Here is a 69,027-nt window from a genome sequence, read left to right on the forward strand (position 1 = left end):
CTGTCCCTCCCCAGATCAACTCCAGGTCGGCCTTGGCTTTCCTAGTCCTACCCCTCACCATCAGACAGCACCTCTCGGCTTCTCCTGGGTCACCTGCCTCTGTCCCCACCTCCTGTACCTTCCTGTCCGTGCCTGAGCTCAGTGAGGAGCTCCTCACTCATCCATGCCGGCCTCCTGCTGCCTTTGCTTCATTTCCCACTTGTCGGAAGGGTCCTTTCTTGAGCTTGGAGGAGGTGGTCCGTGACTATCAAGTAGCTCTCCAGGACCCCTTTTCTCTCCAAGGCCATATCCCCTCGGATTCTTCCAGACAAGGAAGGATCTCTGACAAGGTTGAAATCTGCTGTCCTGAAAGCCAGGGCTGTGGTCCTGCTCCTTGCCCTGCTCCCTCCCTTCCGCATCCTGAACTCCACCATCTCAGGGCCACCGCAGCCAAGGCTGCCGCTGACTTTCAAATCCCCAACCAGTTCTTCCTTGTTCACCAGTGCCAGGTCCAGCAGAGCACCTCTCCTTCTTGGTTCCTCCATCACCCGTGCCACGAAATGCACTCTCAAAATCTCCTAGATTGCTTGAGCCCTGCTCGATTGTCCTTCCAGCAGGTGCCAGGGTGGTTCAGCTCCCCCATGAGGACCAGGGCCTGTGAATGTGAGGCTTCTTTCACTTGTTTGAAGAAGGCCTCATCTACAGCTCCCTCCTGAACAGGAGGTCCCTAGCAGGTACCTGCTAACACGGCACCCACATTGGTCTGCCTGCTGATCCTGACCCGTAAGCTGGCTCCTGTCCCACCCCGAGCAGGAGGCAAGTCCACCTCCTCGCCTCCCCAGACGGTCCTTCCTGAAGAGCCCGTGTCCCTCCACCGCAGCCCTCCCGCTGTGCCATCTACCCACCACACCTCCGAGGTCCCAGTGTGGTCCCAGCCCTGTCATCACACACAGACTTCTGGCCCTGCTGGTGGTTCTCCACGCCGCGTGCGGGAGCGTGCTGGCACTTCGGGGAGGCTCCAGCCGTGCTCCTCTGTCGTGCTGCCTGTGTGTTGGGATGTGCAGGAGTGGGGCTGCACGTGTTCGAGCTGTGGGCTATGTGTGGACTTTATTCCCTCCTGCCCCTGCGAGCAGTTCCGGGATCACACATGGGGTGTGTATAATGCCTTTAGACCAATCCATCACCAGGCACAGGCCTGTCAGTCCGGCTGGGAACAGCCCCAGAGCTCTTTATTTTGTATTTATAGGTGGATCTCGGCAGCTGAGAAGCCTCCCAGCCCCTTTGCTAACAGCCGCTGCCACAGCCGCCGCTCCGGCACCTTCCCCTCTGCTGCGGTACTGGCATCTAGTGCTAGGGAGGAAGAAAGAAAAGTCTATGAGCGTATGGACAGGGAGAAGGCAGAGACATCCTGCAGGCGTAGCTCAGGCCCCCTGTGATGGGACCTGCTTGCGATGAAGCCTCGAGGTGCCTGTGAGGTGGCAGAGGCCCCTGATGCCCAAGCCCAGGAGAAGGTCCCAGGTGCAGCTGATCAGCCTGGGGCTGAGTCAGGTTGGGCCAAGACCTTGAGTGTCTTAGGAGATGTCCCCCCTCGGGGCAAGGTGTCTTGGCCCAGGACTCTGCAAGGGAAGGACATGCTCTCTGGCTTGCAAAGGGGAGAGCCAGCCATCAGAAGAATCCCTCTGCCTTCAGCCAGGACTTTCACGTCCCGCAGGGAAAGCCAGTTCTGGGTGCCCAGGCAGTCCCCTTGCGTGTCAGGGAGGTCCAGCCCAAAGCCAGCCTCCAGAACCTGCTTCTGTCTCGCAAGGGGTGTCAGAGAAATGCCCCCTTTCCCCCAGGGCTGCCCTCCGTAGAGGGATGGGCCTTGCAGCCGAGGGAAGCACCATCCCTTTTTGGAGACAGTTACCAGGGGAGCTGCCTCTGCTGCTCTTGATGCCGTCTGTTGTTCTCAGCGACGTGCTTGAATATGTTCCTCCGTGCCTGATGCGGCTCCAGCCTTCTGAGGACCTGGAGCGCTCGTGGGGAAAGGTGGCTGCAACAACAGGGAGACATCATCCCTCAGCCTCTGCCGGAGACCCCTTCTGCCTCTCCCCTCATCCAGCCTCTGCAGCCACCCGGTCCCGCGTGTACCCACCCTTTCACCCTGTGGTGAGCTCTGGGCCTTGGCTGTGGGGGTAACCCAGGTCACGCCCGTGTTAGGAGACATCAGAGGGTGTCCTATGCAGCCCCAGGACGCAGGGACGGGGGTCCTGGACATCTCTGCGGGGTCACGGCTGCTCGACTGCCCCAGGCTGTGGCCAGAGCTGGCGCACACTTACTCAGGCTGGAGTCTCTTCAGCTGGGCTGCTGCTGCCATCTCCTCTGCTGGGAGAGGGTTTTCAGCCTTCCTCCACCTCTCGTTGACCTCCTTTCCCCTGGGCTGGGCTGGAGGGTGGGGAGTCCAAGCGCCTCCAGTGCCGAGTGCCTGCCAAGGAGGAGACGCTCTCAGCAAACCAGACGGCAAACAGAGGTGCCCTTTCCCAGACGACCTCTTGAAAGGAGCCCGCAGCAGGACCCGGGAGCCGGGAGACTCGGCGCCGCGTGCCCGTCGTCTTGGCTGACGGCTGCTTTTGCCCCTCGGATCCTGCTGCCAACCTCTCCCTCCTGGGGATGAGCAGGCAAACCCCTGCCCTGCAGCTGGGTGCCCGTCCTGCTCCCACCCCCTGGAGACCTGCCGCCCTGGGTGCCCCCACAGAGAGGGTCGCTGCTGCTCTCAGCGGTGTCGTACCTGGGGCGGCTGTCGGTCCTCCCCTGCAGACCAGGCTTCCCACGCCGCCCATTCTGCCTGGGCTTGCTGTCGCCGCTCTTGCCACCCGGTCTTCACTTGCTCCCACTCTGCAGACAGCTGCCAGACCTCCTGGAGGGGACGGAAACGCAGCAGCAGGCAGCATTAGTCTCGGCTCCTGGAGGGGCTTCCTTTGGGTCTGACCCGCGTTGGTGCCCCTTGCCTCAGCCGTCAGTCGGCAGCGCTTTGCCCCTAACAGATCAGGGGCCGTGGAGTCATGCCAGGCTCCTCAACTCATGGCAAACAGAGCTGAGTGACCAAAGACCTCCACTGTCAACGACCTAGAAAGGACTTGTCCATTTTCCATAGCCCCTGGCCAGCATAACGTGTTTCATGACAACCCAGGGGGCAAGAACAGGCAGGCAGGGTGTGCAGCACCCTCCTTTTCGTGAAGAAGATCCGAAGGAGGTGACAGACAGGTCACAATGAACGCGTGCCAAGGGATCCTTTCAGGATGGCTCTCTGCACAAAGAGGCTTTTGCCGAGTCTCAAACAGCACGGTAGTTACGGCAAGGCAGAGCACGTACCTGCAACGCTCTCCTGCAGCCTTCAGAGGACGGGAGTGCAGCGGTGGGCCTGGCTGGAGGAGCTGTCTCCTGCCTGCCTGCCTCCTTCGTCCTGGGGGAGCTGCCCGGACATGGGGGGAGCACACTGCGGAGAGACACCAGGAGGAGTCGGCATGAGCACGGGGCAGTTTCGTGTCCCATTTTCGTCTGGTATCAAAGCTCCCCAGGCTGGCAGAAGAAGCGGGGGAGGTGGGGCCGTTTCCCATGGCAAGGGGGAGCCTCTCCTGAACCCCATCCGATGGATGGGAGAGGACCGCACCTCAGGTCTGAAGTAAGGGCAAGCAAAGTGATGTGGGGTGCGCTCAACATCCGCCGCCTTCCCCACTAAGGGGCCTGCGATGGGGCAAACAAGCTCATAAAAACCGTGGCGCAGGTGTCGGGGACCTTCCCGAGTCCCTACAGCCAGAGTGTCCAAAGGGGATGTCCCTCCTACATGGGTGCAAGGATCCCTTTCACCCCTTCCCACAAGGGTCTCACCTGGCAGAAGTCTCCTTCCCCATGTCTTGCTGCCTTGTGCCTGGCCCCTGGCTTGGCAGCACGGGGAGGGAAAGCTTCACCCGCCTCTGCAGCAGCTTGTCAGGATGCCCCTCTGCACCTGGGAAAGGAGGAAGCTCTTCAGAGCAGCCCCATGGAGTGCGTTTTAACCGGGCTGTGGTCGCCCAGCGTGGGGCAGGGCCCCACCTGGACAGCAGGGACCCGCTCCCGTGCCTCTTCTGATCTTGTGCTTTTCTGCAGCCTTCTCGTGCCAGGTGGAGAAACCCTTGGCCACTGCTCCGCGGATCACCAGGAACTGAAACCTGGAAAGCAAATGATGACACAGGCTTGAAGAAGGGTGACCCCCTACCCTCTGCAGCTTCCCAGCACTAATCCTCCTGACTGTCGTGCAAGGCATGGCATCCCTTTCCTTTGTGGCCATGCACAGGTTTGATTGGCAAGCTCCCCCCAACACCAGAAAACGTCGCTTAAAATCCTCTCTGCGTGCAGTTGGTTCTCTCTGATGGGAATGACAGTAGGCTGGGCGTGAGAGACACGATCACGATGCCCGGTCACTCCAGGAGAATACACGCGTAGCCCCAGCTCAGCATTAGTTAACCAGAAACCAGTCAGTTCAGGATTGATCCCTGACTCCCTGCTGAGTGTCGAGCCCCGACAACGCACGCTGCTGAGCAGAAGCTGGGAAGCCACCCGCTCGGTCGCTCGAGGGCTGCAGAGGAAACGCACTCACCTTGGGAACGCGTGGGCAGGAGCAGCCTGTGTCTCCCGAGCGGTGGTGGCTCCACTGGAGACAGCTGCACCTGGCATCCACAGCCTCTGCAAAGTGACACAGAGCTGTCAGAAGGTTTCCAGGGCAGTTTTCTCTTGGCTCCCAAAGGAAGCAGACCTGTCTCCTGCTCCAACAGAAAGCCACTTCTCCAAACCCCTATTCCAAATCCTCCTCCGTGAACATTAGCCCTTGCTCTGCTCTGGAGAAGCTGCACAGCAAACACTGAGACTGCGCAGTAACACTGCTGGGCTTTCTGTAGGGCAAGGATCCAGAAACTCAGCAGAAACTTTCTTTGCTAATGGAGAAGTCAGCGGGGGTGAGCATGGGGAAAGGCGTTTGACTGGCCTGCCACGTCCAGGCTGGCCAACGGCGACTGGGTTGCTCACCCTTCAATAGGCTTCCCAAAGACACTGGAGCAGCCCTCAAAACCGGAGCGACTTACAGTGCGAAGCAGTGCAATCCGGCTGGCCTTGCTCGCCAGCCCTGTGACGCAGTCGTAATAAAACCGCATGCACAGGACGTCGTCTTTGCAGGACAGAACGCCAATGCCCTTGAAGGCGAAGGCGAGGCGCTGCCTGTTCCTCAGCTGGAAAGAGTACAAGAGTACGGTCTCTTGCACACAGTTCTTCACCACGTGCCGCGGGAAGGAGGTGGCTTGCGATAGCCACTTGTAGTTCAGTGGCTTGATCTTGACATCGCCTGTAAGGAGGAGGAACATTGTCACTGCCACAGCAGGCCAAATTTCTCTGTAAGGTTCATAACAAAATGCCATAGAAAAGGTCGTTTATAGAAACAGCCCTTGGGGAGTGGTTTGTTTTGGGGGAGCTCAAGCCGTCCCCCGACCTTTGGAGGCAATTCTCTATTTCTCTCAGCCCTTTCCAAAGAGCAGAGAGCGCGCACCCCACCCCCAGGGGGAAAGTGGAGGGTGGCCGCTGCCTTCTCACCAGGGATAACCACTGTGGGGAACGCGAGCTCCTGCAGACGTAACGCATCCACGTCCAGCCGGAAGACGGGTCTTCGGACCACATACACCTCTCCTTCGCCGTGGAATTGCTCTTGGACCATAGCGAAGGTCCCGAGTCCTGTGACCAGGACACCCTGCCCAGGAAAAAGACAAAAAGGCTCATGAGTGAGTACTTTAGAGATGGGAAAAGGGAAAGCTTTGGAAAAGGCCCACATTCTCCATTTGTTTTCTTCCCCTCCTCAACATATTTGCTAACCTTCTCCCTTGGCTGGAGAAGACCCCAGGCGTTTCCAGCACAGGGAATACCTATGGAATCGTTCTTGGCACGGACCCAGCATAATCCCCAGTCTCTCTGCTTGGTCTCTCCACTCTGACCACAGCAAAGGGTGAAGCCCTGTCGTGTGCCAAATGCTTTCTCAGACTAGATCTGGACTTGGTTTCCCTCCTGGTTGACCAAGAAGCAGCTCTGGGCACACGGGGTTGTCTCGGCGTGCTGCTGTGATGCTCAGGGAGGGATCACTCCCCGGGGTCCAGGCTCTCCAGGGCAAAGGAGGACCAAGACGCCAGCCCACCTTGTCCAGCTTCAGCTGTCCCAGGATGTACGCAGACACAGCATCCCAGATAGACACAACATCTGGAAACAAGGGAAAGAGGTCTCAGGCTCCGGGCCAGCCAGCTCACAGCCTCTCGGCAAGCTCCTCGCCCAGGGGGTGACAGATGCAGGTGTCCACAAACAGCCCAGACAAACACCGCCACGGCTGCGGAGCTGGGCTGTGCCCCAGTTTCAGACTGCCAGCCTTACTCTGCTCCAGGGGCAGGGCTGGAGCAGAAATGGGGAGGTGGGAAGGGCTCAGGACCAGGGCTGTGGCCATCTAACCCCCAGAAAGCGATGGCACCCCAGCGCCCAGGACATGATCTGCCAGCCTGGTGGCACAAGAGGATCCCCTGGGAAGGAACAGAGGTTCTCCCAAAGGAGACTAGTTCAAGGTAAAGGGTTGATTTACAGCAGAGGCATTTCCAGCTGGCTTGTGAGAGCCCTGTGGGACCTGAAGGACACCCCAGCTCGTGGGACACAGGATCCCTTTTCATCCCAGAGCCAGAACCCCATGGCCCCGCGCAGCCCCCCTCGTGAGGGGACCGAGCCATTTCCACGGGAGCCTTGGGGCTCAGGGCAGCCCCAGCACCATGACCCGGGAGTCCTGGTTGCCACATTGTCCCGAGCCCGGTGGGATCCTCAAGCAGGGCTCTCGCGGCCGCCCCCAGCCCTGTCCAGCCACCCCCACACCCCAGCAGCTGCAGCTTTTGACAGCTGACAGCCCTGGTGCGACCCCTCGGGAAGGAGCTCCCAAAACCCATACCCTTGGTGGAGAGCTGCAGGAGTGTGGGGAACAAGCTGCTCAGCTCCAAGCCGACGGCCACGGTGCAGCAGCCCTCCATCGCGCTTGCCGCTTGCCCTCAGCTCAGGGAAAGGGATGCTCTTCGCAGCTCCTCGCCCAAAATTCCTTTCCAACGTGCCCCTGCTCTGCCTGTCAGCAAGGGTGCTGCCTGTCAGGGAGGGTCCCCCAGCGCAGCCCCGCTGCCTCCCGACCCCGCTCCTGGCTCTGGAGCAGCTCCGAAGGGCAGCAGTGGGGAGCCCCTGAGCAGTGCCCAGCAGCGCCCAGGCCTCGCCGGCAAGTGCCGGCACCGCCGCGGCGCTGGGGAGACCTCCCGGTGATGTGGGTCATCCCCCTGTGACATCAGCCCGCATCATTTGAAGGTGCATTATGACACCAGCAGGGAGACAGCACAAACGGGGAGAGAGGAGATAGATTTCCCCTCTTGTCCTGGGAAATGGTCATCCCCTTTCTCCCCACTGCTGTTCCAAAAACCCTGTCTGCCCCCTGCACCAACATGTCTCTGCTATTGGGAGCCCGTCTGGGCAGGTGGGGTTTGGGGGTTGGCTGCGGTTGGGCAGTTGCAAGAGATGGGATTGAAGGCCTGTGGGATGCAACAGCCCCTCCAGCGTGCCCGAACACTCCTCTCTGCTGTGTGTCGCTTGTGTGGCAGGAGTAGGATGAGCTTTACCGCACTGGTTTTGGCTGGGATGGAGTTAATTTTCTCCCTAGGAGCCCAGATGGTGCTGTGCGTTGGATTTGTGACCAAAACAGCCCTGATAACACACCAATGTTTTAGCTATCGCTGAACAGGGCTTGCACAGCATCAAGGCCGCTTCTGTTTCTCACGCTGACCCACCAGCAACTTGGCTGGGGATGGGCAAGAAGCTGGGAGGGGACACGGCCGGGACAGCTGACCCCAACAAACCAAAGGGATATCCCACACCATATGACGTCGTGCTCAGCAATAAAAGCTGGGGAAAGAACGAGCAAGGTGTGGTGGGGGGGTGTATGTTCGAGGCCATGGCGTTTGTCTTTCCAAGTTACTGTCATGTGTGATGAAGCCCTGAACATGATGAATAGCAAAAGGTTCAGTTGCCCTAAATTTCGGCATCTGCTGCCATTTCAATTGGCCAGAGGAATTTCCCAACAACCTCCATGAAGATGCCCCCAGATGTTGCCTGGTCTCTCAGAGTTGCTCCAGCAGAGCTTGCAGCTACCTGCACGTATCTTGGACCATCTCTAGTACCTCACATGTCACCAGGTGTTTGTGTCCGAGCAGCTCACTGCTGCCCTCCATCTCCATTAATTAGCATCAGAGCTGGGACAAGGACCCTTTCTGGCCCCAGGACTGAAAACACAGGAGGAGGCGCCTTCATTGACTCAGCTGAATCCCTTCCCTCCGCAGGGGTAAAGGAGATCCCTCCCTGGCACTGTCTGGGTGTCCTGCCTAGTGACGGGACAAGGAAAGGCAATTCTCATGCCCAGTTTTTTCCCTGAGATGAGAAACGACACTGCCGGAAAGAAATCTCTCTCCCTGGACAAGGAAGGGAACATCCGTGACGCCTTCGGCCTGTTTCACAGCAGGTTCCCCTGGAGCCCCAGGGACACCTGAAGGGAGCCCAGAGGGGGAAGAAAAAGTGACGCCTTGGGCTGGTCCTCTGCTGCTGAGCCGGGCTGGGCTCCCGGGACGGAGGGAGCTCCCGGCAAGTGGGCAGCGCTGCAGAGAGACAGCTCTGCCCAGGAGCAGCTCCTCTGCAAAGCGCAGCAGGGCTGAGGGCACTGCCTGCAGGCACCGAGGGGAGAGGAGCGAGGCAGAGAGAGGTTAAAGGCAGCCTGGAGTAGGAGGATCCTGAGAGCTGACTGGGGGAGGAACGTTGCAACCACAGAACGAGCTGAAACTGGCAGATGCAAGCAGAATGAAGAAGAAAAGGACCAAGGAAACAATTCCAAGAGAATGAGGTAACTTCAGAAGAAGGCCAGCCCAGCGACCAGGAACACCAGTATTGAAATCAAGAGACCACCGACCAGAATTAAGTGATTGGACTTGGGGATCGGGTGAGGGGTGGTACGTTTCGGGAAATCTCTCTGTAAGGGGTCTGCGATCTGCAGTAGGGGTCCCTCCTTGGAGGCAACCAGCTCGAGCTGCTCTGCATGTCAGATAAATAAACCACTTATTTACTCAGCAGATTGGCGACTTGTCTTCTGTGAGCAGGAACCTAGGGCCGAGCCCTGTTGAGGTGGCACCTGCATAATTCCTACCATGAGACCGTGGTGGCGGCTGCGTAATTCCTGAAACAAGAAGCCAGGTGCCTGCTTCTGCCCTCTCACCTCCTCAGGCACATGTGACATCACAAGAAGCTGGAGAAGCCAGCTGCATGCTCCTGCCCCAAGAGCTGCAGCGCCACCGCTAACATCACAAGCGCCTGCACAAGCCAGGTGTTCATTCATACCCAAACAGCTCCTTACACACCAGTGACATCAGAAGCAGCTGTACAAGCCAGGTCCTGCTCCTGCCCCATCACTGCTCAGCCACCTGTGACACCACAAGTACCTGCGCAGGCCAGGAGCTTGCTCCTGCCATATCAACTACTCAGGCACTTGCGACACCATAAGCAGCTGCACGTAGAATGTTCCGGCTCCTGCCCTATCACCTACTCAGGCACATATGACCTCACAAGCACATGAACAAGCCACGTGCCTCCTCCTACCCTATCACCTACTCATCCACCTATGACATCGCAAGAATCTGCACAAGCCAGGGGCTGGCCTCACACCTCCGCAACCACCTATGACAACACCAGCACCAGCACAAGCCAGGGGCCTGTTCCTAACCTACCGCCTACTCAGCCACCTATGACATCAGAAGCACCTGCACGAGCCAGCTGCATGCTCCTGCTGTAACTGCTACAAAGCCACCGGTGACATCACAACCAAGTGCACATGCTCCTGGCCTATCAGCTACTCAGCCATCAGCGACAACATAAGCAGCTGCAGAAGCCAGGGTCTTTCTCCTGCCCTATCAACTACCTGGGAATATCACAAGCAGCAGCACAAAGCAGGGGCCTGCTCCTGCCCTAACACCCACTCAGCCACAAGTGACATCACAAGCACCTGCACAGCAGGAGTGTCCTCACTGCCAACACCCCGGCTTTTCCACCATCTCCCCGTGCTCCCCTCTCCCCCAGGCACCTTTCTCACCCACGCCACCACCTCCCAACGCCCCTGTCTGTCTCTGTGTTTGTGTGGCAGATGTCACCTCGGAAGCATTGTCCCAGCCGGGTCCCCTGCACCTCCTTCTCCCTCTGCTCTCATCGTGACTGTCCCAGCTGTCTGATGTGCTTTTTGACCTCATGGGTCCTCTCGTCCTGCCTCCCTTCTGCTGTTCAATCCTGTTCCTGCAAGACAAGTGACGACCAGGCGGTGCCTCCTGTCATGAATGAGTAGTTTGAAGGCCGCTTGGAAGATCACTGACAAAGAGATCGGCAAAAGGTGATTTTAATAGAAATTTATAGAAACGTGACTTAACAGAGTTCGATGGCAAGGTTCACTCTATTACTCATTACATGGATTAAGTATACACAGAGAAAATCGTGTCAGAGTTGCGTTGGAATGATTTGTACAGAGACTGAGGATAAAATGACCAGGTGACCCGCCTGGTGGATGAGGGAAAGGCAGTGGATGTGGTCTACCTGGACTTCAGTAAGGCCTTTGACGCTGTCTCCCACAGCATTCTCCTAGAGAAGCTGGCGGCTCACGGCCTAGACAGGTGCACTCTTCGCTGGGTAAAAAACTGGCTGGACGGCCGAGCCCAGAGAGTTGTGGTCAACGGAGTTAAATCCAGTTGGCGGCCGGTCACGAGCGGTGTTCCCCAGGGCTCAGTGCTGGGGCCGGTCCCGTTCAATATCTTTATCAACGATCTGGACGAGGGGATCGAGTGCTCCCTCAGTAAGTTGGCAGACGACACCAAGCTGGGCGGGAGTGTTGATCTGCTCGAGGGTAGGAAGGCTCTGCAGAGGGACCTGGACAGGCTGGATCGATGGGCTGAGGCCAACTGTATGAGGTTCAACAAGGCCGAGTGCTGGGTCCTGCACTTCGGCCACAACAACCCCAGGCAACTCTACAGGCTTGGGGAAGAGTGGCTGGACAGCTGCCCGGAGGAAAAGGACCTGGGGGTGCTGGTCGACAGCTGAACATGAGCCAGCAGTGTGCCCAGGTGGCCAAGGCGGCCAACGGCATCCTGGCCTGTATCAGAAATAGTGTGGCCAGCAGGAGCAGGGAGGTGATCGTGCCCCTGTACTCGGCACTGGTGAGGCCGCACCTCAAATCCTGTGTTCAGTTTTGGGCCCCTCACTACAAGAAGGACAAGGAGGTGCTGGAGCGTGTCCAGAGAAGGGCAACGAAGCTGGTGAAGGGCCTGGAGCACAAGTCTTATGAGGAGCGGCTGAGGGAACTGGGGTTGTTTAGTCTGGAGAAGAGGAGGCTGAGGGGAGACCTCATCGTGCTCTACAACTACTTGAAAGGAGGTTGTAGTGAGGTGGGTGTTGGTCTCTTCTCCCAAGTAACTAGTGATAGGACGAGAGGAAACGGCCTCAAGTTGTGCCAAGGGAGGTTAGGCTGGACATTAGGAGAAATTTCTTTACTGAAAGAGTGGTCAGGCCTTGGAACAGGCTGCCCAGGGAAGCGGTGGAGTCACCATCCCTGGAAGTATTTAAAAGACGTGTAGATGAGGCGCTTAGGGACATGGTGTAGTGGGTATGGTGGTGTTGGGTTGATGGTTGGACTCGATGATCTTAGAGGTCTTTTCCAACCTTAATGATTCTATGATTCTATGAAAAGGGCAAGGGAGACCCTCCCCTTGAGTCACGAGGTTCCTCAACGGGAGGGTCCCCCTTACCCTTTTACCCCCAATCCTCACCTGCCCAATCAGCTACTCAAACACCAGTGACCTCTCAAGCACTTCAACAAGACAGGTTCCCACACCTACCCTATCAGCTAGTCAGCCACCCGTGACATCACAAGCACCTGCAGAAGCAAAGTTCCCATGCCTCCCCATCAGGAACTGGGCCACAAGTGACATCAACACCTGCACAAGCCGGGTTCCCACGCTTGCCATATCAGCTAGTGGCACAGGTGCGGGGACCTGGCTCGTGCTGGTGCTTGTGATGTCATGGGTGGCTGACGAGCTGTTATGGCAGGCACGGGAACCAGGCTGATGCTGCTGTTTTGATGTCACTGGTGACTATGGATCTCATATGGCAAGCGCAGGAACCTGGCTTGTGCAGGTGCTGATGTCACTGCTGGCTTAGTACTTGATAGGGCAGGCGCGGAACCCGGCTTGTGGATGCGATTATGTCACTTGTGGCACAGTTCCTGATAGGGCAGGTGTGGGGATCTGGCTTGTGCAGGGGCTTGTGATGTCGTGGCTGGCTGACTAGCTGATCTAGGAGGTGCGGGAACTTGGCCTAGGTGCTGCTCTGATGTCACTGGTGGCTGTGTAGCTCGTACGGCCGGCGCGGGAACCTGGCTTGTGCATGTGTTTATGTCACTGCTGGCTGAAGTATCTGTAGCTCGTACGGCAGTGTCATTTTTTTCGTGACATCCTCTCCCCATCCTGAAAGTTGTCCTCGAAGGCCGAGAATTGCCCCAGGGGTGCCCCAGAAGCCTACCATTCGGCGCGGGACACTTTACCTCCATCATCGCGCTGTACCCCCAGGAAATGATCGTTCAGGAAGGGCTCCCACTGAAAGCATAACTCGAGTAGGACTGCCTCAAGAATATGAGAGCGATGCGCCATCCTCTCCTATGCAAGATGCTCTCCCCCTTTCGACCCCAGTAATACTTTAGGAGTACGGTTTACAGACAGAAGTGCCCACTTGAAAAACGGTGTTTGGTTCGGTGAATCTACAGCCATTTCTGCAGACGGAAAAGCAGAGTTAACTGAGGAAATGAATGTTTCGCCCAATGACCTGAGTCCCTGGCCAACACCTGAGCCTTTGAAGCTGGAGCCAGCACAGTTGATACTGACTCCGAGGCTGTAGGGGCTGGAGCCACCCCGTGCCTTGGCAACTGGCAAGAGCTGCTGCACTCCCTTCAGAAAAGCTGCAGGCAGGGCTACGTCTCCACCTGTCTTTTGCCTGGGAGAACCAGGAGAACACGAGTGGCCTCGAGCCTAACCTGGTATTTGAGCCCTGCATTGCTGCCACCCCAGTACTTCAGAAAGGCAACTAACAATTGCACTTGTGACCGGTCCCCCCTGCTCCTGACCCCTGGTAATATGGTTAGCATAACGAACCCCATTTTATGAGGCAAAGAGCCATGCCCTGTGACCGAGCTGGTCACCTAGCAGTCCCCTTTGCCCTCCTCATCAGGCCCTGAAGGTCCTGTGCACCAGGCAGACGACTTCTCCCTCTCCCTATCGTCCTCAAGTTTCCCGGGTGCCTGGCTGACTTCTTCCCTCCTTACAGGCCTTGAAGGTCCCAGGCACCCGGCCAACCCGGTTCTGATGACCCTGCCACAGAACAGGGAAGTGCAGCAGCACACAGAGCACCGTCTATAAAGTCCAGCAGCACTTTTCCCCTCTTCTCCTCCAAGGGCTAATTTGTGGAGGAAATGACAAATGGCACCTTCCTCTCTTGCAGGGCAGAAGTTTTCCGCCTTGATACAACACATAAAATTGCACGGGAATGGTGTGAACCTCACGGAGTTGCCTGGGTCTTCCACCTGCCCTACAGACCCAAAACTAGCAGCACTTACATAAAGACGCTTTAATATCGGGCAGGTACCCACCCGATGCCCAGTGGAATGAGCCCATTTTCCTGCTCTCTCCAACCCACAAACCCTTTAAAACCCCCATTGTCAGTCTGTTGTTTTTCTCACGTTGACATGAGAAAAGGACATATGGAAACCCATTTCTACCTGGGGAATCCCTTTACCTATCACTGAGTCCCAGGCACCCAACCAACCAGGTTGTGATGACCCCGTCACAGAGAATTAACAGGAGGACAAACAGGAGGAGGAGAAAAAGAAGGACGACAAACGGGATGAACTGGTGGATGGCAGGTGGAGGAGGAGGAAGGGGGTGAAGAGGACACGGAACATAGAAAGAGAATGAGAACAAGGAGGAAGAAGAGAAAAAAAGAAGGAAGAGGAAGAACATGAGGAGGAGCCAGAGGAGGAGAAAGAAGAGATAGAGGAGGAACACGAGGAACAGTCAGAAGAGGAACACGTGGCACAGGACTAGGAGCAGGAGGAAGAATAGGAAGAGAAGAAGGATGAGCAGGAGGGGGAACAGAAGATAGAGGAACAAGATACAGGACACGAGGAGGACAAACATGAGAAAGAAGAGAAAAAAAGAGGAGGAAGAGGATGATGAGGAGGAGGAGGTAGAGGGGCAGGAGGAGGAGAAGGAGGAAGGAAAAGGAGAAGGAGAATGAAGAGGAAAGGGAATATGAGGAGGAGGAAGACGAAGAGAAGGAAAGGAGGATGACATACAGGATGAAGAGGAACAGAACAAAGAGGAGGTGGTGGAGGAGGCGGGGGGGAAGAGGAGAAGAAGGAGGAGAAACAGGAAGAGGATGAGCAAGAGGATGACAGGAGAACAAGGATGACTAACAGGAGAAGGAGGATTAGGATGAAGTTGGGGACGAGTGGGAGGAAGGGGGAGGAAGAGGAGGAGGATGAGGACAACTACAGCAACGACAAACAGGAGGACAGACAGAAGGAGGAGAAGGAGGGTAACAGGATGACAATGAAGAGGAGTAGGAATAGGAGGTGCAGGAAGACGATCAGCAGGAGGAAGAGGGGGAGGACAGGAGGAAGTATTGAGCGCTAAATGTTCCAAAGCACGCATACAGCAATGTACAATGAGAAATTACAAATAAATATACGTGGTCACAAGTCCCCACAGTCACCTTTTTTCCTTTTTCCCTTCCAGGTGACGCTGGTCAAGCCCCAGGCACCTGCAGCCATTTGCTGTACACAACTCCCCTGATGCTGCATATCTGATACACGTTTAATAAAACAACGTAGCCCAGAGATTTTGTCTGTTCACCTTGAGCTGGGGGGAAGGTGCGTAGGTGCGTGAGGACGATCTGCTTTATCCCTTTCATTTTTAGTCCTCAGCAAAAACACTGCAAGATTCGGACTTGAGGACAGCACTGAAATCAAAGGGTAAGCGACCAAGAAGGCTCCAACCGCACACTTCCACCTGATGGCCTTAAACAAAACACAGCTGGGATCCTGATTGCTCGCTTCAGCCTGGAATAGTCCTGTTCCTCATCTGAAAGATCCTGCGTGCCTGGCTGAGGACAGGGACAGACACAATCCACACAGAGAGCAATCAGAGCTCAACCCTGCACTTCCCTTGGTCACGTTTCCTTGGAAAACTTCTTTGCTGGGTTGTTTGAAAATCTGTAACTGCAAGAACCAGGAAGAAAACCTCCCTGACGGGTTGACTGGAACTTCCTGGCTGTGGTAAAACCATCTGCCCTCGGTACCCCCATTTCACAAGAGCCGGCAGCACAGCTGGGGTGGGGGGAAGGCACAAATCAGACCTCGGGGCCGAGAGACGAGCACAAGCATCTGCCAAGGGAGCTGCATCCAACCAGGAGCGCTCCCCACTTGCTTCTCTGGCAACAAAGCCCCGGTGCGTGCTCCCACCAGGAGGGAGAAACAACTTCCACTTCTCCAAATCCCCATTTATGAAAGACTGTCAGCAGACATGGGGCTGTCCAGGAGCATGAGAACCACATGAAGGCCAGAAGACAGCAAAGACACCTGGTCTGACCCCCCCCAGAGCATGCCTGCTCCAAAGCGTGGCAGCCTCGTGTCGGAGGGGAGGCAACTCTACCTTCCCCTGGCCTGCTGGCGTGAAACATCAGTCTCCAGATGTGAGGGCTCGGGCTGGCGACACTTGGGGTAGCAGCAGGAACGCTTTGGCCTATGCACAAAGCGTTCCCAGAGCTTTCTGCTGGCATTTGCACAGCTCACAGCCCAGGACAGAAGCGTCCGTGACCGCCACAGGCCTCACACTTCCGTCCCACCTGAGGTGTGTATCTTAAATTTCACTTCCCACTGGTCAAACATTCCTCTTCAGAGCTCTCTTTAAACTGAGGGCTCGCGGTAAGGGAGAGAAGAGAGTTCCTTACCTCTTGCGCAGTCAGGGCATGTTCCCCTGCTAAAAGCGGCCTACTCAGGCCTCCCATTTGGGTAGGAGCTGTTAAAAGAGTAAAACCAAGTCTTAAGTTTATCCATTTGCTTGTTTAAAGAACCTACCATTTGCAGCGTTAAGCCCCCAGAAGACTACTTGCCACAGACACTCTAAGCAAGCTGCCATAAAAGGCAGCTCAAGAGAATCACAAATAACCATTTCTGTACTCTCTGGGAGAGGCTTTCAAGGCTCTTTAAAGGATTTAATTGGATTTGTGTGCTTAACACACCATTGCGTGGATTTACAATTTTACTGCCAAAGGTTTCATGTACTACAGAGATCTTTAAAACAGCAGCTGTAATGATCTCATGCGTAAATATACACAAAGATGCTCTGATATCACGCATGTTCATAACTCAGTGGATGCTCCTACCAAGGGAGTGGCTCCCTTCCGTAGCCACTGAACAAGTAAAAGGATGGAACAAAATGACACGGTCAAGCTCTGAAGCAAAATTTCTATTTTCATTTAGCTTTAATCTAGAGCTGCATTGAGTGGTGAAAAGTGCCAGCCTGACAGCTCTGAAGCACAAAGCGCTTGATCCTCTGTGCCAGAACCGCACAGGCACTGGCCAGGCAACCTGCCTGCCTACTTGTTGCCCTGCCAATACAGTCTATAATTGAGGAAAGTAAAATGGAGATATAAATGTTCTTCCTCCGAGTATTTGATGCTGACAGCTTCTCGCCTCCAGCCTTCCTGCACTTCAGGAGCTCAGAAAATGACAAGAAGAGAAAGCAACGAACACTGGCACTGCACGACTCAGGGAGTGGCTTTTCCACTCAGAACGGTGGTTGCTCTTCATCGTTATGAAGACTAAATGTCTGGTTTTGGGGGAGTGCCTTGGAAGCAATGCAGGGGCCCAATTTAACAGAGTGTCATCTAGAGAGAGGGAGACAGTCTGTGGCCCAAACGTCTCGCACAACAGCCACAGTGTGAGAGAAAGGGAAGCGTTATCCTCGCTGTATTGCTGAGACACCAACTTCACTAATGATCAGACACCAAAGATAAGTAACCTTCCCCAGGTCTCACTAAGCATGCACTCACGTTTTCCAATTTCCTTTCCCGGAACTATACAAAAACTCTCTCTACAACCATAAATTACACGTGCCCGGGACCATTCCCTGGAATGGAGGCCAACTGGCACAATTACCCTTGTCCATTTGGTTGCGTTTTGTTGTGCAAAATTTGGATGCAGGGTAACTGCATCCAAAATGCCCACGGGGAAATCCCCTGGCCCATTCCCACTCGTGAGTGGTGCCGAGGAATTTGCGGAGCTTTCCAGCTGACGTGGGACAAACCTGTACCTGTAAACCTCCAAGCGATTTAGCACTGCAGATGATCAAGGTCCAGTTCACGGGAACACTCACCGGTGCTGTTTAATTCAATACCACAGGTGCTGCCACAAGTTTTCCCTCAGACAGCACCTCACGCTAACATACGCGGGGTAGGTTTTTTCAGTACTCTCTTAGAGCAGCAGTAAACAGAAGCAGAAGAAAGCAATATGAATAAACCAAGCTCATCCACTAACTCTAGCATAGAAGAGTGGCTCATTATCTTAAGAATACAGCCTAAAGAGCATCTGGCTTCAAACCCAATGTTCAACTGGAATTAATTGTTTCCCTTACTGTGACAAACAGGTAGAAGGGGGGGGGGGGTGTTTGGTTTTTTTAGTTTTAGATTTCTTTCTTTTAAATAAAAAAGGGAACAAAAGGTATTAAGCGTCTGCAAAGAGACAAGGCACTATCAAAGGATCTAGTAACAAGAAGTGATGGGGACAGAAATGGGGACAGAAAATGGGAAGGGTCAGCAAGCACCTAAGCACAACCCACAAGTGAAGCGATCCTGCCAGCATAGCACTTTTTGCCATCAAAATACTCGATCAGCAACAGTTCAGTCCTTCAAACAAGAGGACAGGAGAGCAATTAAAAAGTGAACAGGGAACACATATCTTGAAAGACAATGCCTGAAGAGGCAGTTAATTTGGAGGAAGGAGAGATTGGAAGAGATCTCCGGGCCCATCATAAACTCACTGAACTCCATGTTAAGCAATAAGGGGTTGGCTGGGTGCTTTCTACTTTCTTTATTTCCACTGGAAGGCTGTTGCAGAACCCAAACCTTCTAAGCCTTAAAGAGTTTTCTTCCAGTTTTCAGCTTAAATTTACTCAGGGCCAGGCGGCACGCATTTTCTCTGGTGCCCACACCTTCAGGCTTAGTAACTGCTCTCCCTAAATGGTATTTCCCTCTTCTGCATTTACAGGAGTCACCCCACTCTTCTCCCACTTGCTTTTCTAGCCGAAGCAAATCAAGAACTCCTGATGCCATCACGCACCTCCATCTCCCATGTCCCAGCAATCCCTGCAGCTCTCCTCTCCAGTTATTCCAGGGGGAGTTCATCTTTCTTGTACGTGAAGGACCAGCAGAGCAACCCCGTCAGATGAGCTGGGCTCTGTGCAATGGCATTAGCTCTTCTCCACAGTTCCTGAAAATACTTTGCCTGACACACTGCAGTGGAGCACTTCCTTATGCCCACATCACACTGTTGGCTCCCAGCTGCTCTCCTGTGCTTCCCTTTAGCTACCTGTAGGTCTTCTTCCCCCTCCTCAGTTTTGGCCACCTGAAGAACACCCAGCTTAGGGCTCTAAAATTCTTGTCAGCTTTTCGTCCACCAGTACCCCCGAGACCTTCTCGGCAGGGCTGCTCTCAATCCCTTCATCCCCCAGCCTGTATTGATACCGGGGGTTGCCCCGACCCAGGTGCAGGACCCTGCACTTGGCCTTGTTGAACGTCACGAGGTTCACACGGGCCCACTTCTCGAGCTTGTCCAGGTCCCTCTGGATAGCATCCTGTCCCTCAGGCGTTGTCGACGGCACCACATATACACAAACACACAACATATACAAACATTGCCATATGTTTACACTGCCTTCTCAGCACAACGTTTCTGTTATGGCACCAAGAACTTACGGGTACGAAAATTACGAATTTTAAGTGCTCTTTTAAAGCCCGTTATAGTTAAATCAACAGTAGTGAGAAAACAGTCAAGAATTTGACTTGCAGAATGGGAGATGATTCGTGACTATCTCAACAGCTTTTACTATTGATGAAGCTTACAACCACCTCACTACCTGGGAATGACATTCTTTGTTAGGATTGGTCTGGTTAGAAACTCAGCAGGCTGGCTCGTTCATCACTGCAATTCTTCAGTCGGAGGAAAGAAAGAACTGAGGAAGACCTAAGCAGAAAGGCGGCCAGCAGGTACCAGTTTCAATTAACTTTCACCTGGGTGCAGAATGAAGCTTCTTTCTAAACATAAAAATTGCATCTCTGTCAGGGTATTGGCTCCTCCAGGAAGTGTCTTTTTTCCACCCTTTGCCTCACTAAAGAGCTTTTTGGCCAGATGCTTTTCTTCTGATGCAGAAATGTGAAAGTATTGGCAATCTTGCACATTTGCCGAGGAAAGCTGTTGCCCACTTAGCTCTGTAGCTCTGAGGGTAGATGCTGCAACGGTCACGCTCACCTGCAAACAGCGCTTGTCTTTGCCTTACGCCCTCACGTATCACAGGTGAGCCACGTCATGAGAAAAACATGCTCAGTTACAACTTCCTGGCTGGATGAGCAGGGACACCACTAGCGGGTCTGCAGGTCAGAAGCCCAGTGCTGGTGCCACACCTCAGGTTCTTGACACAATCATAGGTCAACGTGAGAAACTGAAAAGTGGGGTGGTTACTATTGGAATGCCAAAAATAAAGGAGAGAGATGGCCTGTGTGGGACTAAAGGAAAAGAAAGGAAGATCTTACTCTCTCTCTATTACATCTTCCAAAATGAAATGGAATATGTAGAAAGCAATCAAGACAGGATTAACAACTACCAACAAGCAAAACAGATTTCCTGGATTTATTCTGGAATCCTATAATCCCTCTCCTAAGGAAGCGATCTGCCTTGAAGATGCAAGACAGTCTGCTGCATTTCTACGCTTGCTCAGCTACATTTTCGTTCATCAGTTAGCACGCAGCCTGGGTTTTAAAAGAGGTTGTACTGGATAGAAGGGTCAGACTTGGATTGAACTATCACGTGAAGTCGAGGGGAGAAGAATACAACAAAACATATTTACCACGAACTGGTATATAGGGGACAAAACAGGAATCCATTTGGCACGGCAGACTTGCCATGCTTTAGATGCTGCCAACATCTCTGTCAGAAGCTGTCGTTATTTTATGGGCTATTGTTATACTCATGAAACAGCCAGCCTTCATTGGCGTGAGGACTGGACTGAGACCCTGTGAATTACTGTGCTCACTGACTCAGTCTGCAGGAACTAAATTAATTAATAATTAGAAAAAAAAAACAACCAAAACCCACCTGTAGCACAAAAGAGGGCCTTCTTCAGAAATGAATGGCGCTCTAGATAAAACAACGGATTAGATGAGTTTCTAATGAATTCTTAAGTTCTCTGTCCTCTGCTTTGGCAGGTGTTGATTCAAGATCTCTCTGTACTCAGAAGCTCTACGGTTGGATATCCCAGCAGGAGCGGTGGGGGACAGCAGCCAGCCAGACCAAGACCTACTACTTGTTCTTTCTGTTAAGTCAATAAACCTTTAGGAGCATAAAAGTTACTCCTCGGACAGAAAAAGCAGAACGGGATGAAGGAAGGGGCTTGAGATTTTTAGAACTCGTCTCCCATATATCATATCCATATAGCACGAAAAACTTTCTTTTGATCACATTTCGCAGCTCCTTCATAGCCAGAAGGAATTTCATCACAGGAATTTTCATACCACTAAACTGGCAAAAAGGTGTACAAGCCTTTTTATCCATCTTTATCCTTTTACACTTGTTCCATAAAACCATTTTCCACTCTCCAGCTCACGATCTCACCAAGCAGAAAAGTCCTATCTGCCACACACTTGTCATAAACTAGGTGGGACATGACAAAGTTTCAGAGACATCAGTGTTTATAAGATTAGAAACTTTAAAACGCAAAGAAGAAAAAAAAAAGAAAAAAGGGTGGTGGGGGAAAACTTATTTTCTACCTTGACTGCTAGGTTCTTAAGCTGCCAGTATTTAGCTTAGAAATCCAACCCTCCAAGGCATAATGGGCAAAAGAGCACGTTTTATGTGAAATTAAATTATGCTTCTCTTGATTTAAATACAAAAAGTGAGCTCCACTGCTACATTCATCCACAAGAACGCCCCCAACTTCACAGACACCCATAAATTATTTTTGTAAACAGCAAATTACTAAACATAGTACGACACTCCATGAAAGAGAAAAAGAATGCACACAATCAGCATCTTCCTTTTTGACCAGAAAATGAAAATCTCTAACAGCAGATAAGCCTGAATTAAAAATCCATCAAATCTAGACCCCACATGGGGTATGGGTTATGATACGCCACATATCTGGACTCAACTCTTGAAAGCAATCATGCACTAAGGACAATTTTAGGTTGTTATGCAGAGGTTTAACTAGAGCCTTGGCAACTTAATCTGGGACACGAATGGTATTTGCATTACACTACCATGTGCAGTAAAGAAAACTGGTCTTGCAGTTCGATTCCAGCGCCGCATCCTCAAACAAAACGAGGCTGCTACCTTTGAGGAACATGGATGGAAATCTCACCTGCCATCCCGAAGTGACGCTGTGGCATTGCTTCACTTTTTGTCACTTTCCTCGGGCTTGGTCAATCTTTTGCAGAGTCTGAAGCCAAGGCCCATAGCTTTTTCCTGTTTGTAACAGCGGATGTCTGGGTCTTCACAGGTCGGTTTGTTGTGGGGCACCGCTTGTACCCCGCCTTTGCCTTCATAAATGCATCCTTCCACTAGAAAAGAAAAGGAAAATTACCAGTCATGCCAGTCATGACATTAGACTATCCACAGGGCAACAGAGTGCACTGCTTGCAAGAGGATTTGGTACAGTAAATAATCCTTAAATATCTTGATTTACTTTCTAGTTGGAATGAAATGAAAACATACGTTTAGCAATAAATGCAGCATGATGCTCCTTACCTTGCACTCGTTCTCTCTAACAGATCTGCCTTGTGGCAGGATCACCGTCGCATGTGTATTGCTCGCTTTCATTTCCGTCTTAATCTGTCAGCTGGCACTTGCCACCTCCAGACTGTAGCAAGGATAAAAACGATTCCGTTTACAAGCAGCACAGCACCCTGTGAACCCGCTCTATGAAGTCCTGTATTTATAGAAATGGCTATAAATAATAAAAATCTGCAGGGACCACTGACCCACATACGTGCCGTATTTTCGGAATAGGGCCTAGGTATTAAATCTACAAACTAAGGACTGCGACACCTCTCACCTTGCCCCTTTCCTCCTTCCCTCCGTTTCGTGTGGGAGCTCGTTCCACCAGTGAAGGCACACCACAAAACCAGCCTCACAGAGGGGAAGGGAGGGGAGGGGCTAAGGGAAGAGGCGGAAAGGAAATACACAGAGAAGCAGCTTTGCCCTCCCTGGTTAAAGCCACAGCCCACTCAGGAATCACCTTTCCCGCCTGCAGAGGGAAAAGCACAGAATCGCTAGCAGTGAAGTACGTAAGCTCTTCGTATCAGCATCGCTGCTTGGAGTAATCGAATTGTTCTGCGGAGTCATTTGACAAGCCGACAGGCTGCTCAACAAATGAGAACCAGAACGCATGCCATTTGCGAGATGAGGCAGCAATAAGCTTCTAATCGGTTCCCAACAAGAGCAATTCAAGTGAGGTGGTGTATTAATGGATTTTGTTCTCTGCAAAGCCAAGAAGCAAACATTAACCGCACTCCCCGAAGGGGAGGGAGCAAACTGAGCGAGGGCAACTCATCGGCCCCTTTCAGAGTTTCAACACTCAAGATAAACGAAAACAAACCCATGTAAAAAGTTAAACAGTGGCCAAGAAGCACTTTTATAAAATGCATATAGGGGCCTGAACCAAACCTCAGAAAGACTTCCAACATTGATTTTCGTGACTGTTAGACCAAGGCCTAGAATGAAGCCAAAGCTTCTGCTTGCCAGGTCATGAGAAGATAACTTAAACGAGCTACACAGTAAAGAGAAAACGCCAAAGGCAATAGCGGAGCTTACTGTTTTCCTCCATTCAACCAACTGTGCAGTAAACCAACTTAACCCAGCCAGCCTAAGTGTTAATGTTAATCTTAATCAACATTAATCTTCAAAGTGTTATCATCCTGTGTATAGCCCTCACCCAGAACTGGGTTAAAAGACCAGTTAATAAGAAACCAGAATGATGAAGCTACTGAGTGGGTGTTTGATTGGAGGAGATCAAGATGTATATGTTTTAATTTAAGAACACTATGGTGATAGATAGTTTAGTTTGTTGTGGATTCTATATTGCTCGCTTCTGTAATTTTAAACAATGAAGACTTGTTGCTTAGAAGTTAGGTAACTAACAGGTGTGTGTTTTAGAAGTAGTGATAATTAATTTTAGCTATGGAAACTATAAACAGACGTGGTCCAAGCATGGCTCAGGGACAAATTGCGACCCTATAAGGTAAAGAGGAAGTAAGTTCATGAAGAGTTCACTACCCTACCGACCACCAGAGACCACCCGAGACCCCCAAGAAGACCCTAAAGGTTTTAGTGCGCATGTGTTTAAGATGATGTAATATTATAATTAGTTCTCGGAAATGTAATGAATATGTAACAAGGAAATTTAAAATATGTATGAGAAGCATGGATATAAACAGAAAGGTGACTAGACCAGGTGTGCTTGATTTGTGGCAAGTCCACCGAGCACCCAGGCCTGAATACAACAATATCTCTCCTGAGCGTGTGGAATTGGTTACTTGCACGCCGGGCACGAATCCGCTTTTCGGACAACAGTTTTTGGCGATCCAGGTGGGACTGCTGGGAAGCCTTGCCCGGATCGACTTGTCGGCTCTTGGTGGGGAGACCCTGCTCTCTGGACTCCAGCGCGCACCGACCTTTTGATCGGGGACTCCGTGAGTATTCTCCCCGACCAGAGCAGGTGAGCGACTCAACGGTGCAACGCTAAGGTAAATGAGATATTGTTCTGGAGTATAAAACTGTGCATGCATTTGGTAAGGAATTGTGGCCACAGGTAAAGAGGTATATTCATATGCGTTTGACAGTGACGACTGGAGTATATGAAGTTGTAGGCGCCAGGGGTAAACCGGTATATTCATATGCGTTTGACAGTGACGACTGGAGTATATGAAGTTGTGGTAAAGAACGTTCTTTTTTGGTAAAGATATGGGAGCTCAACCATCAAAAGTAACACCTTGTTCCCCCTTAGGATGCATCATTAAACATTGGGGAAAATTTGGGGGTGATCCTTTGAGAAAGGATAAATTAATTGAATATTGTACTAAATGGTGGCCAATGTATAAATTAGAAGATGAGGAAAAATGGCCAGAATTGGGAACCTTGCAGTATAATACTATTTTACAACTAATGTTATGAGGTACCTTATGTAATTTGTTTTTTTTTTCTTTTTGTTTTGTTTTTTTTTTTCTTTCTTTTCTTTTTTCATAATCTTTTCGATTATGAAATTCGGAAAAAAAAAAATGTAAACTTTTAGGTTTAGATTCTAATGTGATGATGATGATGATGGAAAATAAGGAACCAAAAGTGCACTGTTGTTCTGCATGTAGCATAGGAAAATGATGTTTAAAACTAGGAGAAGAAGAGGAGGATACACAAATGTTAGTACCACCAAGTAAAAATGAAACTTCTGAAACCGAAGCAAGAGGAAGCAATACTTTTAGTCCGATAGCCGGCAGGACTAGAACCCAGCAAGGGTCTGTATTGTTAGCACCCCTTCGCCAGGCAGTGGGCCCAAGGGGGGAGCCAGTATTTGTGAAAGTACCATTTACAACTTCTGATTTAATGAATTGGAAAGAATTAGCAGGATCATACAGAGAGAATCCAGAAAAGGTGTATAGATCCTTTCGAACAATTATTGAAAATCATAATCCAGATTGGAAAGATATTCAAATTCTTTTGAATAATTTGTTTACTCCTGAAGAAAAGAGGGTAGTATTAGAAAAAGCAAATATGGAAAATGAAAGAATAAATGCAAGAGAAGGTCCTGCTCATTTTATGCCAACTCAAGACCCAAATTGGAATCCTAATAGTAATGATGGTAAATTGATGATTAAACAGTATCAACAATTAATTTTGTAAGGAGTAAAGAATGGAATATCCCGCCCAAAGAATTTGGCGAAATTGACTCAAATAATTCAGGAAAAAACAGAGGACCCATCCACCTTTTATGAAGGATTATGTGAGGCAGCTAGGAAATGGACAGACTTAGATCCTGAGAGTGATGAGAATAGAGCAATATTTACTACTTTGTTTGTAGGGCAAGCTGCTCCAGATATTCGAAAGAAATTGCAGAAAGTGGATGGGATTACAGGAATGACTATATCACAGTTAATTGAAATGGCTTATAAGGTGTATAACAATAGGGAAGAGGAGGAAAAGAAAAATCAGGAAAAAGAAAAAATAAAAGATAGGAAACAAAAAGCTGCTATTTTAGCAGCTGCTTTTGTAAATGCCCAAGGATCAGCTGGAGGAAGAGGCAGAAGATATTTGAGAGGTAGAGGTAGAGGGTATTTGAGAGGAAAAGGCAGAGGAGGTAGAGATATGTTTAAACAATATACCCCATTAGGATTTAATCAATGTGCTGTATGCAAGAAACAGGGACACTGGAAGAGTGAGTGTCCGGAGAACAAAGGAGCAGTCGTGACTCAGTCACAGCAGATACCACCTGAAGCTGATTTACTTATGATGGGAGGAGATTCTGAATGATGGGGACCGGGGGTAGAAAATGATATTTTCCCAGCTGAGCCCCTGGTTCCAGTAAAGCTGGGAGATGAAGTAGTCGATTTTTTAGTAGATATTGGAGCAAAATATTCTGTTATAAATACATGTAAAGGACCAATGAGTAAATTTAATGTATCTATTGTTGGGGTCACGGGAAAGAAGGAGATAAGGCCTTTTTTGAAACCTTTAAAATGTAAAATTGGAGGAAAAACACTGATGCATGAATTTTTATATATACCGGAATGCACCATGCCTCTCTTAGGACGGGATTTATTGAATAAATTGGGAGCACAAATCAACTTTAAAAAAGGAAGAATCCAAGTTCATTTTCCTGAAGCTAATGCCTGGCAAGCCCAAGTTTATTTATTACAGACAAACACAGATGAATCTGAAGAAATTCCAGAAGAGATTAAAGATGCAGTTTACCCTTTTGTTTGGGCAACAGAGAAACCAGGAAGAGCGAAAAATGTGGAACCGGTAAAAGTTGAATTGAAAACAGGAGCTCGACCGGTAAGAAAGAAACAGTATCCTATTAGTATAGAAGCCAGAAAAGGTTTGGAACCAATAATAAATACTTTTCTTAAACACGGACTTTTAAGAGAATGTCAATCTGATTATAATACTCCTGTCCTTCCAGTGAAAAAGTCACATAACCAAGGATATAGGCTGGTTCAAGATTTAAGAGCGATAAACCAGTTAGTGGTGGACATTCATCCAATAGTCCCTAATCCATATACGCTGTTAACAACTATCAATGAATCAAATGCATATTTCTCTGTTATAGATTTGAAAGATGCTTTCTTTTGTATACCTCTGGAAGAAAACAGCCAAAAGATTTTTGCCTTTGAATGGGAAGATCCGTCGACTGGGAAGAGGACTCAGCTCTGCTGGACCGTGCTGCCACAAGGGTTTAAAAATAGCCCAACCATCTTTGGAGCAGCTCTGAATAAGGAACTGGAACAGTGGTCCGGTAAGGAAGATCAAATCACCCTCCTTCAATATGTTGATGACATCCTATTGGGAGCAGATACTACTGAGATCTGCAAAGCAAAGACTGTTAGCCTCCTAAACTTTTTGGGAATGGCCGGGTATAGGGTGTCAGAGAAGAAAGCACAAATTGCAAAACAAACTGTAATTTATTTGGGGTTTGAGATTTCCCAAGGACAGCGAAGATTGGGAAATGGTAGAAAAGAAGCCATTTGCAGGATGGCACCCCCTCAATCTAAAAGAGACTTGAGAGGATTTTTAGGAATGGCTGGATGGTGTCGCCTTTGGATTCCAAATTATGGTTTGATGGCAAAACCACTGTATGAGGCAACCAAAGGCCCTGAAGAATTGTTAGAATGGACTCCAGAGTGCCGAAAAAGTTTTGATGACATTAAACAGACTTTAATGAAAGCTCCAGCTTTAGGACTTCCAAATCTGACCAAACCCTTTGAGCTATCTGTTCATGAGAAGAGACATGTAGCTATGGGGGTTTTGACTCAACTTTTGGGAGACTGGAAAAGACCAGTGGCTTACTTTTCCAAACAATTAGATAAAGTAAGCTCAGGATGGCCTAGCTGCTTGCGGGCAGTTGCGGCAACAGTTCTCATCATTCAAGAAGCTAGAAAATTGACATTGGGACAGAAAAGAACGGTTCATGTCCCGCATGCGGTACTTGCAGTACTGGAACAAAAAGGACATCATTGGTTAACCCCTAGTCGTTTGTTACAATATCAGGCTTTGTTAGTGGAACAAGACGACATCATTTTGAAAGTGAGTACAATTTTAAATCCTGCCTCTTTAATGTCAAGTGAAAAAGAGAGTGATCTTAACCATGATTGTTTACAAGTTATCGAACAGGTGTATGCCAGCAGGCCAGATCTGAAAGATGGCCCTCTCCAAACTCCGGATGAAGAATTATTTACTGATGGAAGCAGCTTTGTTGTAAAAGGAGAAAGGAGGGCTGGTTATGCCGTGGTAACTTTAACTGAAGATCGAGAAGTAAAAGCATTACCTCCAAATACATCCGCCCAGAAAGCAGAAATTATAGCCCTCACAAAAGCCTTAAATTTGGCTAAAGGTAAAAGAGTTAACATCTATACAGATTCTAAATATGCTTTTGGAGTTGTGCATGCTCATGGAGCAATATGGAAGGAGCGAGGACTTTTATCTGCTAGCGGTACCCCTTTAAAATATGGAACCGAGATTTTGAATTTGTTGGAAGCAGTACAGAAACCTAAAGAAGTTGCGGTGATTCATTGTAAAGCTCATCAAAAAGGGGACTCAAAAGTAATACAAGGAAATCGAAAAGCACATGAGGCTGCTAAACGTGTAGCATTAAATACTATGATTTATGTTTTAATTCCATCAAAAGAAATTCAGGTGGAATCCCCAAATTATAGTGAGAAAGAAAATAAATTAGCTATGCTATTACATTGTAAGAAAAATGATCAAGGATGGTGGATAACTTCACATGGACAATGTATAGTAACCCCTGAAATTATGAAGAAATTAATGGTCAAAACCCATGCTGAAACACATATGGGAGCAGAGGCAATGGTGGAATCAGTAAGACGATATGCGATAGGAACCAAAATGTTATTGATTGCTAAAAGTGTGAGTAATAAATGTGAGATTTGTCTTAGGAACAATCCGAAAATACAAATCCGACCCCCTCCTGGAGAGGTAAAAAGAGGCATAACTTCCGGTGAGTATTGGCAAATAGATTTTTCAGAGTTACCGCGATGTAACCAATACCGATATCTATTGATATTGGTAGATACCTTCTCTGGATGGCCGGAAGCTTTCCCGTGTCGAACCAACAAGGCAAAAGAGGTTGTGAAACATTTGTTGAAAGAAATAATTTCAAGGTTTGGAGTCCCTTTAGAAATGTCCTCTGATAGAGGCCCACATTTTGTAGCAGAGGTTATTAAAAATGTGAAGAACCAAATATTAAAGAAACAAATTCCTCAAATATATCCAGAAGCTCAGTGGAAATAGATTGAAGCTTTACCATTTGCCTTGTTAAGAATTAGGGTGACCCCGAGAGTTAGAGAAAAAGTAAGTTTATTTGAAATTTTGTATGGTAAACCTTATGATCCTTAATCTAACAGGAAGATCTAAACAAATGCATGTAACAGGAGAAAAAGTATTAACTGAATATCTTTTATCTTTGAGTAAGGTGTTGAATTCTTTGCATAAGTATGTCCCTTTGAAGACACCTTTACCTCTTGAATTTCCAGTACACTCATTTAATCCAGGGGATCAAGTTTATTTGCGAATGTGGAAGGATGACCCTCTTGGAGAAAAGTGGAAAGGACCTTTCCAGGTGCTGTTAACAACAAACACTGCTGTGAAACTGGAAGGAATAGATTCTTGGATTCATTATACGAGGATTAAGAAAATTCCACCTGGACTGTGGACATCTGTATTTAAGGAACCATTGAAGTTAACTTTGCGGCGTGTTCAATGAGATACTGGAGATGCTGCTAAATTAGTGTAACAATTTGATTTTGAACAGAATTAAATTAGAGAGAGAGGGAAGATGTGGAATGTGTTGTTGTTAATAATAACGATCAGTCAGATTGATTCTCAATTTTTGTTATAGAAATCAAAATATCTGGGAACTTTTAGCCCGAGAAGTAACCAACATGTCTTCCTTTTGTATTGCAGCCGAGAATTTTGTGGGAGGGATGTATAGTTCTTGTTTGGTAGGAAAAGGTATAAATTATACCTCCCAAGCACTTTCGACTATTGGTATGGAAATGACACAAATAAGAGAAGCCACACTTGAAAACAGGGCTGCAATTGACTATTTACTTTTAAGACACAATCATGGTTGTGAAGAATTTAAAGGAATGTGTTGTTTTAATTTGAGTGATAATTTACAGTTAGTAGAGAAGAAAATCCAACAAATAAAAGATTTGGCATATGGGTTTAAAGAACGGGAAGGATTTAGATTTTTCTTGGTTGTTCTCGTGGCTTCCAAATTTAAATTGGCTTAAACAATTATTTTTGTTTGTGGTACTGATCGTTATTTTAGTTATGATTATATGTTGTATGATTCAATTTGTATCTTTTTGTAGAAAATAAGTATTGTGAGACTCATGATGCTTAACATCATAAGTCTCAAAGGGGGGAATTGTTAATGTTAATCTTAATCAACATTAATCTTCAAAGTGTTATCATCCTGTGTATAGCCCTCACCCAGAACTGGGTTAAAAGACCAGTTAATAAGAAACCAGAATGATGAAGCTACTGAGTGGGTGTTTGATTGGAGGAGATCAAGATGTATATGTTTTAATTTAAGAACACTATGGTGATAGATAGTTTAGTTTGTTGTGGATTCTATATTGCTCGCTTCTGTAATTTTAAACAATGAAGACTTGTTGCTTAGAAGTTAGGTAACTAACAGGTGTGTGTTTTAGAAGTAGTGATAATTAATTTTAGCTATGGAAACTATAAACAGACGTGGTCCAAGCATGGCTCAGGGACAAATTGCGACCCTATAAGGTAAAGAGGAAATAAGTTCATGAAGAGTTCACTACCCTACCGACCACCAGAGACCACCCGAGACCCCCAAGAAGACCCTAAAGGTTTTAGTCCGCATGTGTTTAAGATGATGTAATATTATAATTAGTTCTCGGAAATGTAATGAATATGTAACAAGGAAATTTAAAATATGTATGAGAAGCATGGATATAAACAGAAAGGTGACTAGACCAGGTGTGCTTGATTTGTGGCAAGTCCACCGAGCACCCAGGCCTGAATACAACAATATCTCTCCTGAGCGTGTGGAATTGGTTACTTGCACGCCGGGCACGAACCCGCTTTTCGGACAACATAAGGACGTCTCTAAAGTCACTTAAAAAAAAAAAAAAAAAGCTAAGTCCTTATCCTGGAATGTAAAGACACCACCTTGGTTCCCACGCAGAGCGGCAGAGATGGCCCAGCAGGGTCATGTCCCCATGTTCCAGGTCAGATAAAAAAAGCACAGGATATGTTTGTGGGGTCGGTTTGATGTATCCCTTCCGTTTTGTGAAAGCTTGGGGAAGCATGCGTTATGCGGTAGGACCGGTGTGACTTTAGATCTGAGGTTAAAAAAGGTGCTGCACTTCAGTGCAACTCCCTGAGTTGCTTTCATCACCAAATAAAAAAAGATTTGCTTTCTCCAGTGTGGGGGGAACAGGAGCTCGCAAGGGGATTCCAGCTACACCGCAGGGTAGCAGTTACCACGTGCTTAACTTCAAAGCTATGCTTAAATCCCACCAAGTGGCTATTAAAGGTCACAGGAATCCCAGAGATCTAACATAAAAAAAAATCCCCAGAAAATACCACACAAAAAACCGGGTTCGCATTACACGTTACCCCTCACCCCGCGAACTCGCCAGACTCCAGCTGGGAAGCCAGAACATTTGTCCCCTCCCACCCTCCGGCGGCTGCCAAAGCAGCGGCAGAGCAAGGACAGCAAGCTCCCGCTCGGGCTGACTGGACCTGCCAAACCACTGGCCGAGCACCGGTGGCGGGGAGAAGCGTTCAGCTCTGCCTCGGAACGGCAGCAGCCTGGATTCATCAGGCTGCTCCCTGCAGGAAACAATCCCAACTGCCTGGATCTTGCCGATGCAAGGACGCATTTAAAGATGAAGTGTTTTCGAGCGAGGGAAACAAGGCCTGAGCAATAATAATCAGGCTGGCAATTTTCCAAGGCAGCTGAATATTCCCAGTCCCCGAACAGGGCAGCTGGAGTGAAAGCCCCGGGAGAGTTAACAGAAAAACACACTACTCCTATTACTGCAGTAACGAAAAATGCTGGGGTGGCTCAGGGGGGCTCTGGGAGTCGGGCTGCCCGGTGCCTGTGCCCGGGGGGGTCTGTCTCCGTCTCCCTCCCCTCCCCAGCTCTCGGGTCACTCCCGGGGCTGCCCCGGCCGGCCCGGCTCCAGCGGACCGGGACCCCATCACACCGGGCCGTTTGGAGCGCTTCCCCACCACCCCCGGGCGGCCCCAGCCCTCACCTCAGCCGAGCCGCAGCTGGAGCAGAGGCTGCGCCTCCCGAGACCAACATGGCCGCCGCGAAGCTCAGTGTGGGGAACTGACCGCTCCCAGCATGCCCCGGGAACCAACATGGCCGCCGGGCAGCCCCGCGCCCCAGGACTACAGCTCCCAGCATGCCCTGGTGCACACCCTCTCCCAGCATGCCACGGGGCGCCCCTTCCCGCTCTCTGGCCCTGCGGGGACACCGGCCCCAGCCCGGCCCCGCCCCCCCCGGCCCCATGGCCGCCTCCCCGGGGCTGCCCCGCCCCCGGTCCGGAGCCCCGGTGGAGCCGGGAGGAGGAGGGGAGAGGGGCAGAGCGGCGGGGGGGGATGGGGCAGGGCGGTGGCGTGGCCGGAGAGGCACGGGAGACGGACAGAGGGACAGAGAGAGGCGACAGAGAAGGAGAGAAGAGCGATGGCCTCCAGGGTGGAGGCGTAGGAGGAGCAGAAAGGGCCGGGGCAGACAGGGAGGAATTTAGAAAAAATAGGGACAAGGAGCCAGACAGAGTGAGAAAGAGGAAGAAGAAAAGAGCAAAGGGCTACCGGGTGCAAAGGGAGCAGTTAAAAAATGGGGACCCAGAGCCTGACCGAGAGGGACAGAGAAAGACCAAAAATACCAGTTCTGGGCAATTGCTCCCATTTCCTGAGCACGGCCCAGGAACTGCATTAGCGGGAGCCTCAAAATACGTGCTGCCGGCAAAAGCCCTGCCTTGGGCCCAATCCTGCACCCTAATATTGGTGATGAACATCGCCTTGCAGGGGGGCCAGGGCCAGGGCAAAGAAAAACCCGTCGGGGGGGTGCGGGTGGAATCGCCCAGCTGTTTTCTTGTTTGTTGGTTGGTTTTGCTTTTTTAAAACAATACTATTTAAGCTCTTAATACGACCTGCAAGGCAACAGGAACGAGGCATACCAGACTGGGCACGTTTGAAGCCCGACCCCATTCAACAGCCGCACAAACCACCGCTCACTGCCGCGGCGCACACTCCACCGCCTGCCTGCAGGTACAGGCAGCCCCCCTGTTTCTGGAGCCGTCCCCAGGAGCGGCACCACCAGGCAGCTCAGAAAACGTGCTGCCAGCAAAAACTTGAGCACAGCTTAATTCTGGGCAATTTTTCCTCACTTTAGGCCTGCTGGTTAAAGACTCGTCCATCGAGAGATGGCTCAGGACCACGCCAGGGCCGGCGGCGCTGCTTTCTGGATCCCGTGGTGGCGATGGGCAGAGGGACAGGCGATCAGATCCTGGGGCCAGGTACGCGTGCGGGGTGTCGGGGTCACCCCCGCCTGGTTTTTCCCAGCGAAGCCCCAGCCAGTGCCAGCCCCGTGCTGCAGCCCCGGGGCTGAGGCTCAAGGATCCGGGCGTTTCTGCGGGTGCTGCACCCGGCCAGACCCCGCCGCCGGCTGCCAGCTGCCCTGGGCTTCCCCCCGTTGTCTTCAGCTCTGCTTTCTGCCAGCAGCTGGGGCACAGCAGAACGTCTTGCCTGCGCTCCACAGCCGTCCTGACCCACGTCTGCAGCTCGTACGTGGTGTCCACGTGATTTGGGGGTGGCAGGTCTCTGTTGTGGCACCCTGGGAACGGGGGCAAAGCAAACCCAATCCCTCCCTTCCAATCTTTGTCCCCAGGGTGACTGAGAAGATACCTACCGTGTGCCGGAGAGCATCCTGTGGGGAGGTGACAGCCGTTGGCAGAGCGGCACCAAGACCCGCCTGACAGCAAAGGCGCCCGGTAGCCTCAGAGCAGCCCAGGTGAGCTGTTTCTCTTGGAGACCAGCAAAGCAGCCTTCCTCCGCCCCTGGTTTTGGTGAGATATGGAGCAGCACAAAGATGTTTCTCAGGCATCCAGGCCTGAGGAGGATTTCCCAGTGCCCCCGTGAGAGATCCTGCTCCTGGAAGCACCTCCCCATACAGCAAAGGCCGTATCCAGCCACCCGGCTCTGGGCGTAGCTGCCCCGAAGGGTGTCTCAGGGTGGACGGGGTCATCTGCCTGGTGGCTCTGACAGAGAAATGATGAGCTGAAGCCCCGTGGTCATTGCCGGCTGGTTCAAAGTCCCCGAGTGCCTCAGCCTTTCTCCCTGAGAGTGTTTAACCCAGGCACTTTTTCAGGGCATGACGGATGATGTGAAGGTGGATGCTGGTGATGTCCTGGTGGCTCTGTCCCACTTCAAAGTTGTGATGTCTGAGATCTGGGGCCACCTGAAGGCTCTGGCGGAGATCTCCAGGGAGTTTGTGTTCAATGTTTTGATACCTTAAGGCTACAATGTCCTAGGGTCATGGGGTGCTAGGGTTACAGGATGCTAGGGCTATGGGGTTCTAGGGTTATGCAGTGCCAGGGTAACAGTTTTCTAGGGTTATCATGTCCCCTGTCTGCACTTAGGGAGAGCTAGAGTTATTGGGTGCCAGGGTTATGGGGTTCTAGGCTTACAGTGTGCTAGGGTTATGGGGTGGTAGGGTAACAGGATGCCAGAGTGTAAGTGGGCTAGGGTTAATGTTATGGACAGTATCTGGGCTTTTTGGTCCTGGCTTCCCTGAGTTGTTTGGGGTTTTTATGCCTTCACGTGTGTTCTGGATGTTTTTTGGAGGTCCTATTTTAGCTTGTTTTCTTTTTAGGGTTCGGACTGGGGACTCTGGTTTGTGCATGATGTGTCTTCTAGTTGTTTTTTTGCTGTTCTGGTGACTTGTTTTGCATTTTCTGTCTTGTAACCATCATTTCTGGTCTAATATGGCTGTCCGGGTCGGCTGCTGTCGCTTCTGTTGCCGTCCAACTCATTTCCAATGGATGTTGGACTGTTTTAGGTAGGTGTGGATTATTTGCGGTCGATGGAGAACGACTGCCAGATGACTAACGGGCCCTGTCGGAAGGCTAAGCGTACTTCTTCGTTTGTGTAGACTTTCAAAGACACAGTCATTTCCCCTGCCTTGAGGAAGAGTCATGGGAAGACACCAACCGCACGGAAGGACAAGGGTTTTGCCTAGGGTACGTGGCTTTTTGGTTTCTGCTTTTGAGTAAGCAACCTGCAAAGAGGCTGCTGTCATTAAGTTTAGTGGCATTTTGTGAAGTCCTGAGTTGAGTATGGCGTGACTTGAAACATGGCTGAAAAAATGGTAGAGGTTTGTCTGCATGTTCTGGCTGCTTCGGGTTTGCATGTCTGCTCGTGGTGGTGAATTCATACTGTCCTTAGCTCCTACCTCAAGGCAGGACGTGTGCTTAGGGTGAGGTTGGTGCGAATCTGTATTTCAAATAGACTTCTTGATCATTTTGAATTTTGGGGGGCCAGCTTCTTCTCAGATCTGTTCAGTCATCCTTGGTTTTGCCTCTTCACGTAACTGGTGAAGAGCTCGTAGGAGGAGCAGGAGAAGGGTCAGCACTGCCGTTTCCATGTTGGTCGCTTGTGCTGCAGTTATCAGGGTTATCTTCCACCCGCAGTTTCTTTGCAGGAATCTCGTTAAGCCACTTGTCCATTTTGTGAGGGGTAGCGGACTTAATGGGAGACCTTTTGTTCCTCATTAGTGGCTCAGGGATTTACCTGTTGTTTTTTGTTTGTTTGTTTGCTTTTTATTTGCTGTGCTTAATTTAAAAAGCTTGTGGTAGCTCTTTGGATTTCTGTCTTTAAAGAAAGTCTCTAGGATTTCTACCCAGGAGTGAAGTGTCCAGAAAAGACTGTCCTTGTACGCTGCTGTCAGCCTTCAGTTTAGAGAAATGGCTGGTAGTGGTGAATGTTTAACGGTAATGTAACTCAAATGCATCTTGAATATTCAAGCTTTGCCTTTGTTCCTGATATGCCTGGGGGACGATTCTCAGCAGGTCATAAACAGTGTGTTCTGCTGTGTTTTAGCCGTTCAAAATAGTGTATCACCAGAAGTGTCTTCCTTAGGCCTACACAGAGCAAGAACCTCCAGTAGCAAGGGCATGCTGACCCTTGGGCAGCTTCAAAGCGACAGGTAAATATAAACAGGTTAACAAACTAGACCTGTGGTAGCAGTGCGTGCATCCAAGTCCACCTGACTCTCCACACTTTCTCAGCACGTCACAGCTTTTCGTGGGTGAGGGTGGATGGAGTCCCTATAAGCAGGTGTTGTAACTGGCCAGGCAGTTGACCTAAAGAAATGAAAAATTACCTTTGAAGGGAATGGCGTGCCTTTAGATGTAGGGCTGTATTGCCTTTTCCTTCCTTGGTCTGAGCACAGTGTGCTGAGAGGTGTTTCCCTCTGGGGGAGGGAAACTCATCCAACAGCCATCATCAGCCTCAGGGCTTGTGGTCCTTGATGGAGGCCTAAGTGCTTGGGACAGTTTGACCTGTGTTTCTCATTCTGCTCCCAGGTTTTTCCTTTAATGGTTGCTCTCTAGTTTATTTGTCTTTATAGTGTTTTGTAAATATTCTCTCTTCTCCATAGCTCTGAGCACTGAACTACATGTTCCTTTTTCTGAAAACCCATAAATAGCTTTGGAGTTTACCTTGGGAGCAGAGAAAATGGGGACTCCTTAGAGTTGAGAAGAGAATCTAATATGAGAAACGCTTCAGTGATACACATCTTCTGAGGTTGAAAGTACCTCAGATTTAACTTTTTGGTTGTTTTTGCATTCTTTAGCAATATCTACTTAAAAGTCTACTTCAGCAAAAGAAGAAGAAATGACTTCGCTTTCTGTGTCTGACTAAAAGAACTAACCTGAACATAGAGAAAACTGATGTGAAGAGCCATTTTTGGGGGTTATTGGGTACCACATCTGACTTGTCGAGCTTTCCCTGTGCGTGGGGTGGTGGTTTGTACACGGCATTGCCCAATTTTCTTTCTGAACTGAACAAGTTACTCTTTCACAGCTTTTTTTAGTAGTCTTTCACTTGACGTGCAACTTCTTGCTCTTCACGTGTCAGCTAACGGCTTCCAAAAAGACAGGAGGTGACTCGGCAAGAAGGTGGGACGTTCCTGCGTTCGTTTCTGGCATCTGATGCTCGGTCCACCTCCTGTCAGTTGCCAGATGCAAGGCAAAGGGCTTCTCCTCATTAGAAATTACTTGTCTGATTTCAGAAATGGTCTACGTACACTTGAAAATGAAACTTTTCCTAATCTCTTTGTGCACTAGTAGAGAAGCAGTGGGGATTTTTCAGGGCTGTGCCTGTGGAAGAACCTTTAGGAAATCCTATCCCTTGGCTCTCAGATGGGGAATGAAGAGTTTGAGAAAGTCATGGGTGTTTCTGGTGTTCCCCAAAGCAGTGGGTTCAGCTGCTGCAGAACCTGGACATTCCTCTGAGTACGAACAGAGGAGGGGATAAAGGGTCTTCAGAGGCTGTTTCTTCCCAGGGGCTTTGTGAGCAGAAAACTCGCCCTGAAACTTCTCCTCCTGAAAGGTTTGCTATGCTCTGTACCGGCTGCTCCATTTTGGATCGTTCTTACAAAAACAAATGGGGTTTTTGTTGCTCCTATGTGTTTTTTCCCCTCTCTGCGATGTGAAATGCCTCTGTTTTGGAGAAAACAATCAGGTCCCTCTGGATGGCATCCCTTCCCTCGAGCGTATCGACTGCACCACTCAGCTTGGTGTCACCTGCAACCTTGCTGAGAGTGCACTCGACTCCCACTATCCATGCCATCGATATTAAACCGTATCGGTCCCAGTATGGACGCTTGAGGGACACCGCTCCTTGCTGGTTTCACGTTGGGCATTGGGCCACTGACTGTTGCTCTTTGGTTAACGCTTTCCCTTCCGCATGAGGAGCTGGGGAGGCTGTTGGGGGCGGGACGGAACACGGGGAGCCCCCGCATTCCCTCCTGGGAGACCCCCAGACAGAAGGCCAGAGCCGGCAACCCCAGAGAGTCCTTAGCAGCCAACAGACAGAACGGACCATGGCGCTGCCAGCCCTGCGGCTCTCACTGTGCAGCCCCCAGGCCCCCCTAGGCGCCCCAGGTGCTTCAGCCTTTTGTCCGTCCCAAAACCTTCTACCCCCAAGGTAGGGACCGACCCTGACCCCTGCAGCCCAGGGACGCTCTTGGGGGAAGGAGCGGAGGTGAGCACTGACCATTACTCCTGTGTCTCTCTCTGGCTCAGCCAACCTGTGCCGCTGCCTGGGCAGGAGCAGCCCTTCCCGGCAGCCTGGGCGCCCGCGGCGCGGATGGCACCCCAGGCACCCCCAGCAGTTATGGCATCCCCAGCAGATATGGCCATGTCTCCCATTTCACCTGCTATAAGCGAGTCTCCTCCCTGATCTGCAACCCTGTCCCACTGACACAGCAGCTCAGCCCACGGGGAGTGCCCCGGCCACAAGCTCCCCACGTGCCAGGCACAGAGCTGGGGGACGTCGATGATCGGGGCTGGCTCGGCGGGTGCCCCTGGAGGGTTACCCCGGCCCGGCACAGCTCCCCCTCAGCCATGCAGGTCTGCAGATGGCTCCATGCAGCTGCTTCTTTGACCCCCGAGTCTTCCACATCCAGTGGACGAGCACCAACCCGCCTCCACCAGCCATTGCCACACCCGGCCACGGCGCTGCTCCTCTGCCAGGTGCTGCCCTGTGGGGCCACAGGGGCTGCGGGACACCCCTGGCCTGGGCAGCCCCCGGGACCCCTCAGGGCCAACGGCAACACCTTGCACCCCACACCCGTCAGGGGAGAGCGGTGGCCCCAGCCCCCCTGGTGCTGCCGCTGTGCTTCCCCAGCTACCAGCACGTGGGGAGGCAGTTTGCACAGCTCAGACTCTCGGACGCGGCCATCCCCGCAGCAACATCCCCCTGGGCAGCGATGTCCTCCTCAGCCCCTGTGCTGCCCCCCACATCCAAGCCGCTGGGGACCCGGCAGGTGACATTGCACTGCCCAAGGAGATGCTTCTGGGTTGCTTCCTGGTCAGCCAGGATGGTCCCAGCAGCCTCTCCATGTCTGGGGACCCTGGTGGCTCCAGCAGAGCCATCCCCCACTGCAACATCAGCTCGCTTTCGCCGCCCGCGGAGCTGCTCGCCCCCGACTACGGCATCCCCGAGGCCACCATCGCAGTCCTGAGCCTCGAGCAACGCACCACCGTCAGGATGGAGCCCCAGGAGCTGTGGTGGGATGCGGGGACGGAGCTGCCACCACGCCAGCCTGGCATGTCCCAGCCTGGCATGTCAGAAGAACGGGAAAAAGCAGAAGAGCAGCTGGGCAAACCCACCCAGCAAGCCCAGGGCTCTCGCAGCCAGCACTGGGGTGGGAGCGTGGGATTAGACCCACAGCAGGCATGAGATGAGATTGGGGGGTGGTGAGGGGGGTAGTGGTGTAGTTGCAGGGGGGTGGGGGGGTGGTCTTACATGAGAAGAGATTTGATGACACATTTGCTCTTGGTTTTTTTGCATTAAAAGCAGCCACTGCTCTGTGCTTGTGTGGGAGGGGGAGGGAGCGCAGGGGGCACCGAGAAACAGAACCCGAGAAGTGCAAATGCCCCACTGAGCCCCAAATCAGAGCCGGCGAGCCCCGAAGGGCACCGAGCCACCCCCAGGGCTGAGTCACTTCCAGCAGGGGAGACAATGGGGAGGGCTGACTCCCCTGTCCCCTTGCCCAGGGGAAGGAGCCTTTTGGCAGGGGAGCCAGGACAGACGGGTCCCTGCAGGACTCACGGGCACGGCCCCACGCAGAAAGCAGCACTGAGCCCCTGGGACGAAGACAGACCTGGGGGGCTGGGGCCGGGGCCGGGACAGACACACAGGACAACAAGGGCTGCAACGCCTTTGTCTTGAACACAACCAGCGTCCCCTCCCGCGGGGACAGGGCTCAGTGCAAAGCCCTTAAAAGCCCCAAGACAATCACGCCCTTCCTCGGGTCCCACCATGCTCAGCTCCAGAGCCCAGCTTTGCCTCACTGCCACAGCGAAATAGCCCCAAATCACCCCAATAATGCTGAGGGAGGGAGGCCAGGCAGGGACCCTCCTTCCCCTGTCTGGCTGCACCTTGGGCAGCCGCAAGACCAGGAAGGGGGGAAAAATGGAAAGGGGGAAAAAAACCCGTATCTTTCCTTCAGGAAGCAGCATCGCTGTCCCGCTGTGCTGGCGAGAGCTTCCCGGGTCTGGCTTGCAGAAGGTGCAGGGTGAGGTCTCCATCGGGGCGGCCCCCCGGTGCCAGAAGTCGGGGGTCTGAGCCCCTTCCTTAGGGCAGTCCCAGCGATGCCGCTGGGGTGGTGGGTGCCGGTCTGGATGGTCCTCGCCCTGTGGGCGCTCTCCAGGGTCTCAGTGCTCCACCAGTGAGCAGCACTTGCTCAGCAGCTCAGGGAAGCACAGCGTGGACTTGCGCACGCCCAAGGGCAGCAGGATGCAGACAGAGGCGATGGCGCCGAAGGGGCTGAAGATCCCCGTGATGGTCTGCAGGAAGGTCTTGTGGAGCGGCGGCAGCACGTCCTGCTGCTGGGGCAGCAGCTCCTTGTCCTGGCTCTGCCTCACCCCAACCAATGCAGCGCGCGGGAGCTGCCAAGCACACGCAATGGTCACAAGTGCATCGGCCATGGGGCACAAGGAGGCTGACAAGCGGATGCTGCTCGTCAGTGACTGGCAGCCACAAACCAGGCAGCTCATGGTCCTGACCCAGCTCGGCTGAATCAGCCTGTTCTTTTTCCCATCAAATATTCTCCCCAAATCCCCTAAATTCACCCAAAAAAACTCCCCCCACGAGACCCGCGATCTCCTGCAGAGATGGGGGCATCTTCCTGCAGGCACGAACCTCGGGGCACCCTGCCCGCCCCGTGCTCATCCCCCTGCGGCTGCCCATCAAGGTGAGGGGGGGTGTTCCTAGGGGGGTCCCCGCCGCCCTGGGGGAGGGGTCCCCAGCGATGTCACCTCGCTGTCACCCTGTCCCCAGGGCCGTGGCCTGCTCCGTGGGGTACAACCACTGGGGCTGATGGACGACCAGGGGTGAGTCTACATGCAAGGGAGGAATTGCTACGGGCAGCTGGGGACCAGGGACTGGTTGGACCACATGGAGATCACACAGGTGACTGCCACTGTCCCCACAGGTGTCCTGTCCCCATCTCTGACCCTATCCCTCACCCCAGTGTCATCCCTGTAGGTGCCATGTCCCCATCGCTGTCCCCACAGGAGTTCTGTCCCCGTCACTGTCCCCACCCCAATCTCTGTCCTTGCAGGTGCCTTGTCGCCATCCCTGTGCCTGTGACTGTCCCCACGGGTGCCCTGCCCCTGTCCCAGATTGGCCCAGTTGCCCTCTCTTGCCGCAGAAAGCAAATTCCTTTCCATAGTGGCCATGCAAAAGGTCCCTCGGATGGAAAAGGTCCTGAAAGAAGGCCCTGCAGATGGCCCTGCTTCCAGCACCACGTTGGGCTGAGCTCAGAGCCATGGCCGTCTGTAAAAGCCTTCTTCCCTGTTGGGGTGAAGGACTGTTGCGAACAATTAAAGAAGTCGACACTGTTTTGCAACTTCTCCGTTGTGTTTTTATTCATCTCTTTCTCGAGCTCCTTGTGTCCCGAGGACCGATGGACTCCTCTGCCTGGGCTGGGTCACGAACCTCCCGCCCCAGGGCACGAGCATCGCACCACAGCCGAGAGGCCGCTCTCCCGCAGGGGAGGCAGAAAGGGTCACTGGTGCTTGGTGTCACAGGGAGCTGTCATGAGTGTTCCTCCAGGGTGACACAGTTGCAGGTCGCTGGGAGGTTTGGGCCATTCAGGCTGGTGGCTGCCCCTCTGGGGGGGGTGGGGGGTGTGTGTGTACCTGAGTCACGTGATCCCCAGCATGCCCTGGCTGCACCAGTGACAGAAACACCGGGCAGAGCCCGCACCCATGCATCACAGCCCTCTTCCAACAGCCACTGAACAAGGGAGGAAGATGATCAAAGAGCTGCATGGGAGGAGTCCCGGGGAGCTAGCGGCTATGGACCTGCCTCCTACATCGACAAAATTCCTCAGGGAGCTACTTTGGAGGAGTCTGGGGCTGACAGTCAGGACTTCAGTTGTCTCCAGAGACGGCCAAAAGTCTCTGGGAGCTGCTTGGGAGCAGTCACGGGGAGGTAGAATACATGGACCTACCTTGAACATGTACAAAACTCCTTAGCTAGCTACCTTGGAAGAGTCTGGGGCTGCTACCTGGGACTTCAGGTTGCATGATGTGTAGAGGGGACCCTCCCTTTGAACATCCAGCCCAGCACCGGCAGTCGGGGTGCCAGGAGGAGCTGTGCTTCGGTACCAACCACTTCCGAAGCAGCTCGAACCCCTTCATATGCTGCCAATATCTCCTTCCCAGTTGGAGTATAGCGGGCCTCGGATCCTCTGTATCCCCGACTCCAAAACCCTAAGGGTCGACCTCAAGTGTCCCCTGGTGCTTTCTGCCAGAGGCTCCAGGTAGGGCCATTCTCCCCGGCTGCGGTGTAGAGCACATTCTTTACATCTTGTCCTGCCCGGACTGGCCCAAGGGCTACTGCACGGACTATCTCCCGTTTAACTTGTTCAAAGGCTTGTCGTTGCTCAGGGCCCCATTTGAAATCGTTCGTCTTCCGGGTCACTTGATAGAGAGGGCTTACGATCTGACTGTAATGTGGAATATGCAGTGTCCAAAAGCCCACAACGCCTAAGAAGGCTTGTGTTTCCTTTCTGCTAGTTGGTGGGGACATGGCTGTTGTTTTGTTGATCACATCCATTGGGATCTGACGACGTCCATCTTGCCATTTTATTCCTAAGAACTGGATCTCCTGTGCAGGTGCCTTGACCTTACTTTGGTTCATGGCAAAGCCGGCCTTCAGAAGGATTTGGACTATTCTCTCCCCTTTCTCAAAAACTTCTTCTGCTGTGCTGCCCCACACAATGATGTCATCAATGTATTGCAGGTGTTCCGGAGCCTCACCCTGTTCCAGTGCGGTGTGGATCAGTCCATGGCAAATGGTAGGGCTGTGTTTCCACCCCTGGGGCAGTCGGTTCCAGGTGTACTGGATGCCCCTCCAAGTGAAAGCAAAGTGTGGCCTGCACTCTGCTGCCCTAGGGATTGAGAGGAATGCATTAGCGATATCAATTGTGGCGTACCACTTGGCTGCCTTTGACTGCATTCGTATTGGAGTTCTAGCATGTCCGGCATGGCCGCACTCGATGGCGGTGTGACTTTGTACAGGCCACGGTAGTCTACTGTTAGTCTCCGCTCTCCATTAGACTTTCGCACCGGCCATATGGGACTGTTAAAGGGTGAGCGAGTCTTGCTGATCATTTCTTGGCTCTGCAGTGGACGAACCAGCTTATGGATGGGAAGCAGGGAGTCTCGGTTGATGCGATGTTGCCACTTGTGCACTGTTGTGGTAGCGATTGGTACCTGCTGTTCTTCAACCTTCAGCAACCCCACAACAGAAGGGTCCTCTGAGAGACCGGGTAAGGTGGACAGCTGTTTGATTTCCTCCGTCTCCAGGGCAGCTCTACCAAAAGCCCACCGGTACCCTTTTGGGTCCTTGAAATACCCTCTCCTGAGGTAGTCTATGTCAAGGATGCACGGAGCCACCAGCTCGTTTACGGGTTCTGCCTCTTCCTCCTCCTGTTCTCGTGATGGCCCTGGTTCATCTTCATCCCTTACTAAACGAGCTGATTTTCTTGTGCATTTCTTCTTCTGTATAGAGGCGTCTGATACCGGCACAGGTTGGTTCTCTGGTTCAGCCGCAGTGACTGTCGAGGGGGTTGGAGTAACTGCAGGGCCGGTTGCATCACTGTGTTATCAACACAGTTCTCGTACTAAATCCCAAACACAGCACTATAACAGATACTAGGAAGAAAATTAACTCGCTCCCAGCTGAAACGAGGACACATCACCGGTGCCCAGCACCTGGACGTGCCCAGCACCCCCAACATGCAGCACCGTGAGTGTCCAACACCAGCCATGCCCAGCACCGGGTCGTACCCAGCACCCAGCACCCGGGCACTCCCGGCACCTGGGCACCTGCAGCATCCCACTCCCAGCCACCTCCAGCACCCAGCACCCTGAACCCCACACCCAGTCATGCCCAGAACCCAGTACCTGGACGTCCCCAGCACCCCACAGCCAGCCACCTCCAGCAACCCCAGGAACCAGCAACCCTAGTGCTCAGGACCCAGCACCCCGAGCGCCCAGCACGCACCATCCCCAGTACCCAACAGTAAGCACCTGCACATGCCCAGCACGTGGACATGCCCAGCACCCAGACAAGTCCAGCACCCACTGTACCCAGGGACCAGGACGCGCAGAGCCCAGCTCCCCGCACCCGGACATGCCCACCACCCAGTACCCCCAGTCCCCAGCACTCCCAGCATCCAGCACCTGGCTACGTGCAGCATCCCAAACCCAGCCACCTCCAGCACCTCGCACACAGCCATCCCCAGCACCCAGAAACTGGGCACCCACACCCAGCCACCTCCAGCAGCCCCAGGACCCAGCACCCTGAGCGCCCAGCACGCACCATCCCCAGTGCCCAACAGCAAGCACCGGCACATGCCCAGCACTCAGCAAACCCAGCACGCTAGTGCCCAGCACCCGGACATGACCAGCATCCCCAGCGTCCAGCACCAGTACCCGGATATGCCAGCACCCAGACATGCACAGCACCCTCACATGCCCAGCATCCAGCACCTCCAGTGCCCAGCAGCCAGACATCCCAGCACCTGCACATAGCCAGCAGTCCCAGCGCACAGCAACCAGCACCCCATGCCAAGCACCCATCACATGGACATGCCCAGCACCCAGCACCCCCAGAGCCCGGCAAACCAGTGCTCAGCACCTCAACACGCTCAGCACTCGGACATGTCCAGCACTCGGACGTGCCAAGCACCCAGCACTCCCTGTGCCCCACAGCCAGCAACCCCAGCACAAGACACACACCATCTGGACGTACAGAACACCTAGCACCCAGAGAAGCCTAGAAGCCGGACATATGCCCAGCTCCCAGCAGGCACAGTGCCCAGCACCCATCACACAGCAGCCGGACATGCCCAGCAGCTGGACATGCCCAGCACCCAGACATTCCCATCACCCAGGCATGCCAGGCAACCTGGACCCGCAGCATCACACACCCATCACCGGGAAATGCCCAGCCCACAGCACCCCCATTGTACAGCAACCCCCAGCACCCCCAGAGCCCAGTACCCTGGACCTCAACATGCCCAGCACAGGTACATGGCCAGCACCAAGCAGCCCCAGTGCTCAGAACCCAGCATCCAGCACCTATACATGACCAGAACCCCCGAGCCCAGCATCCATTCTCTCTGCATGCCAGACGGATACCTCACCTCAGGAGAACAACGTCATCGAACTCATGCAACAGGGTTCTCTGTGGAACTGAAGAACCCCAAGAGGTTCCCTACAAGGGCATGGATGCATCTCACAATCATGGGGCTTGCCAAACCCAGGGTAGTGGCCACGATCACGAGCAAGCGCATAAGCCCAGTGCTGTTGAGCCTGTGAACTGACTGCCAAAGGACGGTGAGGGCCACCAACATCCTTCAGTCCTGGCTAATTCCGTGTGGAAGCTGGATGGGGTGCTTGTCTGTTTTGGAGTTGGGCTCCGGCAGGGTGGATGGTTGTGCGGCAGAGCAAGCGCCGCGCCCCGGTGTCGGGGGGGCTGTGAAGGGGCTGCCCAGGGAAGGGGAGTGCCCCCAACAGCTCCCAGTCCTGTTTTGTCCTGTGTTGGAGCGCCATCTGCTGGGTGTCCGCTTCGGAGCTGGGCTCTGCTGACTCTGAGGGAGAGGGTGACGTTAGGTGGGAGAAGAAATGCAGAGGTCCGGTGTTGATAGGGCTCAGAAGGGGCCGCCAAGGGACAGGGAGTGCCACCAACATCTTTACCTCCAGGCTAATTGTGTGTTGGAGCCGGATGGGTGCTTATCTGCTTTGGAATTGGGCTCCGGCAAGGTTGTTTGTTGTGCGGTAGATCAAGCGCAGAGCCCCGGTGTTGGTGGGGCTGTGAAAGGGCATGTGAGGTGCTGGGCACTGGGGCTGCTGGATGCTGGTCATGGCTGGATGCTGGGCACGGCTGGGTGAGGGCACTTGGGTTGCTGCATGTTGGGTGGCGAGCATGTCCGGATGCTGGGCGATTGGGGAGCCCTCTGCGGAGCGCTGGGTATGCTGCTTTTTGGCACGTACCGGTACCAACCACGCAGCCCGCAGCACCTGGACATGCCCAGCATCCAGGAAACCAGCTCACACCCAGCCACCTCCAGCATTCAGCACTCAACCCCTGAGCACCAGCACCCGAATGTCCAGCACCTGGCCGTCGCGAGCACTGCCAGCTCCTGAGCAAGCCCAGCAACACACATCCAGTACACCGTACCTGGACGTGCCCAGCACCCCCAGCTCCCAGTACTTGGACATGCCCAGCACCGGGACATGCACGGCACACAGCATGCCAGTGCCCAGCATGCATCCCCTCTCCATGCTATAGGGACAACCCAGCTCACCTAACTGAACGTCCCCATCCATCCTGTCCCCATGCCAGAGGGATGTCCCCGCTTCAGGAGAATGGTCCCATCCAATTCCCCTGGGCTCCAGCGAGTGTCAGAGGTACGGGGTAGAGGAAGCCCAGAGCCCCTTGCCTTGTGCGGCTGTGAAGGGCTTGCGAAGGGAAGGTGCGAGCCGCCAACACCTTTCGGTCTCGGCTGATTGTGAGTTGGAGCCCGACGGGGTGCTTCTCCGTTTTGGAGTTCGGCTCCGGCACGCTGAACGGTTGTACGGCAGAGCAAGCGCGGAGCCCCGGTGCTAGTGGGGCTGTGAGAGGGCATGTGTGGTGCTGGGCACTGGGGCTGCTGGATGCTGGGCACGGCTGGGTGAGGGCACTTGGGTTGCGGCGTGTTGGGCACGGGGGGTGCTCAGTGCTGAGCATGTCCGTGTGCTGAGCATGTGCGTGTGCTGGATGCTGGGCGCTTGGGGTGCCCTCTGCGAGGCGCTGAGAGTGCTGGCTGCTGAGCAGTTCGGGGAGATGGGTGCTGGTGGCTTGGCATGTACCGGCGTCGAGCAAGCAGCCCGCAGCACCTGGACATGCCCAGCACGCAGGAACCCAGTGCCCCGCACACCCAGCCACCTCCAGCACTCAACCCCTGAGCACCAGCATCCGAATATCGAGCACCTGGCCGTCGCGAGCACTGCCAGCTCCTGAGCAAGCCCAGCAACACACATCCAGTACACCGTACCTCGACGTGCCCAGCACCCCCAGCTCCCAGTCCTTGGACACGCCCAGCACCGGGACATGCACGGCACACAGCATGCCAGTGCCCAGCATGCATCCCCTCTCCATGCTATGGGGACAACCCAGCTCACCTAACTGAACGTCCCCATCCATCCTGTCCCCATGCCAGAAGGATGTCCCCGCTTCAGGAGAATGGTCCCATCCAATTCCACTGGGCTCCAGCGAGTGTCAGAGGTACGGGGTAGAGGAAGCCCAGAGCCCCTCGCTTTTCCGGCTGCGAAGGGCTTGCGAAGGGAAGGTGCGAGCCGCCAACACCTTTCGGTCTCGGCTGATTGTGAGTTGGAGCCCGACGGGGTGCTTCTCCGTTTTGGAGTTCGGCTCCGGCACGCTGAACGGTTGTACGGCAGAGCAAGCGCGGAGCCCCGGTGCTAGTGGGGCTGTGAAAGGGCATGTGTGGTGCTGGGCACTGGGGCTGCTGGATGCTGGGCACGGCTGGGTGAGGGCACTTGGGTTGCGGCGTGTTGGGCACGGGGGGTGCTCAGTGCTGAGCATGTCCGTGTGCTGAGCATGTGCGTGTGCTGGATGCTGGGCGCTTGGGGTGCCCTCTGCGAGGCGCTGAGAGTGCTGGCTGCTGAGCAGTTCGGGGAGATGGGTGCTGGTGGCTTGGCATGTACCGGCGTCGAGCAAGCAGCCCGCAGCACCTGGACATGCCCAGCACGCAGGAACCCAGTGCCCCGCACACCCAGCCACCTCCAGCATTCAGCCCCTGGGCACCCGAGCACCAGCATCCGAATATCGAGCACCTGGCCGTCGCGAGCACTGCCAGCTCCTGAGCAAGCCCAGCAACACACATCCAGTACACCGTACCTGGACGTGCCCAGTACCCAGCACCCCCAGCTCCCAGTCCTTGGACATGCCCAGCACCGGGACATGCACGGCACACAGCATGCCAGTGCCCAGCATGCATCCCCTCTCCATGCCAGAGGGACATCGCACCCCACCTCAGGAGAACGTCCCCATGCTAGAGGGATGTCCCCACTCCACTTCAGGAGAATGGCCCCATCCAACCCCACGGGGCTCCAGTGAACGTCGGAGGTACGGGGTAGAGGAAGCCCAGAGCCCCTCGCTTTTCCGGCTGCGAAGGGCTTGCGAAGGGAAGGTGCGAGCCGCCAACACCTTTCGGTCTCGGCTGATTGTGAGTTGGAGCCCGACGGGGTGCTTCTCCGTTTTGGAGTTCGGCTCCGGCACGCTGAACGGTTGTACGGCAGAGCAAGCGCGGAGCCCCGGTGCTAGTGGGGCTGTGAGAGGGCATGTGTGGTGCTGGGCACTGGGGCTGCTGGATGCTGGGCACGGCTGGGTGAGGGCACTTGGGTTGCGGCGTGTTGGGCACGGGGGGTGCTCAGTGCTGAGCATGTCCGTGTGCTGAGCATGTGCGTGTGCTGGATGCTGGGCGCTTGGGGTGCCCTCTGCGAGGCGCTGAGAGTGCTGGCTGCTGAGCAGTTCGGGGAGATGGGTGCTGGTGGCTTGGCATGTACCGGCGTCGAGCAAGCAGCCCGCAGCACCTGGACATGCCCAGCACGCAGGAACCCAGTGCCCCGCACACCCAGCCACCTCCAGCACTCAACCCCTGAGCACCAGCATCCGAATATCGAGCACCTGGCCGTCGCGAGCACTGCCAGCTCCTGAGCAAGCCCAGCAACACACATCTAGTATACCGTACCTGGACGTGCCCAGTACCCAGCACCCCCAGCTCCCAGTCCTTGGACATGCCCAGCACCGGGACATGCACGGCACACAGCATGCCAGTGCCCAGCATGCATCCCCGCTCCATGCCAGAGGGACATCGCACCCCACCTCAGGAGAACGTCCCCATGCTAGAGGGATGTCCCCACTCCACTTCAGGAGAATGGCCCCATCCAACCCCACGGGGCTCCAGTGAACGTCGGAGGTACGGGGTAGAGGAAGCCCAGAGCCCCTCGCTTTTCCGGCTGCGAAGGGCTTGCGAAGGGAAGGTGCGAGCCGCCAACACCTTTCGGTCTCGGCTGATTGTGAGTTGGAGCCCGACGGGGTGCTTCTCCGTTTTGGAGTTCGGCTCCGGCACGCTGAACGGTTGTACGGCAGAGCAAGCGCGGAGCCCCGGTGCTAGTGGGGCTGTGAAAGGGCATGTGTGGTGCTGGGCACTGGGGCTGCTGGATGCTGGGCACGGCTGGGTGAGGGCACTTGGGTTGCGGCGTGTTGGGCACGGGGGGTGCTCAGTGCTGAGCATGTCCGTGTGCTGAGCATGTCCGTGTGCTGGATGCTGGGCGCTTGGGGTGCCCTCTGCGAGGCGCTGAGAGTGCTGGCTGCTGAGCAGTTCGGGGAGATGGGTGCTGGTGGCTTGGCATGTACCGGCGTCGAGCAAGCAGCCCGCAGCACCTGGACATGCCCAGCACGCAGGAACCCAGTGCCCCGCACACCCAGCCACCTCCAGCATTCAGCCCCTGGGCACCCGAGCACCAGCATCCGAATATCGAGCACCTGGCCGTCGCGAGCACTGCCAGCTCCTGAGCAAGCCCAGCAACACACATCCAGTACACCGTACCTGGCCGTGCCCAGTACCCAGCACCCCCAGCTCCCAGTACTTGGACATGCCCAGCACCGGGACATGCACGGCACACAGCATGCCAGTGCCCAGCATGCATCCCCTCTCCATGCCAGAGGGACATCGCACCCCACCTCAGGAGAACGTCCCCATGCTAGAGGGATGTCCCCACTCCACTTCAGGAGAATGGCCCCATCCAACCCCACGGGGCTCCAGTGAACGTCGGAGGTACGGGGTAGAGGAAGCCCAGAGCCCCTCGCTTTTCCGGCTGCGAAGGGCTTGCGAAGGGAAGGTGCGAGCCGCCAACACCTTTCGGTCTCGGCTGATTGTGAGTTGGAGCCCGACGGGGTGCTTCTCCGTTTTGGAGTTCGGCTCCGGCACGCTGAACGGTTGTACGGCAGAGCAAGCGCGGAGCCCCGGTGCTAGTGGGGCTGTGAAAGGGCATGTGTGGTGCTGGGCACTGGGGCTGCTGGATGCTGGGCACGGCTGGGTGAGGGCACTTGGGTTGCGGCGTGTTGGGCACGGGGGGTGCTCAGTGCTGAGCATGTCCGTGTGCTGAGCATGTCCGTGTGCTGGATGCTGGGCGCTTGGGGTGCCCTCTGCGAGGCGCTGAGAGTGCTGGCTGCTGAGCAGTTCGGGGAGATGGGTGCTGGTGGCTTGGCATGTACCGGCGTCGAGCAAGCAGCCCGCAGCACCTGGACATGCCCAGCACGCAGGAACCCAGTGCCCCGCACACCCAGCCACCTCCAGCATTCAGCCCCTGGGCACCCGAGCACCAGCATCCGAATATCGAGCACCTGGCCGTCGCGAGCACTGCCAGCTCCTGAGCAAGCCCAGCAACACACATCCAGTACACCGTACCTGGCCGTGCGCAGTACCCAGCACCCCCAGCTCCCAGTCCTTGGACATGCCCAGCACCGGGACATGCACGGCACACAGCATGCCAGTGCCCAGCATGCATCCCCTCTCCATGCCAGAGGGACATCGCACCCCACCTCAGGAGAACGTCCCCATGCTAGAGGGATGTCCCCACTCCACTTCAGGAGAATGGCCCCATCCAACCCCACGGGGCTCCAGTGAACGTCGGAGGTACGGGGTAGAGGAAGCCCAGAGCCCCTCGCTTTTCCGGCTGCGAAGGGCTTGCGAAGGGAAGGTGCGAGCCGCCAACACCTTTCGGTCTCGGCTGATTGTGAGTTGGAGCCCGACGGGGTGCTTCTCCGTTTTGGAGTTCGGCTCCGGCACGCTGAACGGTTGTACGGCAGAGCAAGCGCGGAGCCCCGGTGCTAGTGGGGCTGTGAAAGGGCATGTGTGGTGCTGGGCACTGGGGCTGCTGGATGCTGGGCACGGCTGGGTGAGGGCACTTGGGTTGCGGCGTGTTGGGCACGGGGGGTGCTCAGTGCTGAGCATGTCCGTGTGCTGAGCATGTCCGTGTGCTGGATGCTGGGCGCTTGGGGTGCCCTCTGCGAGGCGCTGAGAGTGCTGGCTGCTGAGCAGTTCGGGGAGATGGGTGCTGGTGGCTTGGCATGTACCAGCGTCGAGCAAGCAGCCCGCAGCACCTGGACATGCCCAGCACGCAGGAACCCAGTGCCCCGCACACCCAGCCACCTCCAGCATTCAGCCCCTGGGCACCCGAGCACCAGCATCCGAATATCGAGCACCTGGCCGTCGCGAGCACTGCCAGCTCCTGAGCAAGCCCAGCAACACACATCTAGTACACCGTACCTGGACGTGCCCAGTACCCAGCACCCCCAGCTCCCAGTCCTTGGACATGCCCAGCACCGGGACATGCACGGCACACAGCATGCCAGTGCCCAGCATGCATCCCCGCTCCATGCCAGAGGGACATCGCACCCCACCTCAGGAGAACGTCCCCATGCTAGAGGGATGTCCCCACTCCACTTCAGGAGAATGGCCCCATCCAACCCCACGGGGCTCCAGTGAACGTCGGAGGTACGGGGTAGAGGAAGCCCAGAGCCCCTCGCTTTTCCGGCTGCGAAGGGCTTGCGAAGGGAAGGTGCGAGCCGCCAACACCTTTCGGTCTCGGCTGATTGTGAGTTGGAGCCCGACGGGGTGCTTCTCCGTTTTGGAGTTCGGCTCCGGCACGCTGAACGGTTGTACGGCAGAGCAAGCGCGGAGCCCCGGTGCTAGTGGGGCTGTGAAAGGGCATGTGTGGTGCTGGGCACTGGGGCTGCTGGATGCTGGGCACGGCTGGGTGAGGGCACTTGGGTTGCGGCGTGTTGGGCACGGGGGGTGCTCAGTGCTGAGCATGTCCGTGTGCTGAGCATGTCCGTGTGCTGGATGCTGGGCGCTTGGGGTGCCCTCTGCGAGGCGCTGAGAGTGCTGGCTGCTGAGCAGTTCGGGGAGATGGGTGCTGGTGGCTTGGCATGTACCGGCGTCGAGCAAGCAGCCCGCAGCACCTGGACATGCCCAGCACCCAGGAACCCAGTGCCCCGCACACCCAGCCACCTCCAGCATTCAGCCCCTGGGCACCCGAGCACCAGCATCCGAATATCGAGCACCTGGCCGTCGCGAGCACTGCCAGCTCCTGAGCAAGCCCAGCAACACACATCCAGTACACCGTACCTGGCCGTGCGCAGTACCCAGCACCCCCAGCTCCCAGTCCTTGGACATGCCCAGCACCGGGACATGCACGGCACACAGCATGCCAGTGCCCAGCATGCATCCCCTCTCCATGCCAGAGGGACATCGCACCCCACCTCAGGAGAACGTCCCCATGCTAGAGGGATGTCCCCACTCCACTTCAGGAGAATGGCCCCATCCAACCCCACGGGGCTCCAGTGAACGTCGGAGGTACGGGGTAGAGGAAGCCCAGAGCCCCTCGCTTTTCCGGCTGCGAAGGGCTTGCGAAGGGAAGGTGCGAGCCGCCAACACCTTTCGGTCTCGGCTGATTGTGAGTTGGAGCCCGACGGGGTGCTTCTCCGTTTTGGAGTTCGGCTCCGGCACGCTGAACGGTTGTACGGCAGAGCAAGCGCGGAGCCCCGGTGCTAGTGGGGCTGTGAGAGGGCATGTGTGGTGCTGGGCACTGGGGCTGCTGGATGCTGGGCACGGCTGGGTGAGGGCACTTGGGTTGCGGCGTGTTGGGCACGGGGGGTGCTCAGTGCTGAGCATGTCCGTGTGCTGAGCATGTGCGTGTGCTGGATGCTGGGCGCTTGGGGTGCCCTCTGCGAGGCGCTGAGAGTGCTGGCTGCTGAGCAGTTCGGGGAGATGGGTGCTGGTGGCTTGGCATGTACCGGCGTCGAGCAAGCAGCCCGCAGCACCTGGACATGCCCAGCACGCAGGAACCCAGTGCCCCGCACACCCAGCCACCTCCAGCATTCAGCCCCTGGGCACCCGAGCACCAGCATCCGAATATCGAGCACCTGGCCGTCGCGAGCACTGCCAGCTCCTGAGCAAGCCCAGCAACACACATCCAGTACACCGTACCTGGCCGTGCGCAGTACCCAGCACCCCCAGCTCCCAGTCCTTGGACATGCCCAGCACCGGGACATGCACGGCACACAGCATGCCAGTGCCCAGCATGCATCCCCTCTCCATGCCAGAGGGACATCGCACCCCACCTCAGGAGAACGTCCCCATGCTAGAGGGATGTCCCCACTCCACTTCAGGAGAATGGCCCCATCCAACCCCACGGGGCTCCAGTGAACGTCGGAGGTACGGGGTAGAGGAAGCCCAGAGCCCCTCGCTTTTCCGGCTGCGAAGGGCTTGCGAAGGGAAGGTGCGAGCCGCCAACACCTTTCGGTCTCGGCTGATTGTGAGTTGGAGCCCGACGGGGTGCTTCTCCGTTTTGGAGTTCGGCTCCGGCACGCTGAACGGTTGTACGGCAGAGCAAGCGCGGAGCCCCGGTGCTAGTGGGGCTGTGAAAGGGCATGTGTGGTGCTGGGCACTGGGGCTGCTGGATGCTGGGCACGGCTGGGTGAGGGCACTTGGGTTGCGGCGTGTTGGGCACGGGGGGTGCTCAGTGCTGAGCATGTCCGTGTGCTGAGCATGTCCGTGTGCTGGATGCTGGGCGCTTGGGGTGCCCTCTGCGAGGCGCTGAGAGTGCTGGCTGCTGAGCAGTTCGGGGAGATGGGTGCTGGTGGCTTGGCATGTACCGGCGTCGAGCAAGCAGCCCGCAGCACCTGGACATGCCCAGCACCCAGGAACCCAGTGCCCCGCACACCCAGCCACCTCCAGCACTCAACCCCTGAGCACCAGCATCCGAATATCGAGCACCTGGCCGTCGCGAGCACTGCCAGCTCCTGAGCAAGCCCAGCAACACACATCCAGTACACCGTACCTGGACGTGCCCAGCACCCAGCACCCCCAGCTCCCAGTCCTTGGACACGCCCAGCACCGGGACATGCATGGCACATAGCATGCCAGTGCCCAGCATGCATCCCCTCTCCATGCTATAGGGACAACCCAGCTCACCTAACTGAACGTCCCCATCCATCCTGTCCCCATGCCAGAGGGATGTCCCCGCTTCAGGAGAATGGTCCCATCCAATTCCCCTGGGCTCCAGCGAGTGTCAGAGGTACGGGGTAAAGGAAGCCCAGAGCCCCTTGCCTTGTGCGGCTGTGAAGGGCTTGCGAAGGGAAGGTGCGAGCCGCCAACACCTTTCGGTCTCGGCTGATTGTGAGTTGGAGCCCGACGGGGTGCTTCTCCGTTTTGGAGTTCGGCTCCGGCACGCTGGACGGTTGTACGGCAGAGCAAGCGCGGAGCCCCGGTGCTAGTGGGGCTGTGAAAGGGCATGTGTGGTGCTGGGCACTGGGGCTGCTGGATGCTGGGCACGGCTGGGTGAGGGCACTTGGGTTGCGGCGTGTTGGGCACGGGGGGTGCTCAGTGCTGAGCATTTCCGTGTGCTGAGCATGTGCGTGTGCTGGATGCTGGGCGCTTGGGGTGCCCTCTGCGAGGCGCTGAGAGTGCTGGCTGCTGAGCAGTTCGGGGAGATGGGTGCTGGTGGCTTGGCATGTACCGGCGTCGAGCAAGCAGCCCGCAGCACCTGGACATGCCCAGCACGCAGGAACGCAGTGCCCCGCACACCCAGCCACCTCCAGCACTCAACCCCTGAGCACCAGCATCCGAATATCGAGCACCTGGCCGTCGCGAGCACTGCCAGCTCCTGAGCAAGCCCAGCAACACACATCCAGTACACCGTACCTGGACGTGCCCAGCACCCCCAGCTCCCAGTCCTTGGACACGCCCAGCACCGGGACATGCACGGCACACAGCATGCCAGTGCCCAGCATGCATCCCCTCTCCATGCTATGGGGACAACCCAGCTCACCTAACTGAACGTCCCCATCCATCCTGTCCCCATGCCAGAAGGATGTCCCCGCTTCAGGAGAATGGTCCCATCCAATTCCCCTGGGCTCCAGCGAGTGTCAGAGGTACGGGGTAGAGGAAGCCCAGAGCCCCTAGCTTTTCCGGCTGTGAAGGGCTTGCGAAGGGAAGGTGCGAGCCGCCAACACCTTTCGGTCTCGGCTGATTGTGAGTTGGAGCCCGACGGGGTGCTTCTCCGTTTTGGAGTTCGGCTCCGGCACGCTGAACGGTTGTACGGCAGAGCAAGCGCGGAGCCCCGGTGCTAGTGGGGCTGTGAAAGGGCATGTGTGGTGCTGGGCACTGGGGCTGCTGGATGCTGGGCACGGCTGGGTGAGGGCACTTGGGTTGCGGCGTGTTGGGCACGGGGGGGTGCTCAGTGCTGAGCATGTCCGTGTGCTGAGCATGTGCGTGTGCTGGATGCTGGGCGCTTGGGGTGCCCTCTGCGAGGCGCTGAGAGTGCTGGCTGCTGAGCAGTTCGGGGAGATGGGTGCTGGTGGCTTGGCATGTACCGGCGTCGAGCAAGCAGCCCGCAGCACCTGGACATGCCCAGCACGCAGGAACCCAGTGCCCCGCACACCCAGCCACCTCCAGCATTCAGCCCCTGGGCACCCGAGCACCAGCATCCGAATATCGAGCACCTGGCCGTCGCGAGCACTGCCAGCTCCTGAGCAAGCCCAGCAACACACATCCAGTACACCGTACCTGGCCGTGCGCAGTACCCAGCACCCCCAGCTCCCAGTCCTTGGACATGCCCAGCACCGGGACATGCACGGCACACAGCATGCCAGTGCCCAGCATGCATCCCCTCTCCATGCCAGAGGGACATCGCACCCCACCTCAGGAGAACGTCCCCATGCTAGAGGGATGTCCCCACTCCACTTCAGGAGAATGGCCCCATCCAACCCCACGGGGCTCCAGTGAACGTCGGAGGTACGGGGTAGAGGAAGCCCAGAGCCCCTCGCTTTTCCGGCTGCGAAGGCCTTGCGAAGGGAAGGTGCGAGCCGCCAACACCTTTCGGTCTCGGCTGATTGTGAGTTGGAGCCCGACGGGGTGCTTCTCCGTTTTGGAGTTCGGCTCCGGCACGCTGAACGGTTGTACGGCAGAGCAAGCGCGGAGCCCCGGTGCTAGTGGGGCTGTGAAAGGGCATGTGTGGTGCTGGGCACTGGGGCTGCTGGATGCTGGGCACGGCTGGGTGAGGGCACTTGGGTTGCGGCGTGTTGGGCACGGGGGGTGCTCAGTGCTGAGCATGTCCGTGTGCTGAGCATGTCCGTGTGCTGGATGCTGGGCGCTTGGGGTGCCCTCTGCGAGGCGCTGAGAGTGCTGGCTGCTGAGCAGTTCGGGGAGATGGGTGCTGGTGGCTTGGCATGTACCGGCGTCGAGCAAGCAGTCCGCAGCACCTGGACATGCCCAGCACGCAGGAACCCAGTGCCCCGCACACCCAGCCACCTCCAGCACTCAACCCCTGAGCACCAGCATCCGAATATCGAGCACCTGGCCGTCGCGAGCACTGCCAGCTCCTGAGCAAGCCCAGCAACACACATCCAGTACACCGTACCTGGACGTGCCCAGCACCCCCAGCTCCCAGTACTTGGACACGCCCAGCACCGGGACATGCACGGCACATAGCATGCCAGTGCCCAGCATGCATCCCCTCTCCATGCTATAGGGACAACCCAGCTCACCTAACTGAACGTCCCCATCCATCCTGTCCCCATGCCAGAGGGATGTCCCCGCTTCAGGAGAATGGTCCCATCCAATTCCCCTGGGCTCCAGCGAGTGTCAGAGGTACGGGGTAAAGGAAGCCCAGAGCCCCTTGCCTTGTGCGGCTGTGAAGGGCTTGCGAAGGGAAGGTGCGAGCCGCCAACACCTTTCGGTCTCGGCTGATTGTGAGTTGGAGCCCGACGGGGTGCTTCTCCGTTTTGGAGTTCGGCTCCGGCACGCTGGACGGTTGTACGGCAGAGCAAGCGCGGAGCCCCGGTGCTAGTGGGGCTGTGAAAGGGCATGTGTGGTGCTGGGCACTGGGGCTGCTGGATGCTGGGCACGGCTGGGTGAGGGCACTTGGGTTGCGGCGTGTTGGGCACGGGGGGTGCTCAGTGCTGAGCATGTCCGTGTGCTGAGCATGTCCGTGTGCTGGATGCTGGGCGCTTGGGGTGCCCTCTGCGAGGCGCTGAGAGTGCTGGCTGCTGAGCAGTTCGGGGAGATGGGTGCTGGTGGCTTGGCATGTACCGGCGTCGAGCAAGCAGCCCGCAGCACCTGGACATGCCCAGCACGCAGGAACCCAGTGCCCCGCACACCCAGCCACCTCCAGCATTCAGCCCCTGGGCACCCGAGCACCAGCATCCGAATATCGAGCACCTGGCCGTCGCGAGCACTGCCAGCTCCTGAGCAAGCCCAGCAACACACATCCAGTACACCGTACCTGGCCGTGCCCAGTACCCAGCACCCCCAGCTCCCAGTCCTTGGACATGCCCAGCACCGGGACATGCACGGCACACAGCATGCCAGTGCCCAGCATGCATCCCCTCTCCATGCCAGAGGGACATCGCACCCCACCTCAGGAGAACGTCCCCATGCTAGAGGGATGTCCCCACTCCACTTCAGGAGAATGGCCTCATCCAACCCCACGGGGCTCCAGTGAACGTCGGAGGTACGGGGTAGAGGAAGCCCAGAGCCCCTCGCTTTTCCGGCTGCGAAGGCCTTGCGAAGGGAAGGTGCGAGCCGCCAACACCTTTCGGTCTCGGCTGATTGTGAGTTGGAGCCCGACGGGGTGCTTCTCCGTTTTGGAGTTCGGCTCCGGCACGCTGAACGGTTGTACGGCAGAGCAAGCGCGGAGCCCCGGTGCTAGTGGGGCTGTGAAAGGGCATGTGTGGTGCTGGGCACTGGGGCTGCTGGATGCTGGGCACGGCTGGGTGAGGGCACTTGGGTTGCGGCGTGTTGGGCACGGGGGGTGCTCAGTGCTGAGCATGTGCGTGTGCTGGATGCTGGGCGCTTGGGGTGCCCTCTGCGAGGCGCTGAGAGTGCTGGCTGCTGAGCAGTTCGGGGAGATGGGTGCTGGTGGCTTGGCATGTACCGGCGTCGAGCAAGCAGCCCGCAGCACCTGGACATGCCCAGCACCCAGGAACCCAGTGCCCCGCACACCCAGCCACCTCCAGCATTCAGCCCCTGGGCACCCGAGCACCAGCATCCGAATATCGAGCACCTGGCCGTCGCGAGCACTGCCAGCTCCTGAGCAAGCCCAGCAACACACATCCAGTACACCGTACCTGGCCGTGCCCAGTACCCAGCACCCCCAGCTCCCAGTCCTTGGACATGCCCAGCACCGGGACATGCACGGCACACAGCATGCCAGTGCCCAGCATGCATCCCCGCTCCATGCCAGAGGGACATCGCACCCCACCTCAGGAGAACGTCCCCATGCTAGAGGGATGTCCCCACTCCACTTCAGGAGAATGGCCCCATCCAACCCCACGGGGCTCCAGTGAACGTCGGAGGTACGGGGTAGAGGAAGCCCAGAGCCCCTCGCTTTTCCGGCTGCGAAGGGCTTGCGAAGGGAAGGTGCGAGCCGCCAACACCTTTCGGTCTCGGCTGATTGTGAGTTGGAGCCCGACGGGGTGCTTCTCCGTTTTGGAGTTCGGCTCCGGCACGCTGGACGGTTGTACGGCAGAGCAAGTGCGGAGCCCCGGTGCTAGTGGGGCTGTGAGAGGGCATGTGTGGTGCTGGGCACTGGGGCTGCTGGATGCTGGGCACGGCTGGGTGAGGGCACTTGGGTTGCGGCGTGTTGGGCACGGGGGGTGCTCAGTGCTGAGCATGTCCGTGTGCTGAGCATGTCCGTGTGCTGGATGCTGGGCGCTTGGGGTGCCCTCTGCGAGGCGCTGAGAGTGCTGGCTGCTGAGCAGTTCGGGGAGATGGGTGCTGGTGGCTTGGCATGTACCGGCGTCGAGCAAGCAGCCCGCAGCACCTGGACATGCCCAGCACGCAGGAACCCAGTGCCCCGCACACCCAGCCACCTCCAGCACTCAACCCCTGAGCACCAGCATCCGAATATCGAGCACCTGGCCGTCGCGAGCACTGCCAGCTCCTGAGCAAGCCCAGCAACACACATCCAGTACACCGTACCTGGACGTGCCCAGTACCCAGCACCCCCAGCTCCCAGTCCTTGGACATGCCCAGCACCGGGACATGCACGGCACACAGCATGCCAGTGCCCAGCATGCATCCCCTCTCCATGCCAGAGGGACATCGCACCCCACCTCAGGAGAACGTCCCCATGCTAGAGGGATGTCCCCACTCCACTTCAGGAGAATGGCCCCATCCAACCCCACGGGGCTCCAGTGAACGTCGGAGGTACGGGGTAGAGGAAGCCCAGAGCCCCTTGCCTTGTGCGGCTGTGAAGGGCTTGCGAAGGGAAGGTGCGAGCCGCCAACACCTTTCGGTCTCGGCTGATTGTGAGTTGGAGCCCGACGGGGTGCTTCTCCGTTTTGGAGTTCGGCTCCGGCACGCTGAACGGTTGTACGGCAGAGCAAGCGCGGAGCCCCGGTGCTAGTGGGGCTGTGAAAGGGCATGTGTGGTGCTGGGCACTGGGGCTGCTGGATGCTGGGCACGGCTGGGTGAGGGCACTTGGGTTGCGGCGTGTTGGGCACGGGGGGTGCTCAGTGCTGAGCATGTCCGTGTGCTGGATGCTGGGCGCTTGGGGTGCACTCTGCGAGGCGCTGAGAGTGCTGGCTGCTGAGCAGTTCGGGGAGATGGGTGCTGGTGGCTTGGCATGTACCGGCGTCGAGCAAGCAGCCCGCAGCACCTGGACATGCCCAGCACCCAGGAACCCAGTGCCCCGCACACCCAGCCACCTCCAGCACTCAACCCCTGAGCACCAGCATCCGAATATCGAGCACCTGGCCGTCGCGAGCACTGCCAGCTCCTGAGCAAGCCCAGCAACACACATCCAGTACACCGTACCTGGACGTGCCCAGCACCCAGCACCCCCAGCTCCCAGTCCTTGGACACGCCCAGCACCGGGACATGCATGGCACATAGCATGCCAGTGCCCAGCATGCATCCCCTCTCCATGCTATAGGGACAACCCAGCTCACCTAACTGAACGTCCCCATCCATCCTGTCCCCATGCCAGAGGGATGTCCCCGCTTCAGGAGAATGGTCCCATCCAATTCCCCTGGGCTCCAGCGAGTGTCAGAGGTACGGGGTAAAGGAAGCCCAGAGCCCCTTGCCTTGTGCGGCTGTGAAGGGCTTGCGAAGGGAAGGTGCGAGCCGCCAACACCTTTCGGTCTCGGCTGATTGTGAGTTGGAGCCCGACGGGGTGCTTCTCCGTTTTGGAGTTCGGCTCCGGCACGCTGGACGGTTGTACGGCAGAGCAAGCGCGGAGCCCCGGTGCTAGTGGGGCTGTGAAAGGGCATGTGTGGTGCTGGGCACTGGGGCTGCTGGATGCTGGGCACGGCTGGGTGAGGGCACTTGGGTTGCGGCGTGTTGGGCACGGGGGGTGCTCAGTGCTGAGCATGTCCGTGTGCTGAGCATGTGCGTGTGCTGGATGCTGGGCGCTTGGCGTGCACTCTGCGAGGCGCTGAGAGTGCTGGCTGCTGAGCAGTTCGGGGAGATGGGTGCTGGTGGCTTGGCATGTACCGGCGTCGAGCAAGCAGCCCGCAGCACCTGGACATGCCCAGCACGCAGGAACGCAGTGCCCCGCACACCCAGCCACCTCCAGCACTCAACCCCTGAGCACCAGCATCCGAATATCGAGCACCTGGCCGCCGCGAGCACTGCCAGCTCCTGAGCAAGCCCAGCAACACACATCCAGTACACCGTACCTGGACGTGCCCAGCACCCCCAGCTCCCAGTCCTTGGACACGCCCAGCACCGGGACATGCACGGCACACAGCATGCCAGTGCCCAGCATGCATCCCCTCTCCATGCTATGGGGACAACCCAGCTCACCTAACTGAACGTCCCCATCCATCCTGTCCCCATGCCAGAAGGATGTCCCCGCTTCAGGAGAATGGTCCCATCCAATTCCCCTGGGCTCCAGCGAGTGTCAGAGGTACGGGGTAGAGGAAGCCCAGAGCCCCTAGCTTTTCCGGCTGTGAAGGGCTTGCGAAGGGAAGGTGCGAGCCGCCAACACCTTTCGGTCTCGGCTGATTGTGAGTTGGAGCCCGACGGGGTGCTTCTCCGTTTTGGAGTTCGGCTCCGGCACGCTGAACGGTTGTACGGCAGAGCAAGCGCGGAGCCCCGGTGCTAGTGGGGCTGTGAAAGGGCATGTGTGGTGCTGGGCACTGGGGCTGCTGGATGCTGGGTGAGGGCACTTGGGTTGCGGCGTGTTGGGCACGGGGGGTGCTCAGTGCTGAGCATGTCCGTGTGCTGAGCATGTGCGTGTGCTGGATGCTGGGCGCTTGGGGTGCCCTCTGCGAGGCGCTGAGAGTGCTGGCTGCTGAGCAGTTCGGGGAGCTGGGTGCTGGTGGCTTGGCATGTACCGGCGTCGAGCAAGCAGCCCGCAGCACCTGGACATGCCCAGCACCCAGGAACCCAGTGCCCCGCACACCCAGCCACCTCCAGCATTCAGCCCCTGGGCACCCGAGCACCAGCATCCGAATATCGAGCACCTGGCCGTCGCGAGCACTGCCAGCTCCTGAGCAAGCCCAGCAACACACATCCAGTACACCGTACCTGGCCGTGCCCAGTACCCAGCACCCCCAGCTCCCAGTCCTTGGACATGCCCAGCACCGGGACATGCACGGCACACAGCATGCCAGTGCCCAGCATGCATCCCCGCTCCATGCCAGAGGGACATCGCACCCCACCTCAGGAGAACGTCCCCATGCTAGAGGGATGTCCCCACTCCACTTCAGGAGAATGGCCCCATCCAACCCCACGGGGCTCCAGTGAACGTCGGAGGTACGGGGTAGAGGAAGCCCAGAGCCCCTCGCTTTTCCGGCTGCGAAGGGCTTGCGAAGGGAAGGTGCGAGCCGCCAACACCTTTCGGTCTCGGCTGATTGTGAGTTGGAGCCCGACGGGGTGCTTCTCCGTTTTGGAGTTCGGCTCCGGCACGCTGGACGGTTGTACGGCAGAGCAAGCGCGGAGCCCCGGTGCTAGTGGGGCTGTGAGAGGGCATGTGTGGTGCTGGGCACTGGGGCTGCTGGATGCTGGGCACGGCTGGGTGAGGGCACTTGGGTTGCGGCGTGTTGGGCACGGGGGGTGCTCAGTGCTGAGCATGTCCGTGTGCTGAGCATGTCCGTGTGCTGGATGCTGGGCGCTTGGGGTGCCCTCTGCGAGGCGCTGAGAGTGCTGGCTGCTGAGCAGTTCGGGGAGATGGGTGCTGGTGGCTTGGCATGTACCGGCGTCGAGCAAGCAGCCCGCAGCACCTGGACATGCCCAGCACGCAGGAACCCAGTGCCCCGCACACCCAGCCACCTCCAGCACTCAACCCCTGAGCACCAGCATCCGAATATCGAGCACCTGGCCGTCGCGAGCACTGCCAGCTCCTGAGCAAGCCCAGCAACACACATCCAGTACACCGTACCTGGACGTGCCCAGTACCCAGCACCCCCAGCTCCCAGTCCTTGGACATGCCCAGCACCGGGACATGCACGGCACACAGCATGCCAGTGCCCAGCATGCATCCCCTCTCCATGCCAGAGGGACATCGCACCCCACCTCAGGAGAACGTCCCCATGCTAGAGGGATGTCCCCACTCCACTTCAGGAGAATGGCCCCATCCAACCCCACGGGGCTCCAGTGAACGTCGGAGGTACGGGGTAGAGGAAGCCCAGAGCCCCTTGCCTTGTGCGGCTGTGAAGGGCTTGCGAAGGGAAGGTGCGAGCCGCCAACACCTTTCGGTCTCGGCTGATTGTGAGTTGGAGCCCGACGGGGTGCTTCTCCGTTTTGGAGTTCGGCTCCGGCACGCTGAACGGTTGTACGGCAGAGCAAGCGCGGAGCCCCGGTGCTAGTGGGGCTGTGAAAGGGCATGTGTGGTGCTGGGCACTGGGGCTGCTGGATGCTGGGCACGGCTGGGTGAGGGCACTTGGGTTGCGGCGTGTTGGGCACGGGGGGTGCTCAGTGCTGAGCATGTCCGTGTGCTGGATGCTGGGCGCTTGGGGTGCACTCTGCGAGGCGCTGAGAGTGCTGGCTGCTGAGCAGTTCGGGGAGATGGGTGCTGGTGGCTTGGCATGTACCGGCGTCGAGCAAGCAGCCCGCAGCACCTGGACATGCCCAGCACCCAGGAACCCAGTGCCCCGCACACCCAGCCACCTCCAGCACTCAACCCCTGAGCACCAGCATCCGAATATCGAGCACCTGGCCGTCGCGAGCACTGCCAGCTCCTGAGCAAGCCCAGCAACACACATCCAGTACACCGTACCTGGACGTGCCCAGCACCCAGCACCCCCAGCTCCCAGTCCTTGGACACGCCCAGCACCGGGACATGCATGGCACATAGCATGCCAGTGCCCAGCATGCATCCCCTCTCCATGCTATAGGGACAACCCAGCTCACCTAACTGAACGTCCCCATCCATCCTGTCCCCATGCCAGAGGGATGTCCCCGCTTCAGGAGAATGGTCCCATCCAATTCCCCTGGGCTCCAGCGAGTGTCAGAGGTACGGGGTAAAGGAAGCCCAGAGCCCCTTGCCTTGTGCGGCTGTGAAGGGCTTGCGAAGGGAAGGTGCGAGCCGCCAACACCTTTCGGTCTCGGCTGATTGTGAGTTGGAGCCCGACGGGGTGCTTCTCCGTTTTGGAGTTCGGCTCCGGCACGCTGAACGGTTGTACGGCAGAGCAAGCGCGGAGCCCCGGTGCTAGTGGGGCTGTGAAAGGGCATGTGTGGTGCTGGGCACTGGGGCTGCTGGATGCTGGGCACGGCTGGGTGAGGGCACTTGGGTTGCGGCGTGTTGGGCACGGGGGGTGCTCAGTGCTGAGCATGTCCGTGTGCTGAGCATGTGCGTGTGCTGGATGCTGGGCGCTTGGGGTGCCCTCTGCGAGGCGCTGAGAGTGCTGGCTGCTGAGCAGTTCGGGGAGATGGGTGCTGGTGGCTTGGCATGTACCGGCGTCGAGCAAGCAGCCCGCAGCACCTGGACATGCCCAGCACGCAGGAACCCAGTGCCCCGCACACCCAGCCACCTCCAGCATTCAGCCCCTGGGCACCCGAGCACCAGCATCCGAATATCGAGCACCTGGCCGTCGCGAGCACTGCCAGCTCCTGAGCAAGCCCAGCAACACACATCCAGTACACCGTACCTGGCCGTGCCCAGTACCCAGCACCCCCAGCTCCCAGTCCTTTGACATGCCCAGCACCGGGACATGCACGGCACACAGCATGCCAGTGCCCAGCATGCATCCCCTCTCCATGCCAGAGGGACATCGCACCCCACCTCAGGAGAACGTCCCCATGCTAGAGGGATGTCCCCACTCCACTTCAGGAGAATGGCCCCATCCAACCCCACGGGGCTCCAGTGAACGTCGGAGGTACGGGGTAGAGGAAGCCCAGAGCCCCTCGCTTTTCCGGCTGCGAAGGGCTTGCGAAGGGAAGGTGCGAGCCGCCAACACCTTTCGGTCTCGGCTGATTGTGAGTTGGAGCCCGACGGGGTGCTTCTCCGTTTTGGAGTTCGGCTCCGGCACGCTGAACGGTTGTACGGCAGAGCAAGCGCGGAGCCCCGGTGCTAGTGGGGCTGTGAAAGGGCATGTGTGGTGCTGGGCACTGGGGCTGCTGGATGCTGGGCACGGCTGGGTGAGGGCACTTGGGTTGCGGCGTGTTGGGCACGGGGGGTGCTCAGTGCTGAGCATGTCCGTGTGCTGAGCATGTCCGTGTGCTGGATGCTGGGCGCTTGGGGTGCCCTCTGCGAGGCGCTGAGAGTGCTGGCTGCTGAGCAGTTCGGGGAGATGGGTGCTGGTGGCTTGGCATGTACCGGCGTCGAGCAAGCAGTCCGCAGCACCTGGACATGCCCAGCACGCAGGAACCCAGTGCCCCGCACACCCAGCCACCTCCAGCACTCAACCCCTGAGCACCAGCATCCGAATATCGAGCACCTGGCCGTCGCGAGCACTGCCAGCTCCTGAGCAAGCCCAGCAACACACATCCAGTACACCGTACCTGGACGTGCCCAGCACCCCCAGCTCCCAGTACTTGGACACGCCCAGCACCGGGACATGCACGGCACATAGCATGCCAGTGCCCAGCATGCATCCCCTCTCCATGCTATAGGGACAACCCAGCTCACCTAACTGAACGTCCCCATCCATCCTGTCCCCATGCCAGAGGGATGTCCCCGCTTCAGGAGAATGGTCCCATCCAATTCCCCTGGGCTCCAGCGAGTGTCAGAGGTACGGGGTAAAGGAAGCCCAGAGCCCCTTGCCTTGTGCGGCTGTGAAGGGCTTGCGAAGGGAAGGTGCGAGCCGCCAACACCTTTCGGTCTCGGCTGATTGTGAGTTGGAGCCCGACGGGGTGCTTCTCCGTTTTGGAGTTCGGCTCCGGCACGCTGAACGGTTGTACGGCAGAGCAAGCGCGGAGCCCCGGTGCTAGTGGGGCTGTGAAAGGGCATGTGTGGTGCTGGGCACTGGGGCTGCTGGATGCTGGGCACGGCTGGGTGAGGGCACTTGGGTTGCGGCGTGTTGGGCACGGGGGGTGCTCAGTGCTGAGCATGTCCGTGTGCTGAGCATGTCCGTGTGCTGGATGCTGGGCGCTTGGGGTGCCCTCTGCGAGGCGCTGAGAGTGCTGGCTGCTGAGCAGTTCGGGGAGATGGGTGCTGGTGGCTTGGCATGTACCGGCGTCGAGCAAGCAGCCCGCAGCACCTGGACATGCCCAGCACGCAGGAACCCAGTGCCCCGCACACCCAGCCACCTCCAGCATTCAGCCCCTGGGCACCCGAGCACCAGCATCCGAATATCGAGCACCTGGCCGTCGCGAGCACTGCCAGCTCCTGAGCAAGCCCAGCAACACACATCCAGTACACCGTACCTGGCCGTGCCCAGTACCCAGCACCCCCAGCTCCCAGTACTTGGACATGCCCAGCACCGGGACATGCACGGCACACAGCATGCCAGTGCCCAGCATGCATCCCCTCTCCATGCCAGAGGGACATCGCACCCCACCTCAGGAGAACGTCCCCATGCTAGAGGGATGTCCCCACTCCACTTCAGGAGAATGGCCTCATCCAACCCCACGGGGCTCCAGTGAACGTCGGAGGTACGGGGTAAAGGAAGCCCAGAGCCCCTCGCTTTTCCGGCTGCGAAGGGCTTGCGAAGGGAAGGTGCGAGCCGCCAACACCTTTCGGTCTCGGCTGATTGTGAGTTGGAGCCCGACGGGGTGCTTCTCCGTTTTGGAGTTCGGCTCCGGCACGCTGGACGGTTGTACGGCAGAGCAAGCGCGGAGCCCCGGTGCTAGTGGGGCTGTGAAAGGGCATGTGTGGTGCTGGGCACTGGGGCTGCTGGATGCTGGGCACGGCTGGGTGAGGGCACTTGGGTTGCGGCGTGTTGGGCACGGGGGGTGCTCAGTGCTGAGCATGTCCGTGTGCTGAGCATGTGCGTGTGCTGGATGCTGGGCGCTTGGGGGTGCCCTCTGCGAGGCGCTGAGAGTGCTGGCTGCTGAGCAGTTCGGGGAGCTGGGTGCTGGTGGCTTGGCATGTACCGGCGTCGAGCAAGCAGCCCGCAGCACCTGGACATGCCCAGCACCCAGGAACCCAGTGCCCCGCACACCCAGCCACCTCCAGCATTCAGCCCCTGGGCACCCGAGCACCAGCATCCGAATATCGAGCACCTGGCCGTCGCGAGCACTGCCAGCTCCTGAGCAAGCCCAGCAACACACATCCAGTACACCGTACCTGGCCGTGCCCAGTACCCAGCACCCCCAGCTCCCAGTACTTGGACATGCCCAGCACCGGGACATGCACGGCACACAGCATGCCAGTGCCCAGCATGCATCCCCTCTCCATGCCAGAGGGACATCGCACCCCACCTCAGGAGAACGTCCCCATGCTAGAGGGATGTCCCCACTCCACTTCAGGAGAATGGCCCCATCCAACCCCACGGGGCTCCAGTGAACGTCGGAGGTACGGGGTAGAGGAAGCCCAGAGCCCCTCGCTTTTCCGGCTGTGAAGGGCTTGCGAAGGGAAGGTGCGAGCCGCCAACACCTTTCGGTCTCGGCTGATTGTGAATTGGAGCCCGACGGGGTGCTTGTCTGTTTTGGAGTTGGGCTCCGGCAGGGTGGATGGTTGTGCGGCAGAGCAAGCGCCGCGCCCCGGTGTCGGGGGGGCTGTGAAGGGGCTGCCCAGGGAAGGGGAGTGCCCCCAACAGCTCCCAGTCCTGTTTTGTCCTGTGTTGGAGCGCCATCTGCTGGGTGTCCGCTTCGGAGCTGGGCTCTGCTGACTCTGAGGGAGAGGGTGACGTTAGGTGGGAGAAGAAATGCAGAGGTCCGGTGTTGATGGGGCTCAGAAGGGGCCGCCAAGGGACAGGGAGTGCCACCAACATCTTTCCCTCCAGGCTAATTGTGTGTTGGAGCCGGATGGGTGCTTATCTGCTTTGGAATTGGGCTCCGGCAAGGTTGTTTGTTGTGCGGTAGATCAAGCGCAGAGCCCCGGTGTTGGTGGGGCTGTGAAAGGGCATGTGAGGTGCTGGGCACTGGGGCTGCTGGATGCTGGGTGGTGAGCATGTCCGTGTGCTGGGCATGTCCGTGTGCTGGATGCTGGGCGCTTGGCGTGCACTCTGTGGGGCGCTGGGAGTGCTGGCTGCTGGGCAGGTCAGGATGCTGGGTACCGGGGGTGCTGGTTGCTTGGCGTATACCGGTGCCCAGCACCCAGCCCGCAGCACCTGGACATGCCCAGCACCCAGGAACCCAGCGCCCCACACACTCAGCCACCTCCAGCACTCGGCCCCTGGGCACCCGAGCACCAGCACCCCAATATCCAGCACCTGGATATCGCGAGCACTGCAGGCTCCTGAGCAAGCCCAGCAACACGCATCCAACACACAGTACCTGGACGTGCCCAGTACCCAGCACCCCCAGCTCCCAGTACCTGGACGTGCCCAGCACCGGGACATGCACGGCACACAGCGTGCCGTGATGATCTGGCAGCCTAGCCGCTCACAGCAGACCACCAACGATCCCCCACCAGCGCTGGGTTAGTCCTCTGAGGCCCTGCCTATCCGCCAGGGACCACGCTGCTCAAGACTGATTAGGGAGAAGCAGAGGGGGGCGGTGGCGGAGCAGCAATCCCAGGAGACAATTAAACCAGGAGATGACTTGCCATCCACCTTCAAAGCCACCCATGGCCTCTGTCAAGATCGCACCCAGGCAGCCAGTGCAGCCAGGTCTGATTCAATTCCACCTTTTTCATGAGTTTTGCCTTTCAGCCCCGCAGTGTGCCTCCTACTAGAGCAGGGCACAGCGAGCATGCTCCTCGGGACAAACCTGCGCTTGCTGCTGCCTCCCGGGGATGCATCCACCAAGTGGAGACAGCAAAGGGCCCTGCGAGCTGGGATGCTCAACACCATGGTCCCAAGGACCAAGACGAGGTACCTTTCTAGGGGTCCGTGCCAGCAGCGGCACCCGCTAATCGTGAACCCTCGGAGGCAGGGAACCTCAACTGCTGCTACGGTTCTGGCCTCGGGGCCACCAAGAGCAGCTATGGGCCACCAACATTTTCTTGGGGCCACCTGCAGAGCGTATGCTGGCGGCTGCTCCTGAGACAACTCATTCACCTTCGTTTTCTCAGCTAATATGGGTGCTGACCAAGCCCCGGGCCATGGCCAAATGAATTAGCCTTTGTCTGATGGTTGGTGCCTCCTAAAACAAGCACAACTAGCTCGGTAATTGCCACGCTTCTGGCTCCAGCCTCCATCCTGCACGGGGAAGAGGTGTGAGGTCTCGCCGGGATGCGACTCCAGTTATCCCGAGAGGCTCACGCTGGGGGAGAACCTGGCCCAAACCCTCCTGCGGCACCACGGGGCTGCAGCGAGCTGTCCCAGGAAGCCTCACGAGAAATGCCCAGCCCAGGTCTGGAAGCCAGCTGGGAGGTGGATAGCTTGCATTAGCAAGACTAAGAACGGCGGCTGACACAGCTCCGGGGCTTCTGCGGAGGTGT

The 69,027-nt window shown here is 56.2% G+C and overlaps 1 protein-coding gene and 2 long non-coding RNA genes across 25 annotated transcripts; 2 read left to right on the forward strand and 1 right to left on the reverse strand.

Annotated features, from left to right (window-relative positions):
• Nucleotides 1-1,175: 1,175 nt before the first annotated feature.
• LOC142076663 (uncharacterized) lies at nucleotides 1,176-32,065 on the reverse strand. 22 transcript variants are annotated; one of them, XM_075139021.1, is made up of 21 exons: nucleotides 31,969-32,054; nucleotides 30,800-30,820; nucleotides 23,249-23,300; nucleotides 22,491-22,682; nucleotides 22,184-22,295; nucleotides 21,798-21,996; nucleotides 20,537-20,578; nucleotides 19,694-19,947; nucleotides 17,544-19,019; nucleotides 16,117-16,184; nucleotides 10,227-10,365; nucleotides 5,575-5,728; nucleotides 5,073-5,329; nucleotides 4,592-4,677; nucleotides 4,048-4,163; nucleotides 3,844-3,961; nucleotides 3,328-3,451; nucleotides 2,744-2,872; nucleotides 2,295-2,440; nucleotides 1,883-2,008; nucleotides 1,176-1,329 (listed from the first exon to the last, which is right to left on the reverse strand). In XM_075139021.1, the coding sequence occupies exons 11-21, from the start codon at nucleotides 10,320-10,322 to the stop codon at nucleotides 1,209-1,211; spliced, it is 1,473 nt and encodes a 490-aa protein (XP_074995122.1). In that variant the 5' UTR covers nucleotides 10,323-10,365; nucleotides 16,117-16,184; nucleotides 17,544-19,019; nucleotides 19,694-19,947; nucleotides 20,537-20,578; nucleotides 21,798-21,996; nucleotides 22,184-22,295; nucleotides 22,491-22,682; nucleotides 23,249-23,300; nucleotides 30,800-30,820; nucleotides 31,969-32,054; the 3' UTR covers nucleotides 1,176-1,208. The 22 variants fall into 22 exon arrangements, with proteins under 22 accessions (XP_074995122.1, XP_074995123.1, XP_074995125.1 ...); XM_075139022.1 differs by lacking the exon at nucleotides 22,491-22,682; XM_075139024.1 differs by lacking the exons at nucleotides 23,249-23,300; nucleotides 30,800-30,820.
• A 126-nt stretch (nucleotides 32,066-32,191) lies between these two features.
• LOC142076668 (uncharacterized) lies at nucleotides 32,192-37,597 on the forward strand. 2 transcript variants are annotated; one of them, XR_012671256.1, is made up of 5 exons: nucleotides 32,192-32,989; nucleotides 33,114-33,237; nucleotides 33,609-33,731; nucleotides 34,872-34,959; nucleotides 35,858-37,597. It is a non-coding gene; the product is annotated as an uncharacterized LOC142076668 (long non-coding RNA). The 2 variants fall into 2 exon arrangements; XR_012671257.1 differs by lacking the exons at nucleotides 32,192-32,989; nucleotides 33,114-33,237; nucleotides 33,609-33,731 and adding an exon at nucleotides 33,751-34,778.
• Nucleotides 37,598-40,750: 3,153 nt separating this feature from the next.
• LOC142076640 (uncharacterized) lies at nucleotides 40,751-41,351 on the forward strand. Its single transcript, XR_012671233.1, has 2 exons — nucleotides 40,751-40,918; nucleotides 41,070-41,351. It is a non-coding gene; the product is annotated as an uncharacterized LOC142076640 (long non-coding RNA).
• Nucleotides 41,352-69,027: the final 27,676 nt, after the last annotated feature.

Source organism: Calonectris borealis, unplaced genomic scaffold (genome assembly GCF_964195595.1).
Source record: "Calonectris borealis unplaced genomic scaffold, bCalBor7.hap1.2 HAP1_SCAFFOLD_77, whole genome shotgun sequence".
NCBI lineage: Eukaryota > Metazoa > Chordata > Aves > Procellariiformes > Procellariidae > Calonectris > Calonectris borealis.

Bases quoted from the DNA above. Each gene is read 5' to 3' on its own strand.
- LOC142076663 (XM_075139018.1), bottom strand. From the start codon at position 7,031: ATGGAGGGCTGCTGCACCGTGGCCGTCGGCTTGGAGCTGAGCAGCTTG. The intron at 2,873-3,327 runs GTACGTGCTCTG...CGTCCCCTCCAG, and splicing joins GCTGCAGGAGAGCGTTGCAG to GAGGTCTGGCAGCTGTCTGC. The intron at 1,330-1,882 runs GTAACTGTCTCC...CTTCCTCCCTAG, and splicing joins CAGCAGAGGCAGCTCCCCTG to CACTAGATGCCAGTACCGCA.